At 36.7% G+C, this 72,089-nt stretch overlaps 2 protein-coding genes and 1 long non-coding RNA gene across 4 annotated transcripts; all 3 read left to right on the top strand.

Annotated features, from left to right (window-relative positions):
• The first annotated feature begins 24,559 nt into the window (after positions 1-24,559).
• LOC131649027 (protein RDM16-like) lies at positions 24,560-30,359 on the top strand. Of its 2 annotated transcripts, XM_058918774.1 has the most exons (7): positions 25,103-25,158; positions 25,289-25,372; positions 25,455-25,573; positions 25,714-26,142; positions 26,237-26,431; positions 26,539-26,699; positions 29,101-30,359. In XM_058918774.1, exons 3-7 carry the CDS (start codon positions 25,532-25,534, stop codon positions 29,981-29,983), a joined length of 1,710 nt encoding a protein of 569 aa, XP_058774757.1. In that variant the 5' UTR covers positions 25,103-25,158; positions 25,289-25,372; positions 25,455-25,531; the 3' UTR covers positions 29,984-30,359. The 2 variants fall into 2 exon arrangements, with proteins under 2 accessions (XP_058774756.1, XP_058774757.1); XM_058918773.1 differs by having other exon boundaries at positions 24,560-25,158; positions 25,289-25,573.
• A 6,664-nt stretch (positions 30,360-37,023) lies between these two features.
• Positions 37,024-38,642, top strand: LOC131645817 (cationic peroxidase 1-like). Its single transcript, XM_058916025.1, has 4 exons — positions 37,024-37,295; positions 37,412-37,603; positions 37,683-37,848; positions 38,057-38,642. The coding sequence occupies exons 1-4, from the start codon at positions 37,032-37,034 to the stop codon at positions 38,452-38,454; spliced, it is 1,020 nt and encodes a 339-aa protein (XP_058772008.1). The 5' UTR covers positions 37,024-37,031; the 3' UTR covers positions 38,455-38,642.
• Positions 38,643-67,136: 28,494 nt separating this feature from the next.
• Positions 67,137-67,589, top strand: LOC131645818 (uncharacterized). Its single transcript, XR_009297199.1, has 3 exons — positions 67,137-67,203; positions 67,322-67,378; positions 67,518-67,589. It is a non-coding gene; the product is annotated as an uncharacterized LOC131645818 (long non-coding RNA).
• Positions 67,590-72,089: the final 4,500 nt, after the last annotated feature.

Raw genomic sequence — 72,089 nt, forward strand, 5'->3', positions numbered from 1 at the left:
CGTTTTGGGCGTTGCGAAGCTAATGAGATGCTTTATTTGATGATGAAGTAATAATACGGGCAGTGGCCGACTTATTTATTTATTCAATTAAATTATTGTTGAATTGGATTAAGGTGGCAATTAACATTAATGCGATGTGTATGTTATTGTGATGATGTGGTGTATGTTTGTGAATGATTGAATGATGCTTATACATGTACATACTTGTTATGATGTTATTGGTAAGAGGTGATAAGCGATGTTAAGCATCGGAATGATGATGATGTATGATGATGTAATTATGTGTCATGTGTGCATTATTCATAAATCATTTGCATTGGAAGGCTAATTCCCATTGTGCGGAGATTAGCGGGAAGTCATCGTGTGCCCATGTGGGGTGTGAGCGATGAGGCAGTAGTCGTGTGCCCATGTGGGGTGTGAGCGACTAGAGGGAAGTATCAAAGAGAGAAGTCCTGTGATGTGATTCACGAATCTTGGTACCACATGCATGAGTGTCAGTCCATTCATTGCATTATAGCTGGATATAATTGGATGATTGTGTGGTGTGATAGATGATGTTCATGTGCTGATGTTTGCCTGTTATAATAATTTCCGATTATAAGTATGTTGAATGGATGATAATTTCTATGAGATCTTATTGCTTATGATTGTATAATGGTTATTAATTCGAACGAAACTCACCCTTACTTTGATGGTTTCAGATTAAGGATGGAGAGGCGTCTTGATTGGGTGAAGATAGCTTGTAGGCTAGCCCGTAGTTCGTGTCGAGTCATGCTCTGATTGTAACACTGGGATCGATTAGTCTTAGCGTTACTTGAGATACTTTGTTGCTATTTTGATTATGGATTATGTATTGTTGAACTGTTTGGATATGTTCCTTACATTGTTTAAAATAAGTTTCCGCTGTGATGAACACATGTTTGAAGTTGGTTTAATCTTAATAAAGCATGACAATCGACTTGATGTTTTTATTTATTTAATAATTGTAGCATCCTTGATGTGTTATTACTCTGAATATATTATATTTTTCGTGGGGGTTTAGAAGGGTGTTACAGTACAAGCTAAATTCCTTTTACATTGATATTCCTTAGTGCTCAATAATCATATAAACTTTCGTTCATACATACCCAAACTTATATATGCATGGAATAAGTTTCATTCCAAAATAAACTCTTGTTGAAACCTTATTCAAAAGCAAATTGTGTGGAAAACCTTCAGGAACCGGTTCCTCCCTAGCTGGGAACCGGGTTCCAGCATTCAGCATAAACAAGGTTTTATGGTTTACTACTAGGAACCGGGTTGTCCCTATCTGGGAACCGGTTCCCATGTTCAGAATTTCAAATATTCTGTTGTAACGTTCAGTAGGAACCGGGTTGTCCCATGTAGGAACCGGTTCCTACTGAACCAGTGTGTTTTTGTATTGCATGTTTTCACCCAAACGAAAATATATTTTCAAACCTTAAACATTGCATTGTTTGATCATTTTATACTCTTTCTAAAGGGTGTAAATACCTATATAAATACCATTAACTTCAGATTTAAATCACACCTCTTTCATTACAATTTACCACCCTTTTTTATCATATATTTTCATACAAGTGTTTCATACTTGAACTTTCTTTGAAACTTTTTCTGCACATTGTTAGAAAAGTTTCTCATTCATACATAAACACTTGAGCACTATTATATCATTGTAAATTGTTTTGCTTGAAAGAGAAGATCAATCTTATAGATTGATATATGTTCATCAACTTTATCACTCAAATATTTTCCATATTTGTTTTGTAAATTCTTGTTGTCCGGGATTGTTGGAAACAAGTTAATAGAAAGGAAAGGATTGTTTTCTTGTTCTACTTGGTTGGTTGTTCTTGTTGTCCAGGATTGTTGGAAACAAGAAAGTCATTAAGGGGTGATTGTTCTCTTAATGTACTTAGTGAAAATCCAAGAGGATTGTTCTTGGTGGTTTTGTTAGAAGATTGTAGGAGGAGTCTTAGTATAGGCTTGTACAAAGATCTAACAATAGTAAAATCTCTTTCATGTTGAAAGGGGACTGGAGTACTCTCGGATTGTGAGGGGAACCAGTATACATCATTGTGTTCTTTACTTTTCTGCATTTTACCGCTTTCATCACTATTACCAAGAAAAGAAAAGAACCATTCAAAAACCTTCAAACACTTAACCAAAAATTAGTAGAAGTATTCTCATAAAACCGATTAATTTTTGAAAACCTAATTCACCCCCCTCTTAGGCGCACTCTTAAACTTACATTAAGTAGTTTAGATTTTGAACGGAAGTCCAACAATCTGTTGTAATTGCCACCCTACTACAATCATACTTAAATAACGCTCTCAACCTCACTTTCTCATCAAGGTATATTTGAAAACAATCCCTAGCTATGGTTCTCCTTGATGGTAGAGTAAATTGGGGTTGCATTTGGTTACAAAAGTACTTGAATCCCTCTCCTTCAACTATAATAAATGGCTTCTCATCTAAAATGATAAAGTAAGCCAACCCCTTCCTACAACCTAAAGGATCAAACAAATGGAACTATATTTAATCATGAAGCTTGCATAATACAAAACAGTGCATATCTTTCAATAAACTTGTAGAAAACAATACACTTAATCATGAAGTTTGCATAACAAAAATGGAACTACATTTAATCATAAACTTGTATAACAAAAACTTATACACCTAATAACAAAAACTTGCATAAAAACAAAGAGAACATTCACATAACACAACAAGTAATTCACATAACCTAGCATACACCTAGTCATGAATAAAACTTAGCCTATATATAACGTTATTTTGCGTATTTTTCAGCTTCTTGCATATGTCGAACTCCTTGCATATTTCCAGCTCCTTGCATATCTTGAACTCCTTGCATACATCAAAAAAAGTTACTGACTGATTACATAACAATGCATATCAATAAAAATTACAATAGATAACTACCTATTTTAATTAGATATAAATCAAGAACTCAAAATGACCAAGTTTGCTTCTGTAATTGAATTCTTGTTTGATGAAAACATGATGTATAAGCAGCTTCTTCAAACTGAATTCTTGGTTAATCTAAGCTTGCTTCTGTAACAAATCACAACATGAATCATAAATTAATATAAGCAGCAAAAGCACTAAAGAAATAGCGAATTAAGCTAAGATTAACCACCTGAGTTGCATAAGTTCGTCGAAAATATGTCTTCTCTCAATTGATCTAAAAATATAATAAGAAATAACACATTAAACTTATAATAACCATTCAATTAAGATCATAAAGCTAAATCATTTTGACATAAAAAGATCATAAAGCTCTTGCACCAAATGGAGAGAATGAAAATCAAAATCACTACTCTAAAAACAGAGTTTCAACGTGAACGATGGGTGCTGACAAGTTACAAAACTTACTTTCTATTGCGACCGTAAATGTATCCAAACCGAGTTAATGTTGAAAGCTGAGCTCATGATTTCAGCCGGATGTTGCAGGCTGAGGCTTGTGGTTGAACGATTGTCGAGAGGAGTCAATGTTGAAAGCTGAGTTCGTGATTTAGGACATTAAAGGTTGAGGTTTGAGGTTGAACAAGAAAACAAAGAGAAAGCTTGAGATTATTGTGACAATGTTAGGACGAGGAAGAAAAGGTGTGGATGGTGGTGGCGACAACGGCGGTGGGTGAGTTTTTTACGGTTAGGGTTTGAAGCCATGGTGATGGACGACGACCAAGAAGATGATGAGCGATGTTTGTTGTGTTGTGTTTAGGGTTAGGAGAATTTTTGTGTTAATGCAAAATTCTGAGTTAATAGACTGGGCCTATCATTTTTGCACTGAGTTGGGCCATATCATATTAATTATTACTTAATAATAATAATAATAATAATAATACAACATCGATCGGGTTCAGGGTCCTACAAACCCAATTTATCCATCCGAACCTGACCATATTTACCCTACTGTAACCGACCCTTTCAACCTCCCAACCCGCAGACCCGTGACAACTCGACCCGACGCTTAACTTTTCATTCAGATTGGTCGGGTATTGTCGGGTGGTTTTCTTTTATCCACCCATGGTATAAACAATTGAATTGGAGCTATTATTGTTGTAACATGAGTGTATTTAGAAATTTAATTTAGTTATCTCAAATCAATCAATCGATGGTCCTTCACTTTGCAAGACATCTACCAATTTTGTTTCACTACTCTGTTTATATAACTTCCTTTTAGCAATTGTATAGGGATATATGACAAAAATACATTCATTAATTAATTAACTACGTTTTCATTTTAATTAAACAAGATGCAAATGAAATATATGAATCTCAGTACCTGTGCTTTGGAACACTTTCAGGTTTGGCTATTGCTGAAGTTTGAGAAAGCTTCCATTACCGTCATCCAAATTGGCGAAATTTAATTGTTTATGACAATGGAGTGTGATTTTTTCTTTAGTTTCCTTTTAATGCATCTTGTGCTATGAGAAAATGTTTTGTCAAATTTACTGTGTTGTGATGTTTACTTTTGAATAGCTAGCTTTTAAGAGATTCTTTTATAATTTGCTTACTTTTAAAAAACTTTTGTTGTTCAATGAAGAAGTGGTTGTTAATGCACCTGGAATTCCAATAGAGCAAATAGACATCATGATTGTTGTACAACTTGTGCTAAGAAACTGACACCTTGAAAGAGTTCTTCATGAAAGTGAAAAATAGATTAGGAAGCATAATGCACAACTATGTGATTTGGCTGAACATTTTGACTAACATGATTGTGTAAAATTGATGAAATCCCTTAGTGCCTAGCACAATGTTAGTTTCTCGACCCTTTCAAATGAAAAAGCCCCTGGAGAACAGACTGGTGCAAGTGTCATTGCTTTATCAATAATTATAAATTTTTAATATGCTGCCCAAAAACTTCATGAACATCGTATATGCTCTGTTGTGTAGAACAAAATGAAAAGGAAGCTTGAGTATGCTTATTACTTCATGAAAAAGTACTTTACAGTCTATTGTAGAAACACTCTTTGGCAGTAAATATGTTATTTCTGCTTTATTATTACTCTCAAACAAAATATATTATTTGTGCTTGCAGACAGATTAATTGAAACATGTTTGCAACATTTATATTAGAGGTTTTATGTTTTAGGATTCTTTCAGGATTTAAGGTGATTTCCACTTACTGCATACAAACTTGGAAGGAAACTAAAATAAGTTATATGTGCATTATATCATTTATGCTGCCTAAAGTATTTTTTGCTAAAATAAACTATGTGATTTCATTATATATCATTAATGTTGCCTAAGATATTTCATGCTAAAATAAATGATATGTGATGCTGTAAAATTGTCAAAATTCAGAAGAGTTTCAGAATTTTGAAATTTTCGTCTATGGTGGTAAATTAGTATCATATCATGCACTTTTAAAAAAATATTTTTTTTCCTCAAATGAACTTTGAAATTCTGGTATCAGATATAGGATGTCGAATGAGATGTCACAACATTGTATCTGAGTTATGAACATGAATAAGAACAACAATAATAAACTTGCAGAAAGTAAATAACACAGCGATATGTTTACCCAGTTCAGAACAATCCTTCTTAGTCTGGGGGCTACCAAGCCATGATGAAATCAATATCCGATAGTATCAATTCGAAGTTAAACAGTCCCAGTTTACCCTTCTCACTTAATCAGTACCCTTCCTATGATTTCTACCTAAGTCTCACCTAGGTATGAGGCCCTCCTCAAATCCCTTGCAGTCACAATCTCGTAACCAAATAAAAATCAAATAAAAATAAACAAACTACTCCTCGATGCTTCAAAGCTTACGAGGATGCAAATACTCTCCTTGCTTAAAAGCTTCGGAGATCAAACAACATTGAACACCTACAGGTTTGTGAATGTACACAGTAGAACACATAGAAAAATAAGGATTCCTAAACCATAAAATAAACAATATCAGTTCCACACATAAATTAGGTTACAACCCTTCTATTTATAGATATGTCGTTTTTTGGACTGGGCTTCAAATCACAGCAGTGAGGCTGCCAAAAACTCTACTACTTGTTCTCCAAGAAATTAGGACTTCAATCCAATCCTTCCTAAAATGTCTTCAATAATAAATAGCATGGGAATCTTCTGATTGAATCCACCTTGGCAAAAATATCAGCCGATTGATTTCTTCGAATATTTTGAACTGATTTAAATATTCTTGTTACAGATAATAACGCCTGATCCACTTGCCAGATCAGCTTTCTGCAGCCAGGATGTCATGACATCTTCTTCAACATGTTGAAGTCTGAATGCTAAGTCATATAGCATCTCTTCCAACACGATCTTCCTCAGTATGTTTTAGCAAAATGTATGCCAACAATCAGAGAGCCTTCAAACTTATTAAACGTAAATTAAATTATGAGTGTGTGAAGTCTTTGAAAAATGCTTATGCTTATTTTGATTATTATTCTATTGCCTTTTAAGTGCATGAGTTCTCACTATTTTGGTGGGAATAACTGTAATGTAACAATAATAGTAAAAATATTACAATTAGAAAATGAAATTAATCATGAAAAAAATATAAATTTGTATTTTTAATTTTTTTCATAAATTTTACAAAAAAGGCAACCTGGTTTGGTTCACGTATTCTCTTTTCAAATATTTCATAATTTTTGTTAAAGAATAGTTTAAATCTATGTAGCCAAATTAATAATGCTATTTAATTTTTATTTAACGTTCATTTACTAATAAAAATAAAAATATTTTTAAAATAATAATTTGATTCCATGTTATTAATTTTGAATATTTTAATTAATTAAATTCAAATATTTCTATATTTTTCATTCTAGTGTTTTTGAATGGATGATAATATTTAATTATATGGGTAATAATTATGAAATTTATTTTAAAAGTTAATAATTGATCATAATATCAAATTTTACCATTACTCTTCATTCTACCCTTTTATAACCGTTTATTCTCTTGCTTTATGATAGATAATAAATGTCAATTAATTCGATCAATTTCATTGATATTCAATTTTGTTGTTATTCACTATCATAATATTTATTTTAATGATGGCCATATCACACATTTCTCTAGACACCTTTTTATCTATAATCAAAGTCTTAAGTTTATCTTGCAAGTCGATCATGACTAGACCAACATCAACATATTTGATTTTTGGGCATTTATTCATATGACGATTTAGTGTTGTGGTCCCATGATTCTTACCGCCTGCCCTAAACACCTTTCCACAACCATTGCACTTTTGTATGTTAACGCCATCAACACCGGAGCCAATTTTAGTGAAAAGTTTCCAACAATCAGCACTAGTCATTTTGAACCTTTTAGTTTCAGGTGTTTCATCATAACCTTCAACATTTTCATTAACATGCTCTAAGGCTATGTTTGGATACAATAAAAAGAACGGAACAGAATATAGCGGAGCGGGATGGAATAGAGCGGAACGGAATAAATATGTCATTCCATTGTTTGGATACTTCATGATGGAATAGAGTAATTTTTTCATTCCGTCCAAATCGAATGGTACAAAAAATGGTGGAAAGTGATGGAATGGGATGGAATGCATTCCATCCGATACCACTCCATTCCATCCGTTTTTAATCAATCCAAACGATGGAACATAAACTTATTCCATTCCATTCCGCTCCATTCCATCCTATTCCATCAATCCAAACATACCATAAATCTACCACATCATCTGCACCTTCAATTTAACCTAAGGATAAAAAAATATCAAACAAATACTTCAATTGGATAACAAAAAACTGAATGTCAAAATTAGGAAGTAAAAGATTTATTCCAAATTTCCAACACAGAAATCAAATTTTGAATATGCATTTTAATCAAGGGTAACTCTTGAATAATAAGTAGAGAGAAAAAATAACAAATAGAGTATCTCTCAAACTATCAAACATTCAAATCAAACAAAATAAAATTTCATATGATAGACATTTTGTTGTCATTTAAAACACATTAGCTGCTACACAAGGCATCCAACAATTCATAAACGCTTAAATTTCAGCTCAATCTATTCAAATTCAAAACACAAATGCAAAAAAATAATTGAAAAACAATATAGATGGAACATGATCAATAGGTATATCCAATAAACACATAAACAACGAGAATCTCAACAATAAAATTACCTCTTCAAAACGAGTAGAGATCCACTCCATTTCCTAAAAAGAAATGTCACATGTCACATGTCTTTATTATAGTTTTAGGTGCATAAAACTATACACATAAAGTTAGGTGCATAAAGTTAAATAAATAATAAATATATGTCACATGTCTTAGAAATACGTGTAATATACACATAAAACTATAGTAATGGACCCTCCATTTCTTTTTAGGAAATGGAGTGGATCTCTATTCCTTCAAAACCAATTATAAACCCCTTATAATCACTCATTGTAGATTCAACATCCAAATTTCTCTTCATCTTATAAACCTTAATCTCATCGATACAAAGACATACAAAATATTGAAACCATAAAAAAAAAACAACTACTGAAATCAAAATAAAAAAAAGAGTAATAATTTTCACCCACATGAATAGCGAGACGTACAAGAATATGGCAATAACATCACAAGTGTGTCTTAGTAAGTAATTCATTTAAAATATGAAGCAACTAGAATGGCTAATTGAATGTGAAAATGAAATAACAGAGACAAAGGAATAACACTATCATTAACTTATTGAAGTAGAAAAATTAAATTGAAGCTTACCTTAAACGCGTGTCTCTGGAGAAAGAAGAACAAAACAGAAGTAGTGGCTTAGAGTATCTAATAAAAGTATAGAATGGCTGTGGAGTGGAAGGATATGCACGACGACAGATGAAACAAATGTAAAGAAACCTAATTTTAAAAGGATGTAAAAAAATGAATGTTAATTTTTTTTTACCAATTTTCATTATAAATAAAAAAATATTAACAAAAAGTCTACCGGATAAAATCCGCCCCCTATTTTTTAAGCGGGTTAGGCGTGGCAGACCAACTTACTATACCGAAGCAAAAATTTCAGCTCAGCTTGTAACGACCATTTTTCTTTAATTATTTATTTATGTGAATTAATTGTGCATTATGTGTTAATTATATGTTTAATTGATTTTATGTTGTTTTATTTGGGGATTATTAGTAATAATATAAGATAGTAAGTGTTGTTGATAATTGGGCCTAAGTCGGTATTAGTAAGTGAGGGGTGTTAGTTAGAGCCCATTAGTAATTTAAGATGGTAAGGGTTTAACTAAAACAAGGGTTTTAGAGGAAATAGAAATTGGAAGTTCATTTTGGGGTTTTTGGTGAAAGAAGAGAAGAGTAGAGTGAAGAGAAAGAGGGGAATCTCAAGGTTGAAGATAGAGTTGTCTTCAATCCAAACCTAAGGTAAGGGTGGGATTCTTTCATGCTAAAGGGATGTATGATGATGTTTTGGGTGGGATTTAATTGTATGTTGCATCCATGGAAGTTGTGTGTAGAGATGTTAAGGTCCATGAACAAATGCTTGATTTGATGATTTGAAATGTGTTTAAATTGATGTTATGATGTTATAAGACCCATAATATGTGTTGTATTTGTGTTTATACCATGTACTCTGTGATTGTTCGTGATGTTTGATGTTTTCCAACTTGATTGGGTTGAGTTTAGGGGTTTTGGGATGAGTTTCGTATGCTGTTTTCTGTGTTTGGGGTTTTCTGAAAATCGCCAGTTCGCGCCGCAAAACCTTGTGCGCGCCGCGAACCCCTTGGAAGAAACTTTGGAGGGCGCGAACCCTTGTGCGCGCCGCGAACCCCTTGGCAGAAACTTTGGAAGTTCTGGATCTGCTCAGTTCGCGCCGCGACCCCTTGTTGGCGCCGCGAACTGCTTGGCAGAAAGTTAGGGATTTTTGGATTCGCTCAGTTCGCGCCGCGAACCCTGTTGGCGCCGCGAACCCTATTTTGCAGAACTTTTCCTAAACTTTGAAATGCTGTATCTTTTGAACCGTAACTCCTTTTTAAGTGTCGTTTGAACCTACGTGAAGCCCTAATTGATGTCTTGCCGTAGAATATGCTTTGTATAACTTTGAATACTCTTGGAATCTTCTTGAATTGGATTTTGTTGACATTGGATATCCGGAATTGATTATGTCGTTTAAGTTGATCATGTCGTTTACGTGGACTGTGTTGTTCGAGTCGATTATGTCGTTAAGTGTGATTGTGAATGTGCATCATTGAGTCACATTCATTGCATTGTTTGAGACGACCCTAGTGGCAAATGTTTGAGACGGCCCTTGTGGCGAATGTTTGAGACGGCCCAATGGCAATTGTTTGAGACGGGAGTTTTACTCCAATGGTACCACATGCATTTGCATTGTTTGAGTTGCATAAGTAAAGTCGTATGCTGAGTCGTATTTGAATATTTGTGTGCGCATAACATGAATGTTATCTTGTGTCAATTTGATGGTTGTTTCGTTGAGCATATGTGATAAATGACTATGTATGCCTTAATTGAGATTGATATTATTGTTGTCGGTAAGATGTTGAATGTTGTGAATAGTAGTAAGTGATATATGTTGAGAAGTGGTGACCGATGTATGATTATTTCTCCGCTTTGAATATTATCATACGCTTCTTTATAATGATTGATATCTCACCCTCTCTGTTTGAATGTTACCCTCCGTTGGTAACGTGCAGGTAATGACGCGGAGTAGTCGTGTACCTATAGCTCGAGTCGGTGTGTGTCGATGCTCTGATACATAGCACTCGGGGAACGTTGGATTACTTGTTTATGTTTTGGTTTCTTGTGTTTATCCTTGTTAAACCTTGTCCTTATATTATGCTGAGACTTTTTAGATGTATCGTGCCGTGTTTGGCCGTGATATTATGATTTGTATTGTTGTTGACATATGATTTTCCGCTGCGATGCAAGTACTTGATTGGCTGACAATGATTAATGATTTCGATATTGTTCTCCTACATGTGTGTTATGTATCTAAGTGATTGAGCATGTTATATGTATGTGATTTTGTTGTTTAAAATGTGACGCTCCGAATCGTTGTGTTCTATTTGCTTGAAATTTTGTACTCTGGTATTCCTCTTTATTGTGGGGTAGATTTGGGGTGTTACATTAGTGGTATCAGAGCAGGTCGGTCTTGTCCGGCCATGTGTCGTGTCGTAGTGTAGTCTAACAAGCTTATATTGTTGTTTGTGCTGATTACTTTTGTGTTGTAGTGAAGACTTGTGATGGCTGGGAGGAATGATGCTACAATAGCTGCTGCTTTGGAAGCAATGGCTCAAGCTTTGGAGAACCAACCGAATGGTGGAGAGAGTGCTGCTTCTCGGAGTTTGGCTACCTTCCAAAGAGAGAACCCTCATGTGTTTAAGGGAACTTATGATCCTGATGGCGCATTGACATGGCTTAAGGAGATTGAGAGGATTTTCCGTGTCATGGATTGCACTCCTGAACAGAAGGTTCGGTATGGGACTCATATGCTAGCAGTTGAGGCGGATGATTGGTGGCTAGAGACCCGTAGGAGATTGGAAGCGAGTTGTGAAGAGATCTCTTGGATTGTGTTTCGCATGGAGTTCTTAAGGAAGTACTTTCCTGAAGATGTCCGTGGCAAGAAGGAAATTGAATTCCTTGAGCTAAGTCAAGGGAACAAATCTGTTGTGGAGTATGCTGCTAAGTTTGGTGAGTTGGCAAAGTTTTACCAACACTATGATGGGCCGAATGGTGAGTTTTCCAAGTGCATTAAGTTTGAGAATAGGTTGCGTCCGGAGATTAAGAAAGTAATTAGTTACCAGAAGATTCGTATCTTTGCTGATTTGGTTGATTGTTGTCGGATCTATGAAGAGGATAACAATGCTCATTATCGTGTGATAAGTGAGAAGAGGGGAAAGGGTTATCAAGGTCGTGGTAAGCCTTATGAAGCTTCGAGTGGAAAGGGCAAGCAGAAAGCGGTTGAGGGTAAGAGAACTAGTGGGGGAGATGCTCCTGCTGGTATTGTGTGCTTCAAGTGTGGCAAGGTTGGTCACAAGAGCACGTCGTGTAATGTTGATGCTAGAAGATGCTACCGTTGTGGGAAGTTTGGTCATGCATCGTCCGATTGTACGCATAAGGATATGGTGTGTTTCAACTGTGGTGAAGAAGGCCATATTGGAAGCAAGTGTCAGAAGCCCAAGAAGGAGCAATCTAGTGGAAAGGTGTTTGCCTTGTCGGGAACTCAGACCACTAGTGAGGATTCACTCATCAGAGGTACTTGTTTCATTAATAGCATTCCTTTAATTACTATTATTGATACCGGTGCTTCTCATTGCTTTATATCTGCTGATTGTGTTAATCGATTGGGTCTTGTGTTGTCTACTATGAACGGGGAGATGGTTGTCGATACTCCGACTAAGGGTCCGGTGACCACTTCTCTTGTGTGTTTGAAGTGTCCAGTGTCGATTTTTGACAGAGACTTCCTTGTTGATTTTATGTGCTTGCCGTTGAGAGGTTTGGATGTGATCTTAGGGATGAACTGGTTAGAGCATAACCGTGTTCACATCAACTGCTATGATAAGTCTGTGAGGTTTTCTTCTCCTGAAGAGGAAGGTGTTGAGTTGTTGTCCGCTAGACAGTTTCGTTTGTTAGTAAAAGAGGATGTTCAAGTGTTTGCCTTGGTTGCATCGATGTCTATTGAGAACCAAGCGATCATAAAAGAATTGAAGGTGGTGTGCGATTTTCCTGAAGTTTTCCCTGATGAAATTCCTGATGTACCGCCTAAGAGAGAAGTTGAGTTCTCTATTGATCTTGTACCTGGTACTAGACCTGTGTCTATGGCACCGTATAGGATGTCTGCATCTGAATTGTCTGAATTGAAGAAGCAGTTGGAAGAATTGCTTGAGAAGAGGTTTGTGAGACCTAGTGTGTCACCGTGGGGAGCTCCAGTATTGTTGGTTAAGAAGAAAGATGGAAGTATGAGACTTTGTATTGATTATCGTCAGTTGAATAAGGTGACAATCAAGAACAAGTATCCACTTCCAAGAATTGATGACTTGATGGATCAATTGGTTGGTGCTCGTGTGTTTAGCAAGATCGATTTGAGGTCGGGTTACCATCAGATTAAAGTGAAAGATGAGGACATGCAGAAGACGGCTTTCAGAACACGTTATGGACATTATGAGTATTCCGTGATGCCCTTTGGTGTTACTAATGCACCTGGAGTATTTATGGAGTACATGAATCGTATTTTTCATGAATATCTGGATCGTTTTGTGGTGGTGTTCATTGATGACATTTTGATTTACTCTAAATCAGAATCAGATCATGCTGAGCATTTGAAGTTGGCATTGCAAGTCTTGAAAGAGAAGAAGTTGTATGCTAAGTTATCTAGTGTGAGTTCTGGCTGAAGGAAGTTAGTTTTCTGGGGCATGTCATTTCTTGTGATGGCATTGTCGTGGATCCGTCTAAGGTTGATGCCGTGTTGAGATGGGATACTCCTAAGTCGGCTACCGAGATTCGAAGCTTTTTGGGACTAGCTGGCTATTATAGAAGGTTCATTGAAGGTTTCTCTAAGTTAGCCCTTCCGTTGACTAAGTTGACTTGTAAGGTTAAGGCTTTCGTGTGGGATGTTTCTTGTGAAGATAGTTTTACCGAGTTGAAGAAAAGGTTGACGTCGGCACCGATTTTGATATTGCCTAATCTGGAAGAATCGTTTGTGGTTTATTGTGATGCTTCTAAGATGGGTTTAGGAGGTGTGCTCATGCAAAATGGTAAAGTTGTTGCTTATGCATCAAGACAGTTGAGAGTTCGTGAGAAGAACTATCCTACACATGATTTGGAACTTGTCGCTGTAGTGTTCGTGTTGAAGATTTGGAGACATTATCTTTATGGTTCTAGATTTGAAGTCTTTAGCGACCATAAGAGTTTGAAGTATCTGTTTGATCAGAAGGAATTGAATATGAGACAACGAAGGTGGTTAGAACTGTTGAAGGATTATGATTTAAGTTCGAATTACCATCCAGGAAAAGCTAATGTTGTTGCTGATGCCTTAAGTCGCAAGACTTTGCATATGTCGGCAATGATGGTTAAGGAGTTGGAATTAATTGAGCAATTTCGAGATATGAGTTTGGTATGTGAAGTGACCCCTAAGAGTGTTCGATTGGGTATGTTGAAGATTAACAATGATTTTTTGGATAGTGTCAGAGAAGCCCAGAAGTTGGATATGAAATTGGTTGATTCGATGATTGGAGTCTATCAAGCTGAGAATGGTGATTTCAAGTTAGATGCGCACGGTGTGTTGAGGTTCCGTGATCGGATTTGTATACCTGATGATGTGGATTTGAAAAGATCTATTCTTGAGGAAGGTCATAGGAGTAATCTGAGTATTCATCCCGGAGCTACGAAGATGTACCAAGATTTGAAGAATTTGTTTTGGTGGCCTGGAATGAAGCGTGACATAGCTCAGTTTGTGTACGCATGTTTGACTTGTCAGAAGTCGAAGGTTGAACATCAGAAGCCTGCTGGTTTAATGCAGCCGTTAGAAGTCCCTGAATGGAAATGGGATAGTATTTCCATGGATTTTGTGACAAGTTTGCCGAATACCGTGAGAGGACATGATTCGATTTGGGTGATTGTTGATAGGCTTACGAAGTCGGCTTATTTCGTACCTATTAACATCACTTATCCGGTTTCGAAGTTGGCGGAAATTTATGTCCGTGTGATTGTGAAGTTGCATGGTGTTCCTTTGTGTATTGTTTCGGATAGAGATCCGAGGTTCACTTTAGATTTTTGTAAGAGTTTGCAAGAGGCGTTGGGTTCTAAGTTGAGGTTGAGTTCGGCGTATCATCCTCAGACCGATGGTCAAACGGAGAGAACGATTCAATCTTTGGAGGATTTGTTGAGATCTTGTGTTCTTGAGCAGGGAGGTACGTGGGATACTTATCTTCCATTGATAGAGTTCACATACAACAATAGTTACCATTCGAGTGTCGGTATGGCACCATTTGAAGCGTTGTATGGTCTGAGGTGTAGGACTCCGTTGTGTTGGCATGAAACGGGTGAGAGTGTAGTACTTGGACCTGAGATTGTTCGAGAAACTACCGAGAAGGTTAAGTTGATCCGTGAGAAGATGAAGACTTCGCAAAGTAGGCAGAAGAGTTACCATGACAAGTGGAGGAAAGATTTAGAATTCCAAGCTGGTGACCACGTATTCTAGAGAGTTACGCCGGTTACCGGAGTAGGGAGAGCCTTGAAGTCGAAGAAGCTCACTCCTCGTTTTATTGGACCGTATCAGATTTCAGAGAAGGTTGGTAATGTGGCGTATAGGGTGGCTTTACGGCCCAATCTTTAGAATTTGCATGATGTGTTTCACGTGTCGCAACTTCGGAAATACATTCCTGATCCTTCGCATGTGATTCATATGGACGATGTGCAAGTGCGGGATAATCTCATGGTGGAGACTATGCCTATAAGGATTGAGGATCGCGAGATGAAGACGCTTAGAGGCAAAGAGATTGTTATTTGCTTGAAATTTTGTACTCTGGTATTCCTCTTTATTGCGGGGTAGATTTGGGGTGTTACACAGCTCGCCAAAAATGATGGATCAAACGGGACAGTCTGACGGGTCCGACCCATTTTGTCACCCCTACTTATACCCATCTAACTTTTAGAAGGAGTGTTTTAGCAGCATGCAACTTAGAGTACTTTTAATCATTCTTTAATTAAAAGTTTCTAATATATATATATATATATATATATATATATATATATATATATATATATATATATATATATATATATATATATATATATATATATATATATATATATATATATATATATATATATATATATATATATATATATATATATATGGGACGATTCAAGTGATAACACTTGGTTATTATGAGAAATGAGAACAATGAATCACGACCATTAAATTTTGATTTGTTGATTTTAATTGACTGCATTGGTTTCTCTTTCTATGATCCTTAATATTTATTTTAAACCATTGGTCTCTATTTCTATGATCCTTAATATTTATTTTAAATCAATATAGAAAGAGAAATCAATTTAGTTTATTAAAATCAAAAATCAAAATTTTATGGTCGTGATTCATTGTTCTCATTTCTCATAATAACCAAGTGTTCTCACTTGAGTTGTCCCCTCTCCCTCTCTCTGAGCATTTTTAAAATAGTAGATAAGAAGATTAAATTCTAGTCATTGGATTGGATATTTGGTCTTTCAATAATTCGAAGTTATCATTTTGGTTGGTTAGGGGTGGACAAATTTCAACAGACCTATTGAAATTGACCGACCCGTTATAATTTTTCTACAACGGTTTGGATTGAATCGGGTGTCGGGTTGATTCGGTTGCTTAATTTGGATAGTATATAGTTGATTCGGTCGGACTCAGATGATTATTTTGAATTCATCAGAAACCAAACCTGACCGAACTCAACTAATATTTAATTATTTTGTATTTTTATTATTATATATTGATCCATTTTAAAAATGGTGTTCAATATTATTGTTATGATATTATTATTTTTATAATCTAATAATGACATTGTTTATTCACAAGAATAAAAGAAGATACAATATAAAATTTTGATTGTGTATGACATAGATCAAATTAATGTCAAATATATAATAATATTTTTTTGGGAAAATATCCTTTTTCGTCCCTTAACTTTGTCTCGGGGTCCATTATGGTCCCTTAACTTTTAAAAAGTTCAAATTAATCCCTTAAGTCTTAAAAACGGAGCACGTAAGTCCTTTCCGTCTATTTAGTGCAAACAGACGTTTGACTCTGCAGACGTGGCAGATGACATGGCTTTTCTCCTTCTTTTTTCCATTTTTTTAATCCAAAAAACCCAAAATTTTCAAACACGGAAAAATCTCAAAGACTGACATCATAAACACATTCATGAGATTCATCAAACTAGAAAAATCCAGAAACAAGATTAATTTCAGAAACAACCCATTAACACATTCATTACATTTCGCGGTCCCAAAACATGATTCTTTTTTGAACAAAAACATGAAAATCTCGTCATCTTCTACATCAACTAAAATTGAAATCATCAACAACAATAGCTGAAACTGAAATCAACAATAATAATAACTTAAGTGAAGACTAAAGTCGAAATCAACTTGGCATCTAGGATGTTTCTGTTCATAACTTTTCCATTTTGTTCTTTTTCTTTCTGAAATGCTAGTTTTGGTTTTCTTTTTGCAGATGAGTAAGAGAGGCGAAAGTTTTTTTTGGATGAGAGAGAATATTCCTCTTTGTGTTGTTAAAAAAATAAGGAAGAGGAAGCTGCTTTTACTATTGAAACTTAGCACTTCTCTGCCCAGGACAACATCTCTGCCACCTATTATATTGACACTCTAGAAAAAGCTCATCAATCAAACAAATTGCCCCGGTTTAAATCAACCTCGGTATCAAATGAAACTCACTTCCTTCCACATCCATCTTCACAACCACAAAATCCTTCACGTTTGTACCTTGGAATAAAGCAATTTTTAATTGAATTTCTATTTGGGGGTGAAATTAGGGTTTTCCTTTTCATCAAAATCTCGAGGATTATCAATGAATCAACACTGTTGATATCTCTTGTTCTGATCAACTCACAGCAATTGAATAATTCAAGAAACGAATTGAAGATGTAAACGTCTCTCGCCGTCGTTTGAACAGCCAAGAATCCGCCGGGTCGGAGAGTTCGGGTAGTGGTGATGACAATTGAGCTTCAAAGGAAGAAAAATATGGGAGTGGCTTAAGTGTTCCATGGTTAGGCTGAAGGGTATGGAAGGAGAATTTATGGTGGTATGTGAAGGGAGTTCCAGGTCGGTTTAGTCATCATGGAAGAAGGTTTTTAGTCAGTCTCACAAAGGAGAAGATACCCAAAGAAGAACAAGTAAATGCCAGGTGTATTCCACTGTCTATAGTTCACAAAAGTTAAATATATAACATGTAAAGACCACACAATACATCAACCATGCCACATATACTCATTATGAACCCTCACTAACGGAGACAGACGGAAGGACAAACGTGCTCCGTTTTTAAGACTTAAGGGATCAATTTGAACTTTTTAAAAGTTAAGGGACCATAATGGACCCTGAGGCAAAGTTAAGGGACGAAAAAGGGTAATTTCCCTATTTTTTTTCAATAACTAAAATATAACCATATTGTTGTAGAAAGCTACGAAGATCAAAAAATGGCTCTGCTAGGGCACAACGAAGAACAACATGCAACGAATAAGGAAGAGGATGATCTGAAGGAGAGGAGTACGAGAAAAGATAAGAGAAAGGTGGAGGATGCCTTGATGAATAATGGAGAGGGTTCAAGGGATCAGATGGATGGAAAGGAGATCAGACTGGCCAAGGAGAACACTGTGTCGTACAAAGATATGGTCATGGGGACTAACAGAGAGGAATCGGAGGAGGAAGGTGAGACTGACAGGGAGGAGGGAGATCAAGAACTGAAAGTCATGGATAAGGAGAATATGAGAGTGGAGGAGCACTTTGATGGAACATATCCATGTCCTAAATTCATATTTTCTGCGTATGAGGAGAGTAGAATTCAGAGACCATGGAAAAAGGGGATCATAGTCAAATTACTGGGAAGGAGAATAGGTTACAAGGCCCTAGAGACACGTCTCAAACAGTTGTGGGTTCATAAAGGAATCATCAACATTATTGATTTAAGCAATGAATACTTCATTGTGACATTCACTAATGATGATAATAGGAATGCTGCACTCGTGAATGGCCCATGGTTTATATACGATCACTATTTGGCTGTGAAAGAATGGAAGCCTGACTTTCACCCAGAGAGTGATTCGATAGAGAAAGTTGCAGTCTAGGTGAGAATTGCAGGATTACCAATGGAGTACTATGATCCAAGGATATTGACCTTCATGGGAAACCGTTTGGGCAGGACAATTAAGGTGGATAAAAACACCTTAATGCAAGGGAGAGGAAATTATGCTAGAGTCTGTATTGAAATAGACATCTCTAAACCCTTGCTACCACACTTCAAGATGAAGGATTGAAAGTATCGCGTAGAATATGAAGGACTGCATCTCCTATGTTTCAACTGTGGGAGATTTGGTCACTACAAGGAAGGCTGTAAGGAAACTCAGGTGCAACATGTTAACAGTACCCAATTGGATAGTGGCAAGAATCAAAAGGATGAATTGGCTGTGGAGGAAGGTCCATGGAAAGTAGTTCAAAAAACAAGAAGACCAAAGAAGAATCCACAACTTCCAATGAGCCAGACTAAGGCTCCGGCGAACGGTGGAGAGAGTGGCGGAGGAACCGACGATAGACCGACAGTAATTATGGCAGGATCTTCGCATTTAGGTACCACATCAAATATCTTTAATGCCTTGATGATTGACCATGAAGATTTTGTCGTTAGCAATGATGACGGTTTAAAGGAATTTAATGAGGAAGCAATTAATAGGGGACAGGCGCAAGAAGAATCTTTTGGTAGTGTATCAGGAATTAATGGTAATGGAATTGTGGCAGACAAATCAAGATCAATCATTAGACCCGCAGAAAAAGTCAATGAGAAGAAATTGAAGGTTGCTATTGAGGGACAACAACATAGTGGGCCAGATAGACACGGAATAAAACAGAAAAATAAAAATAAGAAAGAGAAAAAGGAGAAAAACGTGGCAGTTACACAAAGGGCTACTTTTAAAGGCAAAGCTTCAGGATCCAATAAGAAGATGACAGATAACTTGGTTGGTACTGTGGGGCATAGTGTTGTGTCAAAATTATTATCTTCTCTTACCAATGTTTCTATTGAAGGAAAGAGAGTAAATACAATAGAAGCAAACAAAAATATAATGGAAGGGAATGCGGGAACAGGCTTGAAGACTAACGAAGGCCCCATTCTGGAACTTTTAGTCCAGAATAATAACAAGCCACCTGATCTAACCATTATGTCTGGTGGCAACTTTACACTTCAAAATAAGAGTCAAGGAGATAATGGCAGGCTTGTTTCTACTAATTCCCAAGTAGTAGCACAAGAAATGTTTGAAATTGGTGACTCCAGCATGGAGTACGTGAAGGAGACACCTCCTCAGGTGTCTGATGTTTGAGGATTTTCTTTTCCTGATTTGTCATTATGAATTTACGTCAACAAGATATTTTCGTCTGGAACTGCCGTGGGGCAGCGAGCAAGGAGTTTTTTAGAGTCTGCAAACAATATGTGGATTTCTGGAAACCTAAAATGGTGGTGGTTGTAGAAACAAGATGTGATCCTAACAAACTTAGGAGTAGCTTTAAGAATCTTGGTTTTGATGGTTTCCTCTCAAACTCTAATCAAGTTTATGCAGGAGGTATTTGTGTGGCATGGCTGGATGATGCAATGAATATATCCTTGGAGATAAGTAAATTTCAATACTTGCATCTTAAGATTCATTACGGTAATGGTAAAGACTGGTATTTTACTCCTATTTATGCAAGCCCCAATGCTGCAAATAGGGAGATGATGTGGACTGACTTGAAGAGTATTAGTAGCAGGATGAACAAACCTTGGCTAGTTGCTGGGGATTTTAATGACATTGCCTTTGATCATGAAAAGAAAGGAGGAAGACCCATCTCTAGAAACAAATGCAAAAAATTTCTTAACAATAGTGAAGATTGTAGATTAATGGATTTAGGAGCTGTGGGACCTAAATTCACGTGGAAAGGCCCTCTCTACAAAGGGTAGCGTATGTATGAACGACTGGATAGAGCCTTTTGCAATGATCTTTGGAGACTGGAGTTTGCTGAAGGGTATGTTCAGGTGTTAACAATACTTGATTTCTCCGATCATCATCCCCTTCTAATCCGGACCCTGGGAAGGAATGTAGAAAGGAATGAACCTTGCTTTAGGTTTGAGAGTGCTTGGACTCTTCATAAGGAGTACCAAAACATGATACAATCTAACTGGCAGAATGAAGTTCCTATAACCAATAATCTTCACAACATCCGACAAGGAGCTAAAAAGTGGAAATTCTATACCTTTCAGCAATTAATGAGACAAAAGAATTATATAATGAAGAGGCTGGAAGGTATCCAAAGTACTATTCAAGCAACTAACACTCATAAAGGCATTAGAAGGCTTGAGAAGAAGCTTCAAGCAGAACTTAGTGACATTCTAAAGGAGGAAGAGCTTATGTGGTTTCAACGCTCTCGTGCTAAGTGGCTGATGGATGGTGATAGAAACACGAAGTACTATCATATAAAAACTGTACAAAGAAGACGAAGAAACAAGATAGTCACTATCAAAGACTCGAATGGCATTTGGATTGAAGATGTTAGTCAAGTGCAGAACTTATTCCTTGATCATTACAAGAATTTGTTTGCCTTGAAGAATACCTTTCAGTATTGGGAGCAAACCAAATACACTTATCCGAATATTGAAAATGATGAATTGGTGAAAATAGGAGCTGAAGTCAATAATGAGGAAGTCAAACAAGCAGTCTTCAGCATGAAACCGTGGAAAGCGCCAGGTCCGGATGGTTTTCCGGCAGGTTTCTACCAAAAATCCTAGAAGACTGTTGGCAAAGAGGTTTGTGATTTTGTTAAACGCGTGTGGAAATCTCCAAGCTGTCTTGCTGATGTTAATCAAACTGATATTGTTTTGATTCCGAAAGTTCAACAACCTGAGACGGTTACTCAATTTCGTCCCATTTCACTATGCAACGTAATTTACAAAGTAGTGAGCAAAATCATTGTACAAAGGCTGCAGAGTAGTATGGATAAAATCATTTCTCCTTTCCAGTCAGGGTTTGTCCCCGGAAGAAGCATTCATGATAATATCATAGTGGCGCAAGAAGTTATACACACCATGAACAATATGAAAGGAAAGAAAGGATGTTTCGCTATCAAAGTGGATCTCGCAAAAGCTTACGATAAACTTAGCTGGGAGTTCATTTGGAGAAGCCTTAAAAAAGCTAAACTACCAGAAACCATAATTAACTTAATCATGCATGGAGTTGGCAGTGTGGAAACCAATATCAAATGGAATGGTAAGAATTCAGAGTATTTTCGTCTGGGGAGGGGAATACGACAAGGAGACCCTATTTCTCCTTATTTGTTTGTCTTATGTGTTGACAAACTCTCCCATCTCATCTCCCAAGTTGTTGATGATGGTAAGTGGAAAGCTATTAAAGTCAATCGACAAGGGCCGACAGTGTCTCATTTGATGTTTGCTGACGATTTATTATTATTTGGAGAAGCAAGTAATAGCCAAATCAACTGTGTCACAAATGTTCTTCACAATTTTTGTGAGATGTCAGGACAAGAAGTCAGTTACGAGAAGACACGTATTTATTTTTCTCCTAATGTTCATAAGAATCAGAGAAAGGATATTGTTCAGAAATCCGGATTTGCTGAAACGATGGCTTTGGGCAAATATTTGGGGGTTCCTTTGACCGGGAAAACAATTAAGAAAGCTGATTTCCAATATGTGTTTGATCAAGTTAGAGGGAAACTCACCAAGTGGAAAGGTCAACAGCTAGCCTTTGCTGGTCGTGTCACTCTCGCTAAAAGTGTGATCGAAGCTTTACCTCTTTATCCTATGATGACCATGAAGATTCCCAAGAATTGTTTACGTGAGATTCATAAGCTGCAGCGCAGTTTCATTTGGGGAGATAATGAAAGCGGTAGAAAGCACCATGCAATAGGATGGAATGTTATTACTCAACCTAAAGAAGAAGGTGGCCTTGGTTTGAGACAACTAGATGTTATGAATGAAGCTTGTCTTCTGAAAGTGGGTTGGAAGATAAAACATCAGAATGAAGAATTATGGAGTAAAGTTTTATGGGGGAAGTATGGCAGAGGTGAAAACTTTAGATCACCAATCTCGAAAAACTCAGATTCTGGCCTTTGGAAGCTGCTGGTTCGTAAGTGGAAGAAGATTGATGATTATGGTACGTGGCATATTGGTGATGGCAAAACAGTAAGAGCTTGGCATGATTCTTGGATTAATGAAGGCTGCAATATTGATGAGCTGCAGCTTAACATTCCTTTGCACATTCAACATGCGTGTGTGGCTGATTTGGCCTTGAATGATGAAACCTGGAATTGGGAGATTCTTGTGGATTGGCTCCCGGAAGAAATCATTTGGAGAATTCACGGAATCCCTCCACCATGCATGGATGCTGACCCGGATTTTCGTATGGGAATAGGTAAGTATATGGAGGGATATTCGGTGAAGAATATGTACAAGAAGCTTGTGCAGACTGATGATAACACGGATGAGGACATTTGGAAGATTGTGTGGAAGATCAATGCCACGGAGAGAGTGCGTCTGTTTGTATGGCGTTTGTACCATGATGGACTGTTAACCAATTCCAAAAAAGCCCATATGGGGTTGGGAAGTTCTATGTGTAGAAGGTGCGGGAATGTGGAGGAAGATTCGTTGCATGTTCTTCGCGACTGTCCAAGAGCTAGCAAGCTGTGGAGGACAGCGGTTTTGACTAACAAAAGTTTGTTGTTTTTTGCAGGTACTTTTCAAAACTGGACTCATCTTAATATTATGACACACATGGGGCGAGACTCGATCGACGAATGGCAAGTTTTTTGGGCTACTGGTTGTTATTACCTCTGGCTATGGCATAATAAAGAGGAGCATGACGACAACTTCAATAGACTAGTGGATGAATTTGGATTCATCATGCAGCAGATTCAAGAATATAATAGAGCCAAAGTTTCCCATTTTGTTGCAATGGTTCCGCATTTGGAGGAAAAGAGGTTCAGATGGGAGAAGCCTATAGGTGTTTGGATAAAAATCAATGTGGATGGAGCTTTGAATAAGAAAGGGTTTGCGGGATGTGGAGGAATTATCAGAGGAGCAGCTGGTGAATGGTTGGGAGGTTTCTCAAAAAATCTTGGTAATTGCACTATTCAGGAAGCTGAAATCTGGGCTATCTATGAAGGTCTTAAATTTGGAGTTAACATGGGTTTCAAAAAAATCATCATGGAGTCAGATGCCAAGCAAATTATCAAAGACATAAATAAAGTCCGAAATACTCCAACAAGTGGTAATCTTTTTTGCAAGATTAGGAAGATTCTTTGTGCTGATGTGGAGATTCAACTCAATCATGTCTTCAGGGAGATAAATCAGTGTGCTGATATTTTAGCTAAGCATGGTATTCAACAAATGCCAACTTTCAAATTATTTCAGGATTGTCCTTCGTTCATTAAGGACTGCTTCGAGTTAGATCTTTTTGGCTTTGCTCATTCCCGGTTAATTCCGGTTTAACTTTTGTTTTTTTCCTTGGGCTTTTGCCCTTCATGTATCCAAAAAAAAAATATAACCTTACTCTGTGTTATTCTATAATTATGATAATTATTTTTTAAAATTAAAAAATAAATGTTATTTAATTTTATAAAAAATAATTTTTATGAATTTAATTTAATATATATTAAACTGAATAAATCCATCCGATTTATTCAATCCGCCAAAAACTAAAATTTTATTAGTTGAAATTGAGTATTTAAAATAAATCTGCGTTTGTGTCGGAGGCCCGATAGGCGATAGCGACCCAAACTGATGATTGATTGTTCAGCCTTAGTCGTATTTATAATTTCAATTTTTTTATAACTTTCTAAAAACTAATCTAAAGTTATTCCTCAACCCCAATTCACGATAGAAAAGGAGGGAACAAAGTATCTCCGCAAACCCTAAAATGGATGACAGAGAAAAATCCGATAGGCGAAACAGAGATCGACACTCCGAACGTGACCGCGACCACAAGCATCATCGGAGCCGCCACGATTCCGATGACCACCGTCATCACCGATCGGACCGGAATGCCAAACACGAACACAAAACCAGAGAAGACCGAGAAGGAAGCAGAGATAGGGTATATGACAGAGACGAAAGAGAGGGTAGCAAATGTAGGTCTAAAGTGAAGCGCGACGAAGAGAGGGAAGATTCAGTGGAGCCGCGACACTCCTCTCATTCTCACAAGCGGAAGGATAGAGAACACAGTGAGGATCGGGATTTGGAGGATAAGAGAATTAGGGTTTCCGAAGAGAAGAGGGAAGTGAAGAAGGAACGTAGAAAGTTTGGGGATAAAGTGAAGAAAGACGAAGATTACGACAACGAGCCCAAAATCAAGGAGGAAGTGACTAATGGTGCCCATGGCTTTGCCTCTCCCAAAGATAACGCTTCTGTGCATAACGTGAGATTCTTTAATGTTAATTGCCGTGATTTATTTTGTTTCTGTTCAACTTGTTCAACTTGTTTACTTGCTTTTGGAATATTTGGAGAGTAATGCATTCATTGGTGTTTGGTCTGTTGTGCTGTTTCAGGGCGTTGCGGCGGGATCACCTGCTGTGGTGCATGATAGTGTGCCAGAGACGTCTTTGCCCCCTCCTCCTCCCTTTCCTTTAAAGGTATCTTCAATTTCTACCACAAATGAAAATAAGGGCGTTAGTATTGCCAGGTCTCATGAGGTTACTGGAAAATCTAGTACAGATGGGTCTTCTTCAACTGCTGGGAAACCTGGAAGCCTTTCTATTGATGCCTTAGCTAAGGCTAAGAAGACTTTACAAATGCAGAAAGAGTTGACTGAAAGGCTCAAGAGATTTCCTCAGGTAAATTGTTGTCTATTGTTTCCACTAATGATTATCTTTTGTTAGCTGGATAGTTCTCTGATAGCCTCTTTAGGATACTGATTTGTTTCACCTTAATTATACTTCTGAATGGATTAAGTGCTATGCATTTTATTGTGCAGTTGAATAAGAGTTCTACCTCAAATTTGGGTCAGAAGACTGAATCTACAACGCCAACTCTTAGTGCCGGAGTGGCATCAAGACCTGCCACCTCATCTTCTTCAGGTCCTGTTGCCAATATGCCAATTTTTCCTACTGCTGCTGCAAATCCTCCAGCTGGTGGTACTAGTCTTGCTGGTGTCGCAACTGCAACCAACATCGAAGCTGTCAGACGTGCTCAGGAGCTTGCTGCCAGGATGGGATTCCGTCACGATCCACAATTTGCTCCTGTAATAAATATGTTTCCTGGCCAGACTGTAATACCAGATGGTACTATCCCTCAGAAACCAACCAAGGCTCCTGTTCTTCGTCTTGACGCCCAGGGACGGGAAATAGATGAACATGGAAATGTTGTTAGTGTAGCTAAGCCAAGCAACCTAAGCACATTAAAGGTGTGTAGTTTTCTCAATTGTCTTTTTATCATTTATCCTTTTTTCTATGAAAGATTGTTGTCTTAACCCTACGTTCCTTGTTCGAGGATTCCAGGTCAACATTAATAAACAGAAGAAGGATGCGTTTGAAATACTAAAACCTGTATTGGAAGTTGATCCTGAATCTAATCCTCATTTTGATGAGAGGATGGGTATTGACAAAACAAAGCTCCTGCGGCCCAAGAGGATGAATTTTCTGTTTGTGGAGGAAGGAAAATGGTCAAGAGATGCTGAATCAATAAAATTGAAGGTTTCTTTATGTTCTTCCATTTTCTCTCGTTCTAGTTACTTGCACTTTCACTTATTTCTTTCCAATTGTCTTATGTGTGCTTTGCGATTGTTATTTTTCTCCTGCAGAGTAAATTTGGAGAAGCTCAAGCAAAAGAGCAGAAGGCCAAACAAGCACAGCTAGCAAAGGCAAAGGCTGCTCCTGATATAAATCCAAACTTAATAGAGATAACAGAGAGAGTTGTAATAAAAGAAAAACTGAAGGACCAAATTCCCGAAATTGAGTGGTGGTAAGTTCTTGCTTTATTTGACTACTGGTTTTTATTTAAGTTTTTGTGTTTGCTAAGGTCAAGGATTGTTTCAAAGAAATTCAACTCGCATGCATTATATGCATGTTTAAGAGGTTATGACTGTATGCTAAATGATGATTAAAATCATGTTAGATGAAAGCTCAATGTGATAAATAGAAATTGAAATGCCAGGCTGTTTGAAAAAAATTGCAACTGCGCAACAATGCTGTTTGACTAGAAATTACGAGGACTTTTTTGATGTCTTGAACTTCATTGAGTGTGTGGTTTAGCATGTTGGCGGCCAATCAGAGACATAGAGCACGTTATGGGCGATGTATTGAACTTGGTCCTAGGAAGTCTAATGTATGAAGTGTATTCTATAGCAAGGAAGAAGTCAATGCTGTTTGGAGATATGGAGGTGTATGGGAAAAGTAAATATAGGTGGATCTGTTTTGGGCTGGGTTAGACATTTGATTGGTGTGAAAGTTAGGCGGGTATCTATCTTCTCGGGGGAGTTATATGAGCTTTTAGTTGATTGAGCAGCACTTTACACCAGAAGGGTCTTTTCTTGTGCTTTCCATTCTCGTTATGATTCTAAAATTTCTGGTCTGACTTGTTGGATAGGGTGATGAGTTTTTCCCAGACATTTAGATATCCATGCCACCAAAGATGTGTGATAGAGTGGACTTGTAGGAAGGTCTTTTGGTTGTGCTGGAAGATGGCATGGGGGTTGTTTACTTCAAGCTTATGGAAATACATTAATCATTGTAGGAATGTATGCATAGGTTTAGAAAAAGGAGTACCAGAGTGACAAGAGATCAGGAGGAGGGATATCTTTTGTGGTACATTAGTATATCAGTTTGGTGGCAGTCAGAATTGTATAGGCTATCCGATCGGGAGGTGGAACTGCCTTTCATTTGAAGGGGGTTGATCCTATCCATCACAATATAGAGTCATTGATAGAAATTCACAACACTTTGGATGAGTGGTATTCAGAAAATCTTAACTCCCACATTGGTTAGACATAAAGCCTCTAAAGAGTTTATATAGAGTGACACCCCTCACCCGACAAGTCAGTTTTGTAGGGATGAGTTAAGCCAAATTCTAATTTTATTATGGTATCAGAGCCTATCAAGACCACGGGCCACCCACCGTTTATATCTGGGCACCAAGCCCAACAGTGTTGGACATGAGGGGGTGCTTCTAAAGAGTTTATATAGAGTGGCATCCCTTACCTTACAAGCAGGTTTTGCAGTGATGAGATAAACTAGTAACACAAGTGCAATCTATAATGTGTTTGGATGATGAACACTACAAGGGTCGGGATATATGGCGATGGATTATGATGTTTAATCCAATAACACGAGTGAAATCTAATGAGTTTGGCCAGTGCAGTAGAGGCTAAGTGTTGTAGAGATGAATAAGGTTGACTTCTCTAGTTTGCAAGGTTGAAGCAGGAAACATAGGTGTTGTTATCCCTATTCTCCAGGAACACATGCAGTTGATGAGGTCAGTGTTAGATATGTGCCCTTAATTAGAATAACAATAATAACGGGCATTGCTAGTTAATAGTACTAGGCAGTTTTTATTAAAAATAACTGGCATATGTTTCTGCAGTTAGAATATGAGTTAATTAATTAATAAGGAGAATGAGAGATGTTGCCTATAAATAGAAGGGGTGTTTGAGAGAGAGGGTATATTAGAATTTGATTGGAAAGGGGCCATTTTGGCATTGCGGAGGTGCATGCCCTCGAAATTCTGCAATATTATTCTGTAACAAAGGGGAGGTGCATGCCATCCAATATGATAAGTGGAGTGAGAATGATCATGTTGTAGGGAGAAGTCTTGGGGACTTGGGAAAAAGTTCACCCCTTACACTAATGCTGCCAGAAGCAATTTAGGCTGCTGATTTTAATTAGGAGAAATAGATGTAGTTATAGATGCCTATGTGTTGGTTTGGGCAGACTTTACAATATATTGGTACTTGTTTGGGTGCAGACCTTGGGGGAGGTCATTACAATAAGTTCACCCCTTACACTAATGCCCCCAACAAGCCCTCTTTGTATTGCATCTTACCGTCTGGTGGAGAAGGGAGTATGGGGTTTTATTTTACTAGCAGAATTAGAATTAGTAGAAGTGAAGGGTCTTTTGCTCTCCATGCAATTGTTGATAGTCTGTCAGGCAGTATATTTCCCCCCAGATAATGATATAACATAATATGACTTGGCTGCAAAAATAACAATATGACATGAATGACTACTAAATATAGTATTGCTTGTCTTGAGGATATTATCTTGTTATTTAAATTGTTTAAAAACTAGAATCAGAAAACGTATTCAAAATATTTGTCTCTCCATGTCTGTGTATTATAAATCTTAAATTAACTTTTAGAATTTGTCAGGGACGTGGGACTTCTGCTTTCTGGAAATTATGGTGACATTGCTAACGGAACTATAGGCGAAGACATACTGAAAATGGAAAAAATCACCTTTTATGTGGAGCATCCTCGTCCCATTGAACCACCTGCTGAGCCTGCCCCTCCACCACCTCAACCCCTCAAGCTAACCAATAAAGAGCAGAAGAAACTCAGGACCCAAAGGCGAATAGCTAAGCAGAAAGAGCGGCAGGAGATGATTAGACAGGGTGTCATAGAACCGCCAAAACCAAAGGTCAAGATGAGCAATTTAATGAAAGTACTAGGGACTGAAGCAACTCAAGATCCCACTAGGCTTGAAAAGGAAGTCCGTAATGCAGCTGCTGAGCGTGAGCAGGCTCACATAGATAGGAATATTGCACGGAAGCTTACTCCTGCCGAGCTGCGTGAGAAGAAGGAAAGGAAGCTGTTCGATGACCCAAATACATTGGACACACTTGTCTCACTTTACAGGATTAACGACCTCTCTCATCCAAAGGCCCGCTTTAGAGTTGATGTTAATGCTCAAGAAAACCGTTTGACTGGATGTTCTGTGATTTGTGATGGTATTAGTGTTGTTGTGGTTGAAGGTGGCAGCAAGTCAATTAAGAGGTATGGGAAACTTATGCTTAGACGTATCAATTGGAGTGATTTTTCTAAAGAGAAAGAGGAAGATGAAGATTCAGATGATGATAAGCCTGCCAATAAATGTGTTCTGGTATGGCAGGGAAGTATTGCTAAACCAAGCTTTAATAGGTTCAGTGTTCATGATTGCATCACTGAAGCAGCTGCTCGGAAAGTTTTTGTGGATGCTGGGGTTCCTCATTATTGGGACCAAGCTGTCAACTATGTAGATGACGAAGCTGCTTGAATTGTCTTCTAATGTTTTTGGTCATATTATATAGCATGCCCAGACAGTCTTTTGGTGAGTGATTCAGTTATACAATCTACAATCAGCAGAATTTTGAACAAAATTAGCTGTTGGCTCTCTCTGTTTTCCTGTTGTCAATGATGTCTACATTTACTATTTGCTTACATCATTTAGTGGTGTAAACTTTCTCACATCCATTTGGAAAGTGCCCAATGTCACATGGTTAAAAATTTTAGGCCTTCGGATTTCTACAATGTTTCCTAGTATGTAAACTTACTTTCTTTCTCACTATTATGTTTGAATATGCAAACATTATGTTGATCTCGTTTCTGGTATATCAGTGAGTGACAGTAATCTTCACCTGTCTTGCTAACAACATGTTTCAATGCACACAGGTGGCAGTATGTATGGCATCAGTATCATGTTAATGCATGCTGTTACTTTGATCTTTGAGATATAGAATTTCTTATGACATCACTATAATTATTTGTTGGATATTTTAATGTTATCTTTTACTTTCTATGGAGGCATTTTTATTCAAGGTACAAAAATGAAGACATTAATTTTTTCATGTTAATTAATTTATTTACATTTGAGGTATATTTTCTTAATGAATATAAATTAGAAAACTGGATATAATATAATAAATTTAATTTCTACAAAGTGTTTTACGTATAAAATCCAAAGATATTTTGACTTTTGAGAGAACTCCCCCTCAAGAGGGAGCGACAAATCATTATCGATTTTCTATCTTTATGGATTGCTTGATATGAGAGTTGGTTTCAGGAGTGACACGAACTTCAAAGATCCTTAGGCTACATAAACATCAAAACCTTCAAGACTGTTGAACAAAATCATTAACTCCAACAACGACTTGATTAATCTTTATCAGTATCATTAAACACCATCAAATACTTTGTAAACTCAGAATATGTACATGTTTTGCACAATTTTATCAAATTTACATTTAACTCCTTCAAAACTAAAATATTTCTATAAAATCAAATAATTTTTCACCTTTGACAATCCTACTAAACAAATTGGAAATCACAATGTTCACTCTCAACCATTGAGTTCATGTTAAAGTTTAGGGTAAATTAGTTTTTAGGAATCATCATATGGTCTACATAGTTCATTAAGAAAATTATATAGATATTTACAAATTACCCATCCTTCAAATATTAGAATTTAAATCTATAAAATGAACCAACTCCTTATTAATTAAATTCATTTTCATTAATATTAAAATAAATTTGTCAATTTAACACAAAATAACACTGCAATAAAATGAAAAAAATAAAATCAAACAACAAATAAATTAAAGAAACATCATATTTATGAGAATAACACAAGTATAATAAAACATTGTTGATTAGAGTTTTCAAATTTAAGCAAGGTATAGTTGATCTAATTTTCTTATTCTACACGCACTATTCATGCTTAGGAGTTTATTTAATATTTCAACCTTTCACATTCCATTTGTCATCTTCATAATTTTCTTAAAATAATTTCCAACCATGGGCCCGTTTGTTTTAGCTTTTTTTAAAAATGATTTTTATAGTGTTACTAAATTTTGCGAAAATTATTTTTACAAAGAAACTTTTTATAAAAGCTTCAAATAAAAAATCTGATTGAATAGTTATTCTTAAAATGTGATTTTAGGTATTTCATCTATTTATGGAGAAAAGATTTGGATGTCAAAATTTCAAAAAATCACTTAATTTTGAAGCTATTTCAAATAGATTTTCATAAAAATCATTTTTGAAATACTACTTTTTGAAAAAATTATGATTTCGACTAAGTTTTGGTCTTCAATTATGTATGTTTATGTTATAGGATGTCAAATTAAGTGTTTCATTTAAAAAAAAACGAATATAAAAAAACTTGTAATATTTTGAAAAACGATTTTAGAAAATCTATTTTCAAAAATACAAAGAAAAAATTCATTTTTTTAAAGCTGAAACAAATTGACCCCATATCTCATTGAGTATATTTTCTTTGCGAGGATCCAGCTTGTGTGCAATCACAGGTTGGTCACTGGTACTCCATTCAATAAGCAAATTCGAAGCCGTCCGAACAAAATTGTATTATTTATATTTCAATATTAAATTAAATAAACATGAAAATCTTTCATAAATTTAGAAATCTTTGATCTTGATTGGCTGGTACCAAACTTAAGTGAGGGGGAACAAATAGTAAATTAAAAATTAGGAATTTATAGAGTGACAATTTTTAATGAGAATGTATCGAGATAAGTATGTAGTGTCAATATAAACGAACATCGAGATTGGCGATAATGTTTAATTTGAATACAAAACTCCAAATTAATGTAAGTCATCTCATGAGATGATTTTAAAAGTCATTCTCATTCCATGCCATCTTGCGATGGAAATTTTTTTCTGTTTGAACGGATCTTTATTGATCATGTCAATGGTGAATATTGAAGATGTTTTTGACTTGGAAGATTTTGAAGAATCTTCAAAAATAAAATTTGAAGCTGTTTTCATCTTAGTATATTTGTTAAAGTAGTTGAGCTCTGAATTGAAGGAGATTTAATTGAATCAACATATCCACACGGCCTATGGGCATATCAAACTTGGTGAGACTCCCTTTTTGATGGCCTACAAGACCAAAACCATCTTCCTTATCGAAGTAGAAGAGCTGGGCTGGAGGACAATACACCCCTCATCAAAGAAGGTGATTGCCAATGCGATCAGAGAAGAAGAAAAATTCTTGGAAAAGAAGAGGACATCTATTTCCGTAATGAATGTCATCTCCAAATAAATAGCAACAACAAAGTATGACAAGCCAGTTCGAATACGAGATAGGAAACTTACAACCAATTGAGAAGATTCGCAAACGATCAAGACCAACACATGTAACGAAGCCTATACTCTAAGACTTTGACTGGAGAATTCATTTGAAGCACCTGAAACTTTAACGGTGTTACAACTAAGTATTCCAAAGTCCACCGATAAATTGTAATTACTCACACTCATGGAATATTTTAATATGAATGGTACAATTCTCTTTGTTTGGAGTTATTTATTTTTCATTAAAGAAACCGAAAGCAATTTTGGCCCACTAAGCCATAGCTAACACACCTCCTATTGGTAGCTAGCCACTCCAGAACATAGGCAGTGAATCCTAGTCGAATTGAAACTAGGCTCAAACCTGGAGGGGAAGAAAAGGACATAACCATTGGCCGATCAGAGTTCTTACCGATGTTGAAGCTTACGACAATTACCAACAAAGTGATGGGTATGGACAAAGAAGCCACAAAGACGAATAAAATGATCAAACAAAATCGTAGGCTAATAAAACGATGAAAAAAACCGTAGGTGAATAAAATGATGTGAATAAAATGATGAAAGAAAATCGTAGGCAAATAAAGCGATGAAAACAAAATCGTAGGCAGATAAACGATGAAACAAATTTGTGGGCAAACAAACAGTGAAACACAGAAAGTAGTGCAACATGCCAAACAAAGAGAAACAAGTAAAATAAAATATCGTTCAAAGTGAATTACAAAAAGGCCTCAACGAAATCAAAATATTACAAATCAGTGCGCTTCCTCTCTAGTATCCTCATGATCATTGACGATCACCCCGTCAATAACCTTCTTCTGCAGGTGCATATGGCGTCGATGAATTTGGATGCCCGGAAACGTCACCTTCACTTGGTCGCATAGTTCTTGAAAGCATCAAAGACTCCATTGATACCTTCACCATGGGCTTCCTTCTTCAATGCTACCACTTGCTTCTCATGGGCTTCCTTCTTCTTTTCAAAGCCTTATTGACTACAACAACTCAAAAGGAAAACATCTTCTTGAAAGTCTTCTCCTTCTTGAGGGCCTTCTCTTTACCAGCCAGTGACTACTATAGATTGGTCACCTTGAAAACCAAGTTAGAAGAAGTAGTATGGAAATCCACTTCCTTTTAGATATCAGACAAACTCCCCACCTCCTTGCGTATCCTTTCCACCTCTTTCTAGAGTAGAAACACTTTTTTAATCTAGATCAAGTCGTTGTTAGCAGCGTCATACTTGATCTTCCATATCCTTCTCTTTATAAGATTTACATGGAGCAAATATTTCTCCGCGACCATTAACTTCCAAAGTAATCAAAGAAGCACCTCAAAATATATGGAAGATAGTCTCTGATATCAGCTCCAATTTGCCAGTGCCAGAGAGGCTTTGAATCTAAGCAGAATCCTGCTCAAACACAAAGGCTCGTGCTTCCAAGGAAGACCGAGGCACCTAATAAGGGAAAATGGTTGGAATCTTGGGAGGATTACTTTAGAACTAATAAGCGTAATGTCCACAGCTCCAGATCCAGTAGATTTGGATCTCTTTTCCAAACCTTCTTCCTCAACAAAATCTTTGTCCCGACCCTACTTATTGTTACCACCGACTGTTGAAACAAACCGGTTATTAGACCTTTTGCTTCGCCTTTCATCTTGTCCATGAAAGATGATTCGTCATGAGCAGCGGGCAATAGGGATGACAGATTGACCCAAAACCGCGGGGCCTACCCGCATCCAAATCCGAGCTGACTGAGCATGGGTGCCACCTGATATTTCAGGTGTGGGTTTGGGTAGAGTGAAACCCACGTCTGAAACTCGAAATCACACCCGCTTAGACATTAAATTACATAATTGATGGAAAATTGTAATGTTGCTGTTGGAAAATTGTAGGAAAATTGATGGAAAATTTTAATATTGCTGTTGGAAAATTGTAGGAAAATTGATGGAAAATTTTAATGTTGTTGTATTTTATGTGTTTTGTTGCGGGTTCAGGTTTGGGTGGAAAAACCCGAACCCAACGGGTGTGGGCGTGAGTGTTATTTTGCCACCCGAATAACCTTTGGATTCAGGTTCGGGGTTGGATGGTGATTTAGGGTGTGAGTTTGGATAATGTGAAATCCGCACCCGACCCTACCCATTGCCATCCTTAGCAGGCAAGACCTCAGTGTATGTGGAGGGCTATGAAAACAACTAGGAGCAAGAGAAACTTGAGAATGAGGGTGAATTAGGAACAATGGATCCAAATAGGAAGAAAATGTGGAAAAATCAAATCTTACCATATGTTAGAAAGGAAGAAAGAATTTGCGAAGACGCATAACTCTCCATTATGAGAGGGATTAAAAATTGTTTGAATGACCAAGACAACTTTTATATAATGAAGTTAGATGGGTGAATCAACACTGCAAAATGGGAAGTATCAACCTTAATACTTGAGTGCACTCGAGTATTCTAGGGAGAAGCGCCATCACCTAACTTACAAACCTAATACCACATGGGAAGAAAAACCTGGGAAACGTCTCAATTGTGAGACTAGCATTTAATGCAGTTGTCCCCAAATTAAATCTCTTCCACTTCTCAATACAAATCACGATAAGCCTTGGAGACATTATTCTGGATCAGTCACTAACCCAATACTACATAAGCCCAATTGCCACCCATTGTATATAAACCACAACGTGAGCAACAAAAATGGATGATTCTATTCATATTTCACTTTAGCCCTATTATTCACGATTGATTTGGACGTTAGAGTGCTAACTTCGCAGATCCATCACGCGCAACCACACTGGAGTAGCTTACACCACCACACCAAGAATCTACATCAACAATTTTGAATCCCAAACAGACAAAAATTAAAGATGATTACATTAAATGCTATATAGGGTTTAGGGTTTAGGGTTTAGGGTTTAGGGGACCACTCAAGTGAGAACACTTGGTTATTACGAGAAATGAGAACAATGAATCACGACCATTAAATTTTGATTTTGTTGATTTTAATGGACTGAGTTGATTTCTCTTTCTATGTTGATTTAAAATTAATATTAAGGATCATAGAAAGAGAAACCAATCCAGTCCATTAAAATCAACAAAATCAAAATTTAATGATCGTGATTCATTGTTCTCATTTCTCATAATAACCAAGTGTTCTCACTTGAGTCGTCCCCTATATATATATATATATATATATATATATATATATATATATATATATATATATATATATATATATATGGGAGCATATCAAGTGAGAGCATTTTTAAATGAGAGATGAGAGAAATAAATATCAACCATTGGATTCATCAAGAGAGAGAAGGTAAAAGCCACATTAATGCATTAATCTTCTCTCTCTTGATGAATCCAATGGTTGATATTTCTTCCTCTCATCTCTCATTTTAAAATGCTCTCACTTGATATACTCCTATATATATATATATATATATATATATTAGCCAATTTATAACAAACTCTAATTGAGTAACCAATTAACTTTTATAACTAACTTCTATATTCTATTTACTCAAGTGAACATTTTTGTTTATTTCTACATGAACTTCTTCGGTACTTTATACAAACAAACTATTAGTGAACATTTTTGTTTATTTCCACGTGAGCTTCTTTTGTGCTTTATCATATAAACAAACTATTGAGTAGAGTTAAATAATCCTATACCATTAAACCATGTCACTAATTGGTATGCTAAATCATAGAAAAGACTCTTATTCATGTAAATGTGAGAATAGGATCTCTATAAGAGTTGAAATAGTTTTATTCTTTTAAACTTTTTCTCCTTACAAGGAGAACCTCTCAGTGTTCTATATATTATATTCCTCAAAAGTTATACATATAATACCACTATTAGATCAGAAGCGTTGACATAAATTGAAAATCTCTAGTTTATCATTTTGGCCAGCAAACAAAATAGAACTTCAGGATCAAAATTCAGAACCCAATGAAAATGAGAAATTCAAGCATTCTAATAATCTAATACTTTTTTGTCAGTTGTCTGGATCCGGCCTTGTAGGTTAAGTTCAGTGTTATGCACTCAAATCAAATCTCCAAAAATTTCCATAAAGTCAAAATTTGTTTAACACGATATATATATCCAGCTAACATATTGCATTAGTCAAATCAATTTTATTCCTTTAGTTTGAATTTTGAATAGTTGACATATAGGGTATGTATGAACAATACAATACTAACATGTTGCAAATTGAAGGAAGGTTCTATATAAACCATAACATTTCATGTCCAAAACCACAAACATTACAATTAATATATTCTATTTTGCAACAATGGCTTTATGTTCTTCATTTTGGGTTCTATTGATTACATATATGGTAATTGGTATTCGTACTAATTCAGCTTCTGATTTATCAGCTACATTCTACGATAAATCTTGTCCGAAAGCTCTTCGCACAATCAGGAAAACAGTTGAAGATGCTGTCTCTAAGGAGAATCGCATGGGAGCTTCCTTGCTTCGACTCCATTTTCACGACTGCTTTGTTCTCGTAATTCATTTCTTATCTTACTTTATATTTGCATATAATTCCATGCACGCGTTTTCTGCGCGTGCATGGAATATATTTGTACTCAGATAAAACTAACAATACTATTTTTGTCGTAGGGTTGTGATGCATCCGTGTTGTTAGATGATACTGCAAATTTCACGGGCGAAAAGAAAGCGTTCCCAAACGCGAACTCGCTAAGGGGTTTTGAGGTGATAGACAACATCAAAAATCAGTTAGAGAAAATGTGTCCTAAAGTTGTTTCATGTGCTGATATCTTAACCCTTGCTGCCAGAGATGCTGTTGCTGCTGTAAGTATAGGTTTAATAACTAACACATTTAATTAATTTGATACTTTATGATTATTAATTCATATTTATATATGTATAGCTTGGTGGACAAAGATGGAATGTACTATTAGGAAGAAGAGATTCAACAACAGCAAGCTTAGATATATCAAATTCTGACTTACCTGGTCCTTCTTTGGATCTTGATGCCCTTATCACTGCTTTCGCCAAGAAAAATTTCACTACAGCAGAAATGGTTACTTTATCAGGTAACTAAATAATTTATGCCCTTAATTAGTTTACATGCATTCATTCATTCATTCCGGCACATCGATAAACATTCATACAGACACCAGATACGATACACTAATCTGTCATATATAGACACATGTCCTTCATATACGGAGTACAGACACCAGATATGACACAATAATTGAATAAGTATCGTGTAACATTTTTATGTTTTTGGTTGATCAGGTGCTCACACAATCGGCGAAATAAGGTGCCGATTTTTCAGATCAAGGATATACAATGAAACAAACATAGACCCTAAATTTGCTGCAACAATGCAAGCCCTATGTCCTTTTGAAGGAGGTGATGATGATTTTTCTCCATTTGACTCAACCACACCGAATAATTTCGACAACGCTTTCTACGCTAACTTGGTCAAAAACAAAGGTCTAGTACACTCTGATCAACAGCTATTTGCTAATGCAACATCAATCACTAGCTCTCAAGTAAGAAGATATAGCAGAAACATGGGAGTTTTCAAGAAAGATTTTGCAGATGCAATGTTTAAGATGACAATGCTTAGTCCACTTACTGGTAATGATGGTCAGATTAGGACTAATTGCAGATTTGTTAATGCTCCATAAATATCATTAGCAGAAGTGCTTAAATTAATTAATCACCATACTAATTTGGTGTTTGTATTCTTTAAATTAATAATATGTCGAAGTCTTGATTTGTTAATGATCCAATAATGTAACTTGTTAATTACTAAAAAAATATGATTTGTATTGTGACTGTATTGTATTGAACATGTGAACAGTGGCAGATTCAATAGGAGTAATTTGTTTAATTAATAGTAAATCATCATTTTAATTATTATATTGAAAATTGGATCTCTCTTTGCATGTTTGAAATTTGATATGCTTTCTTTGCATGTTTGAAATTTGATATGCGACTTTACTTTATATTGCATGCACGTATCCCAAAGTCTATTTGTTTAGACTTCAATAAGTTGATGGCTATATAGAGCATCCAAATCCTAAATTGAATTTTATTTTATGATAAATCCTCATTCGACTTGTTCAATCTAAATCTTGACTCCTAAGTTTTTTATTTCACAAAATTAAAATTAAAGAATATTGTCAATAATCAAATCTTCATTACAATTTTAAGGAAAAGCATCACAAAATCATCTTTATTAGAATGCGAGTCACTATACGTATTTTTTTAAATTAAATGAGTAATTTAATCTTACAATTCATTTGAAGTGAGTGATCTATAATTGTTCCCCTTTTCATCAAATTTTTATTTTTTTTGTTATGAATGAGTACAAATTATGGATTTTTAATCTCTGTCTCATATCTTCCTCTTCCTACTATATTTATCATTTTGTTTGACCATTTGTATCCTATAAATAGAACCTATGCTATATTGTAAAATTAGACTTGAGAAAAAATAATACTGTATAATATTACTTTCTCTTTTTTTCATCTCTCCTTCGTCATTATATTGTTTTGGAGAATTTTATAACATATTATCAACACGAAAACTCTCAGATATATTTTTCTTTGTTTGTTTTAGTTTTATAAAATATTTTTTTTAATAAGCAATTGATATTAATAAGGAGTACGACGGATACTCCAACCGTCAACAACAAAGCGGAAAACTCATACTTCTCAAAACAATTGAGAGGAAGGATAGTCCATATGTGAAAATTACAATTATCCGAAAGAACATAGAAAGATTGAAGCCAAGTCCAAGATAAATAAACTACTCCCGTCATGCACTCGGTGAAGCTATACGTCTCATTTCTGAAAATGATCGCGTTTCGCCTAATCCAAATGCACCATATCGTAGCAAGCCAAATGACCGCTACCGTAGTCCTCTTAGCTTTAATCTTCACCTTATGAGAAAACTCAAAAAATCCCACAAACTCCTCCAATGATAAACCATCTAACGGACCAATCCAGTTAAACACTTTACACCATATTTTAGCGACAATAGTGCAGCCCCCTAAAGGATGCGGTAAATTCTCGTTCTCCGAAAGACAAAACACACACCGTTGATCTCCTCCTTCCAACACAATTCACTTAACAGGTCGCATAATTCCAGCCACTAGTGGGCTAAATCACTGCTGTTATTGAACATAACAGCAGCAGAATTCCAACGCCATCTTCCTTCTGTGAACTGTCCAGCATCCATGACTGAAACTGCATCATCCCGAACGTTTGCATACAGCTCCGAAAAGACCAGATGCAATGGCTGGTTGCCGACCCAGGTGCAATACCAGAATGGCAACATCTTACCATTTCCGACCTTGCATAAAAATTCACCTGCAAAATTATGGTGCAAGAGAGAAATATAATTATCGGAAATAAGAATGTCTCTCCACCAAATTGAGTCTCGATTGTGGACTACCAAGATATCTCTGATGAGGACTTTCAACTTAATGTTGCCATATCTTGCAACAAGAATGCTACGCCATACCACTTCATTATCCACTAAAATCCTCCACTTCCATTTAGATATCAAAGCCAAATTCATAACCTCAATGTTCTTTACGCCCAACCCGCCTTCTTCCCGAGGTTTGCAAACGTTGTCCTAACACACCCAATGTATCGGTCTCTTTGTGTCGCTCCCATTCCATAAAAACTTTGATTGAATTGCCCGATTTTGTTTAATGATTTTTGAAGGTGCTTTATAAAAGGAGAGGGAGTATATAGGAATGGCGTTTAAGACGAAATTAATAAGGCACACACGTCTCGCTATATTGAGGTTAACTCCCTTCCAAATGGCCAATCGACTCTTTAACATCGAAATCAAATCTCTCCATATTGATAACTTTCGCGAACTATCTCCCACTTTCACACCAAGGAATTTGAAAGGAGCTTATCAATTTTGCAAGATAAAAAAATTGACGCCGCTTCGAGAAAATCCACATTGACGTTAACTCCATAAATATTACTTTTGTTGAAGTTTACCCGCAAGCCCGACATTAACTCAAAACCCCTTAATATGGCCTTTATGGTCCACAAATCCGCGGTGTCTCCATCCGTTAGTATAACGGTGTCATCCGCAAATTGCAACAAATTCACACGCTCTTCTTCATTGATTTTAAACCCCTTAAAGTCTCCATTTACCATTGCCTTTCTCATTAAAGCCGTTAGGACCTCCATAACTAAGACAAATAGAAAAGGAGAAAGTGGATCTCCTTGGCGGAGTCCCTTCTCGATCAAGAAATCCTTGGTGGTGCTACCGTTAATTAGAACAGACATGCTACCAGTAAAAACACAACACTCCATCCATCTCAACCATCTTGTGCCAAAGCCCATCTTAATTAGCACATACCTTAGAAACTTCCAACTCACCCTATCACAGGCTTTCTCAAAGTCAACCTTCAAAACAACACAACTTCTATTATTTCTCCTAGCTAAATCCATCACCTCACTCAAAACCAACACACCATCCGATATGTTTCTACCCGGAACGAAGGCCGTTTGGTTAGAAGAGACAAGATTTCCAATCACACTTCTCAATCTTTCCGCCATTAATTTTGTAAGAATCTTATACAAACTTCCCACTAAACATATTGGTCTATATTCGGTCAAGGATTGGGGATTCTTGACTTTAGGAATTAGAGCAATAAAATAAGAAGTGCAACCTTTTGTGAGCCTAGCCTTATCATGAAAGTCCTCCACAAATTTGATAACGTCCAATTTTACCGTTTCCCAAAAGAATTTGAAAAACTCAAGCGTAAAACCATCCGGACCGGGGCTTTTACTACCATCACAATCCCAAACCGCTTCTTTAATCTCCTCTACTAAAAAAGGTCTTTCCAACCACTCACAATCAACTTCTTCCAACCTATCCAAATCCAAAACTTCCAGGACAACCCTCCTTTAATCGCCATCACAAGCAACCACTCACAAGGAACGTTGCTTTTCAGCAAATGACCATCCAGTACCATATTATCAACAATTATGGTAATGTTCTTCTCTTTTACGCCTCCCGCAGACTGTGCTTCCTCCCTAGCTTCCCTACTTCCTTCAACCTCTTGGCTTGTCTCCATCAATTCATAACTTTTTGGTCAAGGGAACCTTGGATACTACATTGTCCTGAACGCTCTCTTCCCTGGAAGAAATGATGTTCGTCGGAGAAGATGAAAACTCAGACTCCTCTTATTCCCTAACTAATCTCGATGTAGCAGTAAGAAATGTTGGGGAAACACCTATACGATACTCCATCTACTATAACAATGCACTCTTCATTAATCAAAGCTCTGTGTCTGGTCTTGACCAAAAACGTTGCCTCATCCATTCTAATCCTTATGACAGTTTGATCGTCACACTTAATGAAAGCACCACAGGATTCAGATATAAATTTAAAAAGTTTAATGCCCCAAGCGTGACAAGGTAAACCCGATATTTTTAACCATACTAAACACTCCGAATCTATATCAGAAGGATTTCAGGCACGAATGCTACTAAACCACTGAATCCACAACTCTTTACGTTCTTCTAATAAAATCTCAACTTCACCGTGAATAAGGTCTTCAAGAAAACATAGATTAGGTCCCAAAGGCGTGACTCGAATGGTGAAAATTCCTTCTTTGATAAACACTTTCTTCATCTCCGCCACCATTGCTGAATTCCTCGCCACCCCTGTGAACGCCCCCCCATATCTATTAAGATCTTCAACCAACCTCTAATATCTTATTTGATTAGGATAATATCAATTGTGATTTACATGTATCCCAAAAGGATTGTAGGAATAATATAAAAATATCCCAAAAGGATTTCATAAAGACTTTTTAGTTATATCAATCTAAAAATTTGTAATTTGTAATATGTTCATAAAAAGATTGTCATTCCAGAAGAACGACACCAATAATTTTAATGCATCCTATAAGGATGGTATTTATCAGTGCTTTTGATAACCAATAACGAGTTTAGAAAGCAAGTGAGATTAAATAAAAAACTCCAAAGCAATTTGTGCAAATGAATTGTTTGAACACACGTGTGTGTGAATTGAATGCAATTGTCATTTTTACGATATAACATAGAAACAAACTTTAAATGAAGTTGAATTGTAATAAATGACAAGGTAAAATGCAGTAAATAATATTAAACAAGAATAAAAGTGAAAGCAGAAAAAAGAAAATGTTATATTTAAGGAAACAAGAAAGCAATGAAAAGATTGGATGCATACACATACATGTTTCTCACACACTGTTTCGCTCCGTAACTTGGATACTTTAGTGGTATGGGGAGTATGTATGAGATTTTGCGATCCTTGTTACAATGTATGAGTCTTCTATTTACAAAATAATTGTCGACGACAGTTTTCTCCATTACGGGACCATTATGCTTTAATCCACGTTTGGTCTTCAAGTTCCCACTAGTGTGCTTGCTTGTCAGCCACAATTCTCTCTTTTCACAACCAATGTTGAATTATAACTGATTCGAACTGCCCCACGAACTTTTGAGAGTAACCGTCCAACGTGATGTCTACATTGCTTGCAAAGGTCTTTTGAACATGTAAAAATACTAAGTCTTTAATATTTCGTGGTTCATTTGACTGATATGTTTGTTGCAGGGAGGGTCATGTCGATTGCCCTTTTCGAGATTTTTGACATGTTTCCAGATGATCTTGATCTTGTGGATCTGCTCATGAGAATCCTCCAAGCCATGTTTCCCTTTGTCGTCACCTTGATTGATGCTCTATCGACGCTTCATTATCACTGTTCTTTAAAACACTTCATTAATTTCTTCCAATAGCAAATGTCTTCTCATTTTGACATTCTCTGTTTAATTTCTTCTAGCTGAAAATCCGAGTGTAACAGATATCCCCCCAAATGTCACATTCGACCAACATCTAAGGGGAGAAATATGGTATTTATTTATAACCACTTTGTCACAGTTTCCCATGTTTCATACACGTTATCTCAACCATGCTTTTTGTCAGTCATCATTACTAACTTTTTATTAAAATGTTATGTCTAAAAACGTGCAACCGACAATCCATCATTACCCTGGTTTCCAAGTGAAGGTGGAGAAAAACACAAGAAAGGGGGGATTGAATTGTGTTCTTTATCAATTAAAATTCCCTTTCTTTTTAACGTCTTTTCTTTCTTTCGTTTTATCATCTATTGAATTATGATTTTGGTGTTGCAGAAGCATGTGAAAGTAGAACTACGTAACCAATGATATGTTCATTTTAACTTCTGCGTGTCATCAGAACTTCTGACTGGTCTCAGTACAGTTCTGCAGGGATTTTTCTTGAATGTTCTAAGTTAAAATGAATAGTACAGAAAGCAAAAGACACATTCCTTTTTATCCTGGTTCACCTTCTAAATAAGGCTACCTCCAGTCCACCTTCTTCAGGTGATTTGCCTCTGTCCATAGGTCTTAATCCACTATAACCAAATCATTATTACAACTACATGAACCTCCATCGTGACTCACAATCTGCACAGCTAACTGTTGTGACTAACCATCTGGACAATGACCCGTTCAGTGATCTCCAAGAGATATAACGTCCATTGACTCAAGAACCCTGTACAGGCTACCCGCTGTGACTAACTCTACACAAGCCAACTGCTCGTGACTAACTACAATGGACTGCTTAGTGACCTCCATGAGATATAACATCCATTGGCTCCTGGACTCCTGACCTTCATCTGGTCTCCAAGAGATTTCCACAATGACCGCAACCAATTGTCTTCTCAAGCTTCTGACCTTAACTGGCCGCTCAAGGCATCTTTTGGAGATTACATGAGTGCTTCTTATCCAAGCAGATTTCTCCTATTCTCAGTACATTTGTTTACGATACACTGACTAGAAGTCACTTCAGGTGCCTAAACATCCTATCAGAAGTTTCCTAAGATATAACACATTACGAGTAACAACTCTATGTGTTTTACAATTAAATACAAGAATAACAAATAAAATTGTAGTCTTCTATTCTTGAACTTTTGGATGAGATCCTCTTCTTCTGAAAGCAAATAAAGAGCAATAGCTCTTGTGTAGGTTGCTTCTGTCTTGATCTTCATCTTCTTCTTCAATACTGATCATTAAGCTGATAACAGATGATGACACATTGATCAACATCAGTAAACATGAAACACTCTACGAGCAACAACTTAGTGTATTCAGTTCCCTTTGTTTTTCAACATGATCAATTTAATGCTTGATCAAGTATTCTTGAATGTCTTCATTTCTCCTCAATGGAGCATTCAGCATAGCATGCAGGTTTTCTTCTTCATCCTCTGAGAGATTCTTCATGGTAGGCATATGATGTGTATTTCAATATTTAATCATCATACACATAGTGTATGTTTCCTCTTAATGGAGCAGTTGAATTAGCTCGTCAGCTTTCACGTTCATGCTCTCAATTTCCATCACATAGGCATGTGTTTAGTGTATAACAACACTGTGGATGATCACATACATAGTATGCATTGCCTCTTGTGTATCTTCTGATGTATGTTTTCTTTCTCACACATTTCCTCTCTCTTGTATTGTACAGGCATATGATTAGTGTATATCAGCACAATTGCTTATCACATACAAAGTATGTGTTGCCTTTTGTATCTTCTGATGCATGTCTTCATATTTCTTCAATTAAGTGTTCATGCTCAACTGCTTCATCTACAAATGCACAGATGCATCCTGCAGATTCATTCCCTTCTCTTGTGCAAAATATTTCTTTGGTTGCACTTTTGATCCTTTCTCCATGAATGATCCTTACTGGATATTCTCTTTTTCTCTCCGGATCCATACAAGGGATGGATGATCACTCACTCTCCATTTTGGATAGGTGGATGGATAGATCGATACCACACCATGTCTTCAAGTTTGAAGTTTGACTCTATTTATAGCTTGATGAGTCGTTACCGTTGGAATGTAACCGTTGCATTCTGGTTGAAGATGGTATTGAATGCTTTGTTTTGATTGGCTGCATGTGTTCGTGACAAAGCCTTATCTTCAACAAGATGACTACTGTTGATAGCGTGCTTCTTTGGATTAGTTTGTCTTCCCAATGCGCTGCATGTGGCTTGCTTCTTTTAATTAACCTTGGGAGTTGTTCCAATTAATTGTTGTAACCGTTTTGCTAATGATGATGTTTGTAACGGTTCTCCCTTAGATTCTGAGCTCTTGTGTTTTATTCAATTTGTATGCTGAGCTGTAGGCTATCTTCTAGTTCACAGGTGACTTTATTGTTGTTTGCATTTTGTATGTCACTGCGTTTTAGCTTCAGAACTTGTAACGCCAGAACTTATGATATTTCTACGTGTGTGATCTTCTGATGTTGTAACGGATCATTATGTATATTAATATTCCTTTGAAGCTTCTGATTGTACTTTCTGATTCTGTACTTGTTATATATAAACGTTGGTATTTCTGTTTAACTCTTTGAAGATTTTCGTGTTGAATTCTAGCTCCTTGTGATACTGTTGTAGTTGCATATTCTTCAGAGTGGACTTGTTTTATATTGTTGCTTCCTTACTTCTGATTTGCTGATCTTGGCTTGTTTGACTTCATATCTGAGCCAGTTTCTGATGTAGTCGTTGTACTCTTTTTTTGATGATTCCTGTATAAGGTTTGTATCATAATGTCTGCACACTAAATAAAACCATTAGTAATAAAATTGTTACTTACAAAATATATGCTTGTTATCATCAAAACTAGATTCTGAACATAGATTCTCAATCTTGTTCTAACACTAAGGGCATTTAATAGCCACTAACAATGAAATTAAAATTTTATGTTTTAATTTCACTAACACTATTTTCCATAACTGGAGGCCATTCATTGGCTCCGAACATACCACTTGCCCATGTTTCTAGAAGAAGACGTTTCACCACTTTTCGTCTTTCTATTTAAAATCTTTTCTTCTCCCACTTTTGTTTTCTCCCTTCATTCCCATTTCTGAGATAGCTAGCGTGAAAAAACCTTGACAGTGTCACCACCATTTTCTTGCTACTTCCAGCTCCTCACTTTCTCAAGCATTTCCAATTTACAATGGCACCTAAAGGCACCATCCAATAACATCCTACTTTTGCCTCTACCATCACTGAACCAACCCTCATCAATGACCAGATGCACGTCCCAAAACCTCCCCTTGATGATGTTCGTAGGCGACCTTGGTATGCAAACTCACTAGTTCCTTATTGTGTTACAGGTACCACTCTCGCTTTCATGGGTCCCATCCCCAAACCACTAAAACATCTTCCTATTTTCGAGACTTTTTTCCTAACTGCACTGGGTGAGACCTCGTGGTCTTTAGCAAGTCCTTCTTTGATTTTTGTTTTTTTGAAAGAAGAGGGCGTTTCATTCTTCATCTCTTCTCGAAGTCGATGACACAACTTATATCAAATGGATGAATAGGGTAGAGGATAAGAAGAGAATTGTGTGGGATGAACAAGGGATTTATGACCTCATTTAACTATCGAGGGTAGGTCCCAAGTACAACCATGCCATGTTCCTTATATCCACATGTTTTTGGGAAGCTTCGATAAACATTTTCCACCTTCCTTTTGGGATGGTTACTCCCACCCTCTTTGATGTAGCTGCCATCTCTGGCCTTCAGCCTATTGTGGCGGATAATGAGCCTGCAAATACTTATTCTGGCTTTGAGTTTTTCAACAATGCTTTTAATACCTTTATTGAGGAGCATTATAATTTTGGAGGTACTGTCGATGCCCATGAGCACATAGCATTTTTAACTTACTGGCTATGTTGCCATGTCTTATGTCCTTGTGGGGTTAAGATTATTAAGATGTACGTATCTCTGGCTAGCCAACTTCATGAGAGGATGAATGTTTTCCTTAGCAAACTGATCCTTGCGTGTCTTTATGAGTTGACGAGACATGCGTCTGATAACCTCGTCTTTTGAAACCATGTCAATAGCCATCAAATAGGAGGGCCTATCTAGTTATTATAATTGTGGCTTAGCGCCACTTTTTCCCATTCTCTGAATGTCTAGATTCCTCCTAGCAATGAGGTTGGAACCAAAGGTGTACGACTTGCTCGACTTACTCCTGATGATGGTAATATCGTGCAAAAAGAGGTTTTTGAGAATTACTTGTATATATTATCACTGCTAAACTTTCGTTCCAGCTATGGCGGCATTTTCCACTCGACAGTGTGGTATAACATGGTTTTGTGAAACATTTCCTCATTCCACTATCGAAGGGGAAAAGGCTATTCATGACATCCTTTTAGAATATTTTCGTCACGCGCCTTTGTGGACGAAACTTACCACCAAGAAGACAGGGATAAGTTTGTGTGCATACAAACCTAACCCGGTGGCCATGCAATTTGGCCTGATCCAATTACTTCCCAAACCTCTGGTCCTTGAACTACAAGGTTTGTTTATCTCCAAAGATGATACCAGGGAGGGGACTCTCGTAGCCTGTGTTGAGTTTTTCCAGGACAAGCCCTTCTATCTACCCTCTTTCAAGTACTTACCCTCTTTGATGAAAGAGTTTGAAGACTGATGGAGTTCTTATTATGATAAGGTGACATCTCCCTGGTGTATGTGAAAGCGCATATCTAAGGCTTTCGCCTTTCAATAGGAAAGAAGTAAAGCAATTCAAGGTATACCTTCTCAATGGATTTCCCACTCATTAGATTTTATTCTTGGCCACATCCTCTAACTAGTGCCTTTCGGTGTGTTTCAGGTACATCCCAATCTTCAAAAGATATCTCTCAAAGAACCATCGCTTCTAAGTAAGATTCTTGGATTATTCAAAGGGCTTCATACGTAAGGCTACAATTTATCGGATAAGCATTTTTTTTTCATTTTTTAGGCATTTCTAATCAATTTGGTTTTCTCTTATGCAGACAAAATGAGTGATTTATCTCTTGCTGAGAAGAGAAAGCTGTTGATGCAATCCTGTGCTGCCCGAAGAGGAACTGGAGGCCCGACCGAGAACAAGTCCGACCTTACTGACCTCGAGACCCAGACCACCAAGCGCAAAAAGGCTGTGGCATCGAAGTCTTCGTCCATGGAACCTCCTGATCACGAGATACCCGTTCAAGAGATACCCAAGGAGCTTCATCAACCCACCCCGAAGAAATCTTGAACCATCATGAGTAAGATGTCTGTCAGAAAGATGTTAGAATGCTTGCTCGTATGCGAGACCCTGGTGAAGGTAGTGGTGACAATCCCTGGGAGTTCAAGTTTTGGTCAAATGAATTCGACGGGGTCAAGTATGCTTATGATCATATGAATGCTGACGGAGATGTCCAGAGAGCTAAATTGGTGTGTCCTTGGGCATGTGAGTCCTTTGTACTTCTCAAAGTTGGGAACCTTGAATTTGTGTGGAATAGTTAGATCTGGGACTAAACTCATTTCAAAAGTATCCACATCGAAGACATCATACCCTTCTACAGCCTTTAGCCTCTCTTCCAGCGCCTTGATTTGTCCATTACCCTTAGAATCCTCTCCAGAGTTAGGGGAGGTTAGCTTGTGTTGAGGCGCCTGGTTCGTGTCATCCGTGTCCCCATACTGTAAATCCAAGTAGTCATCATCCTTAAGAGGATTGTTGACAGGGATGCGAGCTGCGCGGGATACTCCGTCCTTCTGTGTATTAGGGATAAATCCTTCCTGAGAAGCCTCTCCTTCCTCATGGGTTCGGATGACCCTCTTAAAGGAGCGAGCATTTGCTTTGTGAGGGTCATTACCCCGAACGTACCCCAACAACGGGTTGCCATCATCCGGTATCTCCTCATATTGATCCTGAACATCCTTAGCCTTTTCCTGTTTATCCCTAAGATCCTTCATGAAACTCAACATTTGAGTCATTCCTCCCTTAATCTCCTCCACAGTACCTTTCAGTTGGGTTACTTCTTCGCGAAGGGCGGCTTGATTTTGCTCTAGTTGTTCCATTGCTTTCTTCCTTTGAGACCTAGTTTGATATGGCGGTATGGTTGCTTGGTTATCTTCTCCAATGGCGTGACTGGAGATAAAGACAATTTTCCCTTTTTAATGCTTTTCAAAAAATAAATATGGTATGCATGCTATGAATGTTATGTTTATGCTATGTTCACGTCTTATCCACATTATTATTATAATATATATATTTTTTACCATTTTTATTTAAATAATCCTTTTGGTGAATATTATAGGAGCGACGAGTAATGCGGAAATAAACACACTTTATTAATTGAAAAACTTGTAAAGGAAATACCAACTCATTGTTGAATTACAAATAGAAATAGAAACTGAAAATTAAACACCCAAAATAAATGCAACAAGGAAATAATAAAAATATAAGAACGCCTTTGGATATCCGCCTTGAATTTGTCCACCATATCTCTACAAAGCTCCATGAATTCCTTCACTACCTCAGGAAGAATGACGAGAGAAGATTCCGCTCTTTCCAAACTCTTCGGAATGTCTTGGATTAAATCATTGTACAAGAAGACTAGCTTGTCATAATTCTCACAACATTGTTCATAATCCTTAAGCATTTTAGGAACCATGCTCACATGCTCAATTGCCGTAGAAACAATTGTGAAGGATAGAAAAACACTTAGAAAGGGGGGGTTTGAATAAGTGTAGCTTTAAAAACTTGACAGATAAAAATAAATTGCACAGTTATTTTTATCCTGGTTCGTTGTTAACTAAACTACTCCAGTCCACCCCCGCAGAGATGATTTACCTCAACTGAGGATTTAATCCACTAATCGCACGGATTACAATGGTTTTCCACTTAGTCAGCAACTAAGTCTTCCAGAGTCTTCTGATCACACACTGATCACTCCAGGAACAACTGCTTAGATACCCTCTAAGACTTTCTAGAGTATACTGATCCACACGATCACTCTAGTTACAACCTGCTTAGATAACCTCTAAGACTTCCTAGAGTATTCTGATCCACACGATCACTCTAGTTCCTTACAACTTAATGTAATCAATTCTAAGAGTATTACAATTGCTTCTTAAAAGCTATAATCATAAACTGTGATATTTCTCTTAACGTTTAAGCTTAATCTCACTAATATATTACAACAGCAATGTAGTGAGCTTTGATGAAGATGAAGTTTCTGAGCTTTGATTTGAACAGCGTTTCAGCAAGTTGATATTCACAGAATAAGTGTAGAATTCGTAACCTTGCTTCTCATCAGAACTTCATATTTATAGGCGTTGGAGAAGATGACCGTTGAGTGCATTTAATGCTTTGCGTGTTCCGTACAGCATCGCATTTAATGTTATACGCTTTTGTCAACTACCTCGAGCCTTGTTCACGCTGTGTCTACTGACGTTGCCTTTAATAGCTTTTAACGTTCCTTTTGTCAGTCAGCGTAGCCTGCCACTTGTACTTCCTTCTGATCTGATGTTTGTGAATACAACGTTTGAATATCATCAGAGTCAAACAGCTTGGTGCATAGCATCTTCTGATCTTCTGACCTTGAAGTGCTTCTGTGCGTGATACCATCAGAACTTCAGTGCTTCTGATCTCATGTTCTTCTGATGCTTCCATAGACCCATGTTCTGATTCTGCTTCGACCATCTTCTGATGTCTTGCCAGACCATGTTCTGATGTTGCATGCTGAACCCTTTGAGACAAAGCTTCTGAGCGCTGAATTATGCATACTCTTTATATATTTCCTATAAAGGAAATTGCATTGGATTAGAGTACCATATTATCTTAAGCAAAATTCATATTATTGTTATCATCAAAACTAAGATAATTGATCAGAACAAATCTTGTTCTAACAACCTCCCCCTTTTTGATGATGACAAAAACATATATAAATGATATGAATTTGCGATCAGAAAGAGCAGACGACAAAAGAAAAATTACACAGCTATAGCATAAGCATATGAATATGTCTCCCCCTGAGATTAACAATCTCCCCCTGAGATAAATAATCTCCCCCTGAAATAAATACTCGAAGAACTTTAATAAAAGACTTCCCTGATTATTTCGGTAGAGACGATCACATAAGCTTCTGTCTTCAGAGAATTCATAGCTTCTGACTTCTGCTTCCATTGGACAGCTTCAGAACTAGAATTTCTTTAGATCCTTAAAACACTCACAGCTTCTGATTCCTGCTTCCATCTAGGACAGCTTCAGAACTTGAATTTCTTTGATCTTCAGAACATTCACAGCTTCTGATTTCTGCTTCCATCTAGGACAGCTTCAGAACTTGAATTTCTTTGATCTTCAGAACATTCACAGCTTCTGATTTCTGCTTCCTATTTAGGACAGCTTCAGAACTTGAGTTTTCTGGATCTTTAGAACATTCACAGCTTCTGATTTCTGCTTCCCTCGGATAGCTTCAGAGCTTTGAATTTCTACCAACATCACTTCATGCTAGATTTGTATCAGAACATTGTTGAATGTACCAGAGCATCAACAGAGCATCTCTACATCCTGAAATGTTACAGAACAAAAACTAAACGACAAAAGTCAGCATGAACGAGTCAGAACATAAAATGTATATTAGAACACATGATATGTATCAGAGCCATATAGGCTAAAATAATGTATCAGAGCAAATAGAATTTTGTCAGAGCAAATAGACAAATATGGATCAAATTCTGTTATCAGTGCTTCTGATTCATTCTTCTTTCTTGCTTCTGATTTCTGAAGCTTGACAGCACTCAGCTTGCTTCAGTTTCCATGAGCTTATTCTTTTTACAGAATAACACTTCTTATGGTTTTGCTTCTTGTGTTTGCTTTGAAGATTCTCTTCACTTCTTTATACCTGCAAAACACTTAAACCATATAGAACTTGCAGTTCTTGTTAGTAAATGTGTGGGAGCTTTACCCAGCAACTGATAGATTAAGTAAATGTGTGGGAGCTTTACCCAGCAACTGATAGATTAATCAAATCATTTATCATTTATCTTCTCCCCCTTTTTGTCATAACATCAAAAAGAATATTTCAAAAGATTCAGATGTATAAAACGACAAATAAAATTACTGGAATGTAAAAACAAAGAAACTTTTCATTGATAATCAAAAAGAAAGATTACAAAAGGTTCTTATGTTTAACAAGATGAGAAACATTCCTAGCAAATACATAAAAAGTCATCCCAAGAGGAAATGACTACAAAAATTAAAAACAGAACCCTAGCAAGACACATTCTGTGTCAACCCATCAAGAATCCCTGAGGACTTCTTGTCTTCCAGACTAGAACCTCCACTGTAGGAGAGATCCCAGAGACCATGGAGGAAGAGAGGGACAGTTCACAGACAGAGAACTGCTGTTGCAAACGGGGCTTTCCCTTAACATAGAAGTTAAGAATATCATTCTTAACCTCTTTCCATAACTCAAGAAAGTCTTCTGTCTTTGGATGAAAGTTGATAACAACATCAAAGAAGAGGTCTGACTTGAGAGGTATTAGGAGAGCCATCCCGAGATATGCAGAGATCTGCCGCCTTTGAGTCATAGATCCAGACAGAGGATTCAAGATGAACGCTAGTTTTTTAAAAAAAACTTTGTTTGAGCAAGAGAAAAAAATCAGGAGAGAGAGAGAGAGGAAAAAAAAACTTGATGAGGAATGCAAAGAGATAGAGAAGGAAAAACGTTTGAAGAATATTTAAAAGCAAATAAAATGAGACAAGTGATGGATAGCATTTAATGTTGCGTGACATGAGGAGAGATAATAAAGACAGATGAGGTGACTAGCACAATTACCTATGGTCGGCGTCCCTTCAACTGCACGCGCGCTTATCCATGAATAGTAACGACAGGTTTACCATCCCGAGATAAAACGATACAGCTGTTTTGCTTTAAAAGAGGTTCTGAATCAACTTAGACAATGAAACGTTAGTGATAACCGAATCATAATTTCTAAAAGATTTCAATCAGAACTTCTGAAAAAAAAATCCACATTCATTTCAGAAGATACTCATACGTAAGAACTTCTCATCTTCTCATTCTGGGCATAAATCCATACTGATGTTCTTCAGAATGAACTTAAACCTATCTTCAGCCAGGGGTTTTGTAAAGATATCAGCCCATTGATGGTCTGTATCCACAAAGTTTAAAGATATAACACCCTTCTGAACATAGTCCCTTATGAAATGATGTTTAATCTCAATGTGTTTAGCCTTTGAATGAAGAATAGGATTTTTAGATAAACATATAGCAGAAGTATTATCACAGAATATAGGAATGTTACTCTCATATATCTGATAATCTTCTAACTGACTCTTCATCCAGAGCATCTGTGTACTGCAACCAGCAGCAGCGACATATTCTGCTTCTGTTGTTGATAGAGCAATAGTTGCTTGCTTCTTGCTATACCAGGAGATCAAATGACTTCCAAGAAATTGGCAACTTCCTGAAGTGCTCTTTCTTTCAATTCTGTCTCCAGCATAGTCAGCATCGCAGAATCCTACTAAGTTGTATTCTTTAGATTTTCTGTAAACTAAGCCAACATTAGTAGTACCTTTCAGATACCTTAGAATTCTCTTAACAGCAGTTAAATGAGATTCTCTAGGATCTGATTGGAATCTAGCACACAAACAAACACTGAACAGAATGTCAGGTCTAGAAGCAGTCAAATATGGAAGAGATCCAATCATACCTCTGTATAACTTCTGATCTACCTTCTTACTTACCTCATCCTTACCTAGGATGCATGTTGGATGCATAGGAGTTTTGGCTTCTTTGCAGTCTAGAAGATTAAACTTCTTCAGAAGTTCCTTCACATACTTGGTTTGGTGAACATACGTTCCTTCTGATGTTTGATTTATTTGTATTCCAAGGAAATACTTGAGTTCTCCCATCATGCTCATTTCAAACTCAGCCTGCATAGACTCAGCAAACTCCTTTCCAAGTGTAGCATTAGATGTTCCAAAAATAATATCATCTACATATATTTGACAAATTAAAATATCCCTTTTAAAAGTTTTACAAAAGAGAGTAGTGTCCACTTTTCCTCTAGTGAAACCGTTATCCAGAAGGAAAGAACTTAAGCGTTCATACCAAGCTCTGGGAGCTTGTTTCAATCCATATAACGATTTCTTTAGTTTAAAAACATGATTAGGAGACATAGAGTCTTCAAAACCAGGAGGTTGATGGACATAAACTTCTTCATCTATATAACCGTTTAAGAAGGCACTCTTAACATCCATCTGATAGAGAGTGATATTATGTTGAGTGGCAAATGAAATTAATAGACGAATGGATTCTAACCTGGCCACTGGTGCAAAGGTTTCTGTATAGTCAATCCCTTCTTGCTGACTATAACCCTGAGCCACCAGTCTAGCTTTGTTCCTTATCACTTCACCTTTCTCACTGAGCTTGTTTCTGAAGACCCATTTTGTACCGATTATATTGAATCCATCTGGTCTAGGAACAAGATCCCAAACATCATTCCTTGTAAACTGATTCAGTTCTTCTTGCATAGCAATTATCCAGTCTGGATCTTCTAGAGCATGATCAACAGAAGTTGGCTCGATCAAAGATACAAGACCTAATTGACAGTCTGCATTGTTCTTAAGGAATGCTCTTGTTCTGATTGGATCATCCTTCTTTCCAAGAATGACATCTTCTGAATGACCAGAAATGAGTCTGGATGATCTTCTGACAGATGGTTCTTCAGAAATGCTTAGATTGTCCAGAGAAGCTGATACTTGATCTTCAGATTCTTTGCTTCTGAGAAGCTCTGCTTCTGATGCGTTGCTTCTTGGCTCAACAACTTCTGATATATCAATATCACAATCTGCAAAATTATCAAACTGCTTTGGTTTTTCAGAACCAAGCTTATCATCAAACCTGATATTGATTGATTCTTCCACAATCAATGTTTCAGTATTGTATACTCTGTAGCCTTTTGAGCGTTCAGAATATCCAAGAAGGAAACATTTTTGTGCTTTGGAATCAAACTTACCAAGATGGTCTTTAGTGTTCAGAATAAAGCATACACATCCAAAAGGATGGAAATATGAAATGTTGGGCTTTTTATTCTTCCACAATTCATAAGGAGTCTTATTTAGAATAGGTCTGATAGAGATTCTATTCTGAATATAGCATGCAGTGTTTATTGCTTCTGCCCAGAAATGCTTAGCCATATTGGTTTCATTGATCATGGTTCTGGCCATTTCTTGCAGAGTCCTATTCTTTCGTTCTACAACTCCATTTTGCTGTGGAGTTCTAGGACAAGAGAAATCATGGGCAATACCATTTTCTTTGAAGAATTCTTCAAAGGATCTGTTCTCAAATTCACCACCATGATCACTTCTGACCTTTATGATTTTACACTCTTTTTCAGATTGAATCTGAATGCAGAAATCAAAGAACACTGAATGAGTCTCATCCTTGTGTTTCAAGAATTTTACCCACGTCCAGCGACTATAATCATCTACGATGACTAATCCATATTTCTTCCCTCTGACAGATGCTGTTTTGACTGGGCCAAACAGATCAATGTGCAGGAGTTCTAATGGCCTTGAGGTAGAAACAACATTCTTGGACTTGAATGCAGGTTTGGAGAACTTGCCCTTCTGACATGCTTCACAAAGAGCATCTGATTTGAATTTCAGATTAGGGAGTCCTCTGACAAGATCCAGTTTGTTAATCTGAGAAATCTTTCTCAACTAGCATGACCTAATCTTCTGTGCCAGACCCACTGCTCTTCAGAAACAGACATAAGACAAGTCACCTTCTGACTCATAAGATCTTGCAGATCTGTCTTATAAATGTTATTCTTCCTCTTGCCTGTAAATAGGATTGAGCCATCCTTCTGATTTACAGCCTTGCAAGACTTTTGATTAAAGATTATATCATAACCATTGTCACTCAATTGACTGATAGATAAGAGGTTATGTGTTAATCCTTCTACAAGAAGTACATTGGAAATGGAAGGAGAGTTACCAGACTTTATAGTTCCAGAGCCAATTATCTTGCCCTTCTGATCTCCTCCAAACTTGACTTCTCCTCCAGACTTAAGCACCAGGTCTTGGAACATAGACCTTCTTCCTGTCATGTGTCGTGAGCATCCAGAGTCCAGGTACCATGACATGTTGTGCTTTGTCCTTTTTGCAGCCAAGGATATCTGCAATAGGAATAATCTTATCCTTAGGTACCCACATTTTCTTGGGTCCTTTCTTGTTAGATTTTCTCAAGTTCTGATTGAACTTGGGTTTAACATTGTAAGCAATAGGAGGAACAGCATGATAATTTTTAATGTGAGTTTCATGATATTTCCTAGGTTGTGTCACATGCTTTCTGGTGTGTGTTATGTGAAAACTTTGAGCATGTGAAGTGTGCCTAATATCATGGGAGTGGCCATACTTGAACTGATCATACAATGGCTTGTATGTGAATTTCATTTCATCAACAGGTTCAAGTTTGTATGGGGTTTCACCCTCAAAACCAATGCCAACTCTTTTGTTTCCAGACACAGCATATATCATAGAAGCTAGCTGACTTCTGCCAATACTTCTAGATAAGAACTTCCTGAAACTTAAATCATATTCTTTCAGAATATGGTTTAGACTAGGAGTGGATTTTTCTGAATCAGAAGGAGATCCAACATTATTGGATAATTTTAAAAGTTTTTCTTTTAATTCAGAATTCTCCAACTCAAGCTTCTTTGTTTCAAATTCAAATAGCTTTTTCAGCTTTTTGTATTTGAGACTAATCTGAGACTTGAATTCCAGAAGTTCAGTTAAACCGGAAACTAACTCATCTCTAGTAAGTTCAGAAAATACCTCTTCAGAATCTGATTCTGATGTAGATTCTGATCCGTCATCTTCTGTCGCCATCAGCGCACAGTTAGCCTGCTCATCTTCAAAGTCTGAATCATCTTCTGATTCATCCCAGGTTGCCATAAGACCTTTCTTCTTATGAAACTTCTTCTTGGGATTTTCCTTCTGAAGTTTTGGACATTCATTCTTGAAGTGTCCTGGCTCATTGCATTCATAGCACATGACCTTCTTCTTGTCAAATCTTCTGTCATCAGAAGATTCTCCACGTTCAAATTTCTTTGAACTTCTGACGCCTCTGAACTTCCTTTGCTTGTTCTTCCAGAGTTGATTTAGCCTTCTGGAGATTAAGGACAGTTCATTTTCTTCTTCAAATTCTGATTCTTCAGGATCTTCTTCTCTAGCCTGAAAAGCGTTAGTGCATTTCTTGATATTGGATTTTAATGCAATAGACTTACCTTTCTTTTGAGGCTCATTTGCATCCAGCTCTATTTCATGACTTCTCAAGGCACTGATAAGCTCTTCCAAAGAAACTTCATTCAGATTCTTCGCAATTTTGAATGCAGTCACCATTGGACCCCATCTTCTGGGTAAGCTTCTGATGATCTTCTTTACGTGATCAGCCTTGGTGTATCCCTTGTCAAGAACTCTCAATCCAGCAGTAAGAGTTTGAAATCTTGAAAACATCTTTTCAATGTCTTCATCATCCTCCATCTTGAAGGCTTCATACTTTTGGATTAAAGCGAGAGCTTTAGTCTCCTTGACTTGAGCATTTCCTTCATGAGTCATTTTCAAGGACTCATATATGTCATAGGCCGTTTCCCTGTTAGATATCTTCTCATACTCAGCATGAGAGATAGCGTTCAGCAAAACAGTTCTGCATTTATGATGATTCCTGAAAAGCTTCTTCTGATCATCACTCATTTCTTGCCTTGTCAGCTTTACGCCACTGGCATTTACTGGATGTTTGTAACCATCCATCAGAAGATCCCATAGATCACCATCTAGACCAAGAAAGTAACTTTCCAGTTTATCTTTCCAGTATTCAAAGTTTTCACCATCAAATACCGGCGGTCTAGTATAACCATTGTTACCGTTGTGTTGCTCAGCAGAGCCAGATGTAGATGTAGACTTTGCAGTTTCATCAGCCATCTTTTACTGAAGCGTTTTTCTCTTCCTGAATCTTTTCTAAACACGGTTAAGTGCTTGCACCTTAGAACCGGCGCTCTGATGCCAATTGAAGGATAGAAAAACACTTAGAAAGGGGGGGTTTGAATAAGTGTAGCTTTAAAAACTTGACAGATAAAAATAAATTGCACAGTTATTTTTATCCTGGTTCGTTGTTAACTAAACTACTCCAGTCCACCCCCGCAGAGATGATTTACCTCAACTGAGGATTTAATCCACTAATCGCACGGATTACAATGGTTTTCCACTTAGTCAGCAACTAAGTCTTCCAGAGTCTTCTGATCACACACTGATCACTCCAGGAACAACTGCTTAGATACCCTCTAAGACTTTCTAGAGTATACTGATCCACACGATCACTCTAGTTACAACCTGCTTAGATAACCTCTAAGACTTCCTAGAGTATTCTGATCCACACGATCACTCTAGTTCGTTACAACTTAATGTAATCAATTCTAAGAGTATTACAATTGCTTCTTAAAAGCTATAATCACAAACTGTGATATTTCTCTTAACGTTTAAGCTTAATCTCACTAATATATTACAACAGCAATGTAGTGAGCTTTGATGAAGATGAAGTTTCTGAGCTTTGATTTGAACAGCGTTTCAGCAAGTTGATATTCACAGAATAAGTGTAGAATTCGTAACCTTGCTTCTCATCAGAACTTCATATTTATAGGCGTTGGAGAAGATGACCGTTGAGTGCATTTAATGCTTTGCGTGTTCCGTACAGCATCGCATTTAATGTTATACGCTTTTGTCAACTACCTCGAGCCTTGTTCACGCTGTGTCTACTGACGTTGCCTTTAATAGCTTTTAACGTTCCTTTTGTCAGTCAGCGTAGCCTGCCACTTGTACTTCCTTCTGATCTGATGTTTGTGAATACAACGTTTGAATATCATCAGAGTCAAACAGCTTGGTGCATAGCATCTTCTGATCTTCTGACCTTGAAGTGCTTCTGTGCGTGATACCATCAAAACTTCAGTGCTTCTGATCTCATGTTCTTCTGATGCTTCCATAGACCCATGTTCTGATTCTGCTTCGACCATCTTCTGATGTCTTGCCAGACCATGTTCTGATGTTGCATGCTGAACCCTTTGAGACAAAGCTTCTGAGCGCTGAATTATGCATACTCTTTATATATTTCCTATAAAGGAAATTGCATTGGATTAGAGTACCATATTATCTTAAGCAAAATTCATATTATTGTTATCATCAAAACTAAGATAATTGATCAGAACAAATCTTGTTCTAACAAATTGTGTATTGCCTTCTCCAATATTCCTTTTCATCCATTGTTTCCTCAAATATCTCTCTTTGCCTTATAAAGACTTGCCTAAGTGCGGCCAAAGCTAGAGGTGCTCTATTATGCTCATTGGTGCGTTGTAAAAATGCTTCTTCCGTGGTCAATCTCCTTGTGCGCTCTTCTTGTCCAGAATTGCGGGCTTATTGAAGGTCATATTTGAGATCCCTTATTTCCATCTCTTGATCTTTAGTCCTATCAGTTAATTCAAAGACTACAGCTTCTAAATTTTTTCGGACTCTTCTTTGTCACGGGAAGCGTTTTCATAATACCTTCTCCACTTTGCAATTTCCGCACTTGCTTGCTCTAACCTTTAGTTATGTGCTACTAAATTGAAATTAGCACTTAGGACACCTTTTGTTGCATGCTTTCTTTTACTCCTTTGTCTATCATTCTCTTCCTTAATGGCTTGAAGCTCTTGGTTCTTCTCTTTAAGGTCGAAGCGTAGTTGGCTCTTTTCGTTGGTAAGTTGATGTATGTCAAGCTCTAATTTTTCTTTTTTCTTTCGGGGCGCCTCTAGGGCAGCCCTGATCCCTTCTATCTCTTCGATGGATAGAGGAACATGATTAGGAGAATCATGCTTGTATGCAGGATCCACAACAAAAGGAAGCAAAATCTTTCCAACTCTTTCTTGAACCCATTTAGTGTAAGGTTCTTTAGCAATAACATTCTTTGGCCCAAAGTTATTTGTTTGAACATGCTTCCAAGCTTTAATTACCCTTTTTAATGTTCTTGGTTCACCTTTTCCATTGTCATGCTAAATTAATTCTTCCACTTGTTGTTTGGAAGGCTCACAATCCATAGAATGGCCCAGTTGGCGCAATGCTAGCACAGGGTTATAATTAATACAACCTAAAGTTCCCATTAAAGGCACATTGTTGATTTCTCCACATTTGTAAATAATTCTATCGGAGTTTAATTTCCTTGCATACCAGAAGATAGAATCTGCTTTGAGAGCCCTTAATTTCTAAGACCATTCATGCCTAGTCAAATCTTTAATCAAATAACTAGCTTTGTAAAGATGAGAAGTCAACCAAGAGTACAATAAATGAACGCAACAAAATAGCATCCCCCTTTTCCTTTCACATCGAGTATGGATGGCATAGTAAATATTAGCAAGGATGGTGGGAGTTGGATCCTTATCAAAAATCCTAAAAGATGTGAAAGCATGAATCGCAGCAGGATCAATATAATCAACATTTTTAGGCAATAAAACAACACCAAAAATTAAGAGAGCCAGAAAATGTCCACAAATGTCCCATTGTTTCTTTTGAGCATAACTCAAAGCTTGAGTTTCTAAGTAAGATCTTTTGATCCCATGTACATCACCATCAGTTTTGTAATTAGCCTTCAAATTCGTAGCGGATACTCCTAAAGCTTTGGCATAATCTGAAAAGTCAACTTCTTTCCCAATTCTTGTATAAAATTCCCTTTTAGTCCTTGAAAATCCTAGCATAGCATCCATCTCTTCCAAGGTTGGAGCCAACTGAAAGTCCTGAAAAGTAAAACACCTAAGAGGCGGATAATAGAACTGAACCAAAGCGGTGATAGCTTCTTCTTGAACCTTTACCCTCAGCAAATCCAAGATATCTCCATAGCGAGCCACAAACCTATCCAAAGCACTTGATGACAATTTTTCCTTGATTATTTTCAGCCTCTTGATGTCTGGAGTTGAAATAGCAAAGTGGATAATGGGCTTCTTAGTACTCATCTTTCCTGAACATTCACCAATAGAATATTTTTTTATTTTTTTATTTTTTTTATTTTTTCCTGTGGATAAGACATGATAAAATAATGCATATGATGAATGATGCATGCAAACAAATAAAAAAATTAATAATAATAATAACAAAAACATATAATTAACACATAAGCACATAAGCCCTAGGTTCATAGGTTCGACGTAACGGCTGAGGGAGCCTACCCTTCCCACGGGTATGTTCTAGAAGGTCTCATGGGGCCGTTCGTAGCCTCCGAGACTTTTTGCCTCTTTGGATTTTAGAACAACTCATTGGTCCATGAGGTTCGAATTTTAGGGGTAGGTTCTAAGAGAGATCAGCCAAATACCCAGTCCAGCCCTCAACAAAGTCAAGCCTCGTTTTGGACATTTACGAATATTTGACCCACTTTGAGTGGAATTATCAATAAGACTCGTAGGCGATGCAAGTCCCCCCTGATCTTAAGGATAATTCCCACACTTATGTTTTAACACAATTATATAAACCCAGCAGTGCAAATATGTTAATATACAATTAAACATTTATCATCCAACCCCACTTCGCCATCTGTTCCTACTGTAACTAAGCTACTAACCTTAGCTTTCTCTGTTGTCACCATCTGCGCAGACTTGTCAACCATTGCTGTGTTGGGAACCAAATCCTCCTCGCCTGCCTCCTCTCCATCTGAAGAAATTTCCGCCAGAGACGATGCTTCTACTGTGCTGTTATCATCGTCCTCCCCGTCATAGTTCGGTACAAGAAACGTCTTCTGAAAGTGTAGTTCTTCTTTCAAAAATAGAGTGAAAAGAGTTCCATCAACTATTACATACAAGGCCTCATTTATCCACGACTGGTGTTTTGTTTTGATCAGAATCCTTGCTTCGTCCATCTTAAATCTGGCCAACATCTGATCATCACATTTGATAAAGGAACCAAAGGTTTTAGAGACAAGTTTAAAGAGCTTCAATCCCCACGCATGACATGGTATGCCGGATATTCTAAGCCATACCAGTCTCTCCACATCTAAATCTGTTGGTTTCCACTGAGTAATGCTTTTAAACCACTGTTCCCACCATCTTCTGCGTTCTTCAATGAAAAGCTCTACCTCACCAAAGATTAAGTCTTCCAAAATGCACAAACTAGGGCCCAGGCGTGTGACTCTGATTGTGAAGATGCCCTCCTCAAGAAATAACTTTTTTAGATCAAACTCTACAACATGTTCTTTCAACACTCCCGTGAAAGATCTCTCATATCTATCGAGTTCTTCTTCATCGGATGCCATTCGTAACATGTTACGCACCGATTTATCTGAAGTCCCAGCTACCTGTGCCTTCCTGTTTCTAATGACTTCTGCAAAAGAGCGTTCTTCTATCCATCAAGAACCTCTACTTCTCAACTTCCCGTTGCCTTCTTCACCCTCGGTCACCTTTGAACGATCAGCTCTGCTATTGCTCGCGTAATTAATGTTTGCTTCTGAGCGTTGAAATCTTGGTAAGTTGGCGAAAAGTTTCCTTCCTTCAAAAACGATGCTATCAAAATTGATAGCCATGAGCTTCACATATCCAACATTGAAAAACCTCACAAAACCGAATCTTCTTCCTTTCCTATCTCTTTTAGGGGATATAACAACTTCATCGATCTCCCCATACTCCTTCATTTCAAAATACCGGTCCTTTGCTTTCCAATCGTCTCCAAACTCTGTGATAAAGAAGGAATTTGTAGCTGCCGTGGTTGCCCTCTTCCTTCCTCTGCCAGCTATGTCCCATGCCCCGTTAAGGATCTTCCCTCCATGCTTCCTCTCAACTCTCTTCCACCCTTCAGCATTCCCTTGATAACAATCCATAAAGAACAAAGAAACAATGACTAAAAAGAAAAACAAAAGTTAGAGAGGAGGAGTTTCTCTCTCTAACATTTTAACTCTGGAGAGGTGTCCTGAGGTTACTGTACGTTTAGTTATACTTTTTACGTTGCATGCATTGACAATGCAGTGGACTTAAAATACATTTTCACATTCTTAAAAGGTATATTCGAACATTTTTGCATTTCAAATTGATAATCGGGTGAAGTAAAATGTAGTCTTGTTATCTTACAATCTCTCCTTGAAGTAAGATTATTTTGTCGTAAATAGTTGATACCTTATCATATTTGACAATATATTCACGACGAAGTGGGAGTTTTTTTCATAAGCAAGATATGAAAGTATTACGTAATCCAAAACTAGAACAATCAAAGTTAATTTTTTATTATTTTAAGGAAATTAACATAAATAAATACTAATGAGTTAACGAAGGTCAATATGAACAAACGGCAATTCTCGACACAAAATAATTAACTTCAATTAATGGGTCAATTATATAACCAAATTCAACCAATACATTAGCGAAGGTCAACAAACATCCTCAACCAATGGGTCGAATCAGATCGACATGATATAACCAACTTCAACCAATGGGTTGACGAAGGTCAATGAAGTATCGTTCTAAACCAATGGGTTGATTAAGATCAACATGATATCAAATATCCAACTACACCCAATGGAGTAATGAAGGTCCACAAGAAAATAAAAGACTGTCCTCAACCAATGAATTGATTTAAGTCGATAAGAAAGTGAATATTGTCCCCGACCAATGGATTGATTCTGATCAATATAAAATAACCTACTTCAACCAACGGATTCACAAAGGTCGACGAATGAAAAAGTCTTCCTCAACCAATGGGTTAATTCAGATCATCGTGAAATAACCAACTTCAACCAACAAGTTGACGAAGGTTAACAAGATCATAAATGACCAACTTCAACCGAGGGGTTAACAAAGCATAATTTAATGCCAGGCATATTCGTTTAGTAATTTTATAGTACATGATTAATGGCTTATGTATTTTTAGTGTTTATGAACCATGAGATTTAAATCTAGATCAACCATGGAATTCCCAACCAGATTTAGACATGGAATTCCTCTATAGAGCCATAATATGCAGTGTTTATGGTTTGCCATAAATTCAGTAAAGAAATTGTTTGCTGAGTTAATTTTTGTTGAGATGATAATTAATTTTTTTCATTGCCTTTAAAAGTGATTGTAGTGTTATTAAAATATGAGTTTTTTTTTTAAGAATAAGTTGTAGACTTGTAGTCTTCAACTATTTACTAGTAATACTTTTAACTTCAACACTAAATGAAATTATGGTTTCAAGTCAAAATACTAATAAAATATACCAATGTATAATATTAACATGTCCCTGTCTTACCTCACTGATAGTTCATAATTTTATTTATTTTTTGTTTAACTACCAGTTTCGGTCCACATAATGAACCCATTAATCTAATTTCGTGGTTCAGAGGGACGACTTACTAGCCAAGTCTTATTTCCACCAAGAATCGAACTCAGGTAGTACCCGAGCGATTCGTCTTTAGTAGAAGCTCATTTCCCACTAGAGTCTAAGTACTTGCTTAGTGATAGTTCATAATTGATCTCTCATTCTTTCGATGACTTTTGTTTTGAATCATGCACACGTTTGATTATAATACTAGTAAGTAAGTAAGGCTTAAAACATGTCCATGTCTCACTTCAGTGATCATTAATAATTGATCTCTCATTGATAATACTAACTTATACTAAATTATAATGCTAGTAAGGTTTGATTAAAATATAGTTTTAATTTTTATAAACTAGTAAGAGACTTGTGCTCCCACTACAAAAAATAAGGCTTGTAGCGACGTGATTCCCATGCCACAAAATGGAATATCACGTCACAACATATAATTAGCGATATGGACATATATCACTACTAGAAATTTGGCCTACGGCCACGCTAAAACTGTCCACAGCTCAGAAACTGTGGCCACATATATGATTTGGCCACGATTTTCAAACCGTAGAATTATGTTGTAAAATATTGAATAAGAAGTATGAAACTGTGGCCTTTATACAACTGCGGATATTTTAAGCTGCAAAAGAAAACCGCGGCCTTATAATTTTGACTAAAAATTATGGTCCGAATCCAAATAAATATACCCCCTAAAACTTCCCTCTTTTTTTTTTAAGTTTCCCTCCCATTATTTATTTTCTTTTCTATTTTTTTTTAGATTAACAAAAAAGAAAAAAAAATTGAAAACCTAAATACGTTTTTGCTGAATCAAGTCTCCCTCCACAAACCCTCCAATCAATTTCCTCACGCCTACTCGCAAACCCCTTCATATCAACCATCGGCGATTTCATGGAAGGAACTCACAAACTCTCTCCTCCATCTGCTCTGATTCACGAAAACAAATAACAAGTGAAACCTCTCTCACTCTATCGATTCAGATTCTCTCTTTTGCGTACTCTCTCAATCGTTTCTATTTCTCTCTGCTTCTCACCATTCTCGCCGCTTCGTTCATCATCCATTTGAACACAACAAACAATAACACTCAAGCAAAATAACCTAAGCCCCAAATCGATTTCACTATGCTCATGGGGTTACAGTTTACAAGTTACATGGTGAAATTTGAAAGTAACAATTACAAATCAACGAAAATACGACTTGAATACCCCAGGTAACCTTCTTCCTCTTCCGACTTGCTTCTGGGTTTGATTTCTTCTTCTCCTTGCTCAGCGTATGCGATTCGTGTGTGTTGTGTGTTTGGATACTGTGTTGCGGTTGTGTGAGGGTTGTCGTGAGGGTAGGTTGAACACTGAGTTAAGGGTTGTGTATTTTGAGTGGTTATTGTGTCGGTTTTGTTGTTGTTGCTGGGTTTGTTACTTTGCTGAGTAATGAGGTTGTTGGTGTTAGGTTCGTGAGGTTGAGGGTGTTATTGTGAGGTCTGAGTTGAATTTGAAGAGAAAACCGAATGAGTGAAGAATTTGTGGGTTTGAGAATGTTGTTGAGTAGTTTGGGGTTTGAGAATGAAGATGATGGTTTTGTTTTATTTTGTAACAATGCATTTTCTTTTAAACAATGTCAGATGTGTAGGTTCATCGTGGAGTTACTTTTGACCCCGATAGTTTGGATGCTGGAGATTCTATTGTTGTAGCGAAGTCCTTTCTCTCATGTCTAACTATGCACAAAATGATGCAGGAAATCCAAGAGTAACTCCTGAAGTGACAAGAGATGTTTGCCTATTGGCTAGAATGATGGCTGCTAATTTGTATTACTCCCAGATTGAGGATCTTATGTTTGAAGTAATTTAGAGCGATCTAAAACTTTTTAAACGATATGATTGAAAATCTGTGACCTTTCAGGATTTGATTGAAAAGTCTTTATGCTTGACTGTGCATTTCTCTGCCAAAACCCTGTCATGTAAAAATCAGTTTCTAACCACATGATTGTTGTGACTTAGCAAGACAGAGAGTAAAGTAGTCAAAGCAAAGATCACAATTTTCAATCAAACTTTCATATTTGAGGATAGAAGCTTTCATGGAACAAATGGTTAAAGTCTTCAATTTCTTTTGCTAATGAATGCAGTTTCCTTAGCTGGTTTTGTGACTGCGAGCAGAAAGACGATGATCTGCTTGACATTCATGATGAGGTATATCATTTTCTTGGTCTTCTCGAGTTGTTTCTAGATACATCCATTCCCGCCTTAGTCTTCCGCCAGTCTCTGATATTCACATTAGTCCTAGTATAATTTTCACTCTATATTGCAGGTTGCAGAATTAATCAAGGATGATTTATGGTCAAACCCACTTATTTATTTCAACAATGTAAGTCAACTTTTAGTTTTTATATCTTTTTGATTTGATGAATACCAAATACTTTCTCGGATTTCACATCATTTTCATTTTACTTTGCCATATCTTTCTTCCATTGTGTTTCTAACTGTAGTTGATTGTAATGGAACAGGAGGAGCTTGATGAAGAGGATGGCAACGATGAAGCTGGTGATGAGGTAAATGAAGTTCCATTTTTCTTGGAAAAAATAGAGGTGATTAACAAAAGTTATTGGGTTACTACTTCTTTTCCTCTGTGTTAGTAGTATCCCTTATATAGCCATTCCGTCTTGTCCCATATTCAAGGATTATAAATATTTATTAGTTATTATAGTCACGGCTCCCTGTCTGTTAATCTGTTTTTACTCATTATGACTATTAATATGCATTGATGGTAATGGTATATTTTTGTATTCATATTCTAATTGAAGTTCTTATTAAACTATTTATTTGAACTTATCTTATGGTATAAGCACTTGTATAGCATTTGAGAAGTCCAATAAGAAATACTATATGACATACTCGGAAGTTGTTCTTTTATTTCAATCTTGGTAATTTTCATTCTGTTGATTGTTATAGGCTGGTAAAGGAGGTGAACTCACACATGATGAGGCGACGATTATCAGTGGAGCATTAGATCTCACTCTGAAGGTAGATACTGATTATCAGTACCTTTACTTTATTAGCTCAATTGTTCTGATGAGATTAATCGTGGGTTCTCCTTATTGCTTGACCATAACTTTATCAGCGATGTCTGTCTCTGGATGTGTTATAACTTCACTTCTCTTCCAAGCTCATCCATTGTTTCAGTGATAATATATATTTAAACACAAATTTATATTAAATTGCCTTTGTTCTAATATATAAATATTTTCTTCCTCATACCATCATATTTTTTGTGTGTTTTACTATCATTTGTATAGCTGGAATACATGATTAATAATTGTTTTATATTAACTATTTATCTTTTGAAATGTTTCAGCTTTTGCAATATTTCAAGAAGAGTGACCCTTATATCATATCATGTAGATGGTTCTTGACCATGTAAGTGATACAAAAAAGACATTCTTTAAAGTTATTGCTTGTAGCAATCGTCCGCATAAACATTTGATCATTGAAGTGGCATTTCATTGTAGTGTTTTTTCTATATATATTATGATACAAGAGTATAATAGAATGTCCTAGATGTCAAATTGAAAATAAGTTTTCTCACTTTTAATTTTATGATCCTTACTAGAATTTTTTTGCATAATGACTTGGTTGTTTATGGTTGGAACAATCTTGGCGAAACAGCTTTAAGGGTCATGAACTATGTTATTTCTATGATAGGAAATATCATGAACTATGTTATCTTATTGAAGATATCCATAAGTGCTTCCTAACATGCATTTAGATGGTTGGATTAGGGAGTTTATGCAATGTTAATAGAATTTTAGCCGACAATTTTTGAATGCTCTCTTATTGGACAATGCAGTGTTGTTTGCAATTCAGAGGATAAGAGAAATCCCAAACCATGTGAAACAGAGCGAAAGAAAGCAGATTTCTATTTCAAACATGATAGCTATATGACATGCCTATGTTTGATTTGGTCAGATTGAATATGGTGAAACAGATTCATGTTAAGTCACTAGATAGATCTGTTAAGTCACTTCAAGCCAACACCTTCCTTACACTATTAAGTCACCAGATAGATCTGACATTTGAAGAATGTGAGCAGCACTTCTCTTTCACCTATGTTCGTTCCCTCTCAATGTAATTGCTTGGATTTATGAAGTTTGGTCTTAAATTTAGATTTTTTTTATCAGCTCTTGCTGCATCATGAGCTTATATATACAAGCAACATACATGTAAAATAGAATTTACCATTGATGAATAGTTTAGGAAAAATGCTATTTACTTATTCTTTAAATTTAATTCTATATCAGCTCTATTGACGTTAATGTTAATTTGCTTGTAATTAATTAGATTCTAATCATCAATATTATTGTTAATTTTATATTGATCAATATTGTTGTTAATTATATATATATATATATATATAAATATATATATATATATATATATATATATATATATATATATAATGACATATTTATGTAATGATACAGAAATAAACCGTGGCGAGATAAATGGGTTAGAATGCATAACATATAACAACGGTTTTAAATAGGTGGTCATAACCAAACCGTGGCTATATCTTGAACTAATATTGTGTCGTAAACGTTAAAATGAAACCGTGGCTTTACAATATAGCCACAGTTATTAAGTCATGGCAAATGCAAACCGTGGCCTTAATCAAGCTACCTAAACCGTGGCCTAAAAATGCCACGGTTGTAAAAATGGCGTGGTCTATACCAAAAAACCGTGGACTTTACTTTTGGCCACGGCCGTATACTCCACCGTTGGATTTCCGTGGCCGAACCGTGGCCTCAACGTTACGCCACGGTTATTTTGCATATAGCCTCGGTTTCCTGGGCGTGGTAGGAGGCCTTTTTTTCTGTAGTGTATGTAGCTTGGGAGAGCGAGGCAACTTGGTTGTGTCATGATTCTCACGTCACTAAATAATGACATGGAAATCACATCGCAACATGATGCACAGAAACCAACAAATTTGTTGAGATGATAATTAATTTTTTTCATTGCCTTTAAAAGTGATTGTAGTGTTATTAAAATATGAGTTTTTTTTTTAAGAATAAGTTGTAGACTTGCAGTCTTCAACTATTTACTAGTAATACTTTTAACTTCAACACTAAATGAAATTATGGTTTCAAGTCAAAATACTAATAAAATATACCAATGTATAATATTAACATGTCCCTGTCTTACCTCACTGATAGTTCATAATTTTATTTATTTTTTGTTTAACTACCAGTTTCGGTCCATATAATGAACCCATTAATCTAATTTCGTGGTTCAGAGGGACGACTTACTAGCCAAGTCTTATTTCCACCAAGAATCGAACTCAGGTAGTACCCGAGCGATTCGTCTTTAGTAGAAGCTCATTTCCCACTAGAGTCTAAGTACTTGCTTAGTGATAGTTCATAATTGATCTCTCATTCTTTCGATGACTTTTGTTTTGAATCATGCACATGTTTGATTATAATACTAGTAAGTAAGTAAGGCTTAAAACATGTCCATGTCTCACTTCAGTGATCATTAATAATTGATCTCTCATTGATAATACTAACTTATACTAAATTATAATGCTAGTAAGGTTTGATTAAAATATAGTTTTAATTTTTATAAACTAGTAAGAGACTTGTGCTCCCACTACAAAAAATAAGGCTTGTAGCGACGTGATTCCCATGCCATAAAATGGAATATCACGTCACAACATACAATTAGCGATATGGACATATATGTAGCTTGGGAGAGCGAGGCAACTTGGTTGTGTCATGATTCTCACGTCACTAAATAATGACATGGAAATCACGTCGCAACGTGATGCACAGAAACCAACAAATTTGTTCTGTTGGAACAGACAACGCTAGGAAAAAGCAGGAAGGCACTGAACATAGAGAAGTTTTGTGGCATGGAAAACATGACACAAATTAGCGACGTGGTAATTTTCATACCCCAATTTTTGACCTAAGATACCACCTCATATCATAGCATATGCATCATTTGCATCTCTAACAAGTTGCATAGCTTGTGTTTGCTACTTGTGACTCAGCAGGGTTTAATCAAGAAATCACTCATCAGTACAAGCAACAATCAATTAGGGTTTTGTTCCCCCTTCATCTCAAATGAATCATCTTCATCAACAATCAACATTTGGTCCTCAGAGATTCATTTCAACAAGCTCAAAGGCTCTGAATCAACCAAGTTAGGGTTTTGACTGAAGATAGCATACTCCTGACTTTTGCTCAGGATTTGACCTAATGACTTGGGACATGACCTCAAGACCCCAAGTGCACCATTTTGACCTAATCTATTGGCTCAAGACATCTCCTACACAAGGATTGATCAACAATGAAATTTCAAATCATCAGATTAGGGTTTTGAACTATCAGAGACTGAAATCAGGGATCACATTTGGGAAACCCTAAAAATCCCCAGGAAGTCAATCAAAGGTTTCAATCATCCTAAAATAATCCCTATGACAACATCCAATGGGAATTGAATCTCAATTCAAGATCCACAGTCATCAATCTCACCAGGTCGACAATTAGGGTTTTTGACCTAATTCACTGAACAACTGACTTTTTAATCAGAACATGGTGCCATAACTTAAACCATGGCTCAAGGTCCTCCAATAACTCAATATGATCCATTCATACCATTCATTTGGTGAGGATAGCTTGGTTCATTTGAAATCTCCAGAAACGCGATTCGTTTGAAAAAAGACCTTCAAGACCAATTTGCCAAATAATGCAAGTAATGATGGATCTTTTTCACCCATTTCCTTAAAGGTCTTGAAGAAACTTTCAACTAGGGTTTTGAAGTGTGTAATATGAGCTTTCCAAAATGTCCAAGAGCATGAAAAAATATGGAGCATAGCTATGGTTTTGAATTATGCATTTAGTGATCATTTTCACTTGAAATTTCAAACCATTTTCACTAAGTTATGAACCAATTTGCCAAATAATGCAAGTAATGATGCATCAAGGCAATAATTGAAGATATTTTCTGATTTGAAGATCAGAATGGAAGAGGATAAGAAGCTTGAAGTTTAACCATGGTTTAGTCACTTTTAACCATTATGC

Source organism: Vicia villosa, linkage group LG2 (assembly GCF_029867415.1).
Source record: "Vicia villosa cultivar HV-30 ecotype Madison, WI linkage group LG2, Vvil1.0, whole genome shotgun sequence".
Classification (NCBI taxonomy): Eukaryota; Viridiplantae; Streptophyta; class Magnoliopsida; order Fabales; family Fabaceae; genus Vicia; species Vicia villosa.

What these genes read in the sequence shown, in the direction of transcription:
- LOC131649027 (XM_058918773.1), top strand. Translation starts at nt 24,661, where the DNA reads ATGGATGACAGAGAAAAATCCGATAGGCGAAACAGAGATCGACACTCC. An exon ending in GGCTCAAGAGATTTCCTCAG is followed by an intron (nt 25,574 to 25,713) that starts GTAAATTGTTGT and finishes TTTATTGTGCAG; the next exon opens with TTGAATAAGAGTTCTACCTC. An exon ending in ATTCCCGAAATTGAGTGGTG is followed by an intron (nt 26,700 to 29,100) that starts GTAAGTTCTTGC and finishes AGAATTTGTCAG; the next exon opens with GGACGTGGGACTTCTGCTTT.
- LOC131645817 (XM_058916025.1), top strand. Translation starts at nt 37,032, where the DNA reads ATGTCCAAAACCACAAACATTACAATTAATATATTCTATTTTGCAACA. An exon ending in TTCACGACTGCTTTGTTCTC is followed by an intron (nt 37,296 to 37,411) that starts GTAATTCATTTC and finishes TTTTTGTCGTAG; the next exon opens with GGTTGTGATGCATCCGTGTT. An exon ending in AGAAATGGTTACTTTATCAG is followed by an intron (nt 37,849 to 38,056) that starts GTAACTAAATAA and finishes TTGGTTGATCAG; the next exon opens with GTGCTCACACAATCGGCGAA.